This window comes from Rutilus rutilus (assembly GCF_951802725.1).
Source record: "Rutilus rutilus genome assembly, chromosome: 12".
Classification (NCBI taxonomy): domain Eukaryota; kingdom Metazoa; phylum Chordata; class Actinopteri; order Cypriniformes; family Leuciscidae; genus Rutilus; species Rutilus rutilus.
Window position 1 is genome coordinate 28,711,059 of NC_140217.1, and position 72,089 is coordinate 28,783,147.

General features: G+C 37.0%; 1 protein-coding gene across 1 annotated transcript; it reads right to left on the reverse strand.

The window, feature by feature from the left end:
• Positions 1 to 1,353: 1,353 nt before the first annotated feature.
• brinp3a.2 (bone morphogenetic protein/retinoic acid inducible neural-specific 3a, tandem duplicate 2) lies at positions 1,354 to 32,493 on the reverse strand. The gene is made up of 8 exons (XM_084425942.1): positions 31,939 to 32,493; positions 21,762 to 22,055; positions 15,177 to 15,367; positions 13,718 to 13,908; positions 7,057 to 7,162; positions 6,085 to 6,321; positions 4,427 to 4,649; positions 1,354 to 2,831 (listed from the first exon to the last, which is right to left on the reverse strand). Exons 2-8 carry the CDS (start codon positions 21,959 to 21,961, stop codon positions 1,715 to 1,717), a joined length of 2,265 nt encoding a protein of 754 aa, XP_084282068.1. The 5' UTR covers positions 21,962 to 22,055; positions 31,939 to 32,493; the 3' UTR covers positions 1,354 to 1,714.
• Positions 32,494 to 72,089: the final 39,596 nt, after the last annotated feature.

The window sequence follows — 72,089 nt, forward strand, 5'->3', positions numbered from 1 at the left end:
TTCTGACAAACGTGAACCGCAAAAAAAATATGCATTATTAGCGGAGGTGCACAAAATAAGTAAAGCAAAACTGTATAATGTGTATTCACAAAGGCACACTGGATTCCACAATCTTTGCCCCATTTTGGCATCACTGTTACATTCCAATGTAAGGCTCACCTGTAATCATATATATATATATATATATATATATATATAAATTATGGTTCAGAGAAACGGCTTTGATAAAAGTTCTGATGTAACAAAGTATGGTAAATATAAGCCAATTTTCAACTATGAAAGATATGAAAATATATGAATTAAAAATAATGAAAACATACTTAGACAAATACAAACCCTGAATTCCAAATTGTGAAAATAAACAAGGTTTAGTTAGAATGTAAATAAAAACATACAGCCCCAAACATTGCATATATGTGGTTCCATTCAGATTTGACAAATATTATATTCACAGACCCCTTTATATTTTTGAACCACCCTCCATGCCTTTAAAAATGACCCTAACTAAAAAAACAACAACAAATACATCTACCTATACCTTCACTGGGTCCGAAATCGCATAACTGTCTGAGTAGGTACTACATTGAATTTAAATTTGCTTTGTGACCGTTAAAAAGTATGTTCTATAGGCCTATAGTATGAATATGTGTAGTATGAATGAATTTCAGACATACTACATCTGGCATGTTGCTGTCACATGACCTACATGCCTTTCAAGTTGCTCTCTTCGCTGAAATTCATAAATCGAATGTGAATCAAATGCTATGTACATACTCTTTTGTCATATTGTTTTTTGTATACTATATAGTAGGGGAGTATTCGATTTCGGACACAGCGCCTGTCTTTTATTGAACTTCTTGAAAAAAAAAATTCAAGGTCAACTTATAAACAAGTAACATGCCAATGTGGTTCAGATGGGACATATAATATAGGGGAAAAAATAATATCAATAAAATAACATCTAATAAAATCAACATAAAAAACTCCTGTACAGGACATTGTTTCTATAGTGAATTTAAAACACACACACACACACACACACACACACACACACACACACACACACACACACACACACACACACACACACACACACACACTGTAATGCTTAGAGTAGGCTAAAAGAAAACTATATTCTCTCTTCCAATGAGAGATGAGACATGGATCTAACAAGCATAATTATATTAATAAATCTGTTTCATTATTATTTTATCAAAGTTGTATATCATGTTTAATGTATTTAATTCCTCATTAAGTGCACTCAATTGCAAATATAAAATGTGTTTCATTTTCCAATAAACTAAACTGTCACATAGCAATAAAAATATGCTGATAAATAATGCAACCATTACTCCATTACAACCATGATGTTTTAATAACAATTTATCTACAAAATTGACTGACATCACTGTATTATTTCCAAGGAAAGTGCACTGTCACTGAAGCAAAAGAAAGAAAGAAAAAACATATAAAAATTACAAACAAACACTCCATATATTTTTCAAACCTCCTCTTTGATCTCAGTGTACTATACAATAAAAATGAGTCTGTTCTTTTGAGCAAGATGATCTACTAGTGAACGTTAAGTCACAAAAAACTTTTGTCAGTGTCCAAAAGTGTCTCTAGCACTGAAAGTCATTGCAGCTTTGACTTTAACAGTCTACTCTGCATTTTTACAGTTGTTCTATTGCTTTCTGCTATGATGCTTTAGCCGTTAGCTACAGAGTTTAGTGGTCTCATAATCCAGAGAATTGGGGAGACGGGAATTAAAGGACTGGAGTGAGGCGTGAATCCGGACCACTTCATTAGCTGTCAGTTTGAGACGGTGGCGTAATAAGCAGGCGAACAGGTCCAGAGGTTGCTGGCCTGGTGGGGATAGTCGGTTGACCCGGTCTCGGATCTCCAGCAGCTGGAGCAAGGCCGAGTCCTGCGAGCCCTGCGTGTACGGGTAGTCCAGCTGCAGGATCAAGTCCCGTATTGCCTCCGGGTCAAAATGCATACTGTAACCGAACACTTGAATGCTGTTGATCTTCATATACCCCAGATTTCTTGTAGGGTCGGCCATTTCCAAAGGCTCCAGGTAAACGCTCTCATTGATCCCGGCGCCTGGAGTTTTGATGCGGCTCCTCAGGTAAATGTGGATCGTCTCAAAGAAGGTCTTCCACTTGTTGCCCAAAGTCAAGGTCCAGTTAAAGCACTCAAGTGGAAGGTCCAGCTTAGCAGACTTCCAGTCTGGAAAATTGTTCTCGTTTACAGGAATTAACCAGCTCTCTGAATGGCTCCCTCCGAAGGGATTGATGAAGAGAGTGAGTGCAGGTTCCAGAGTGCTGTTTTTAGTAAGGCAAATTTGCATGGAGATGCCTAAGAGCATATGGACTAGGTTGGATTTGTATTTGTTACTCTTTAGTGTTAGCAGCATCCTCTTCCTCCATGAAGGATCGAACCAGCTATTCAGACGCATGTCATTGCTGATGAAGATAGCATGGACCTCCAAGCGTCGATCGGCTCTCTGTAGGAGATAGCGTAGCTCCAGATCTTGAAGATCAGTCTCAAAGCCTAGGTAGTTCTCTGTGGAATCCGCCACCATTGGTCGACAGGACCCTTGACTTAACATGTAGCCGACATTGCAACTGCCGCAGCGAGTATGGTTGTCGCTAGCACAAGCAGCGCAAGCAGTACCTTCACCCACAGAGCATGGTGTAGGTACCTGGCAGGAACTGTGGTCATATGCACAAATGCAGGTGTGCAGCTCTTCTGAGAAGGAGCCTAGATGGTTGTTCTCAGAGCAGTATAGTAAAGACTGGAAGTAGTTCAGCCAATATGACTGTGGCCTATATTTTAGGAAAGACAATATAAAAATCAGTTAGTCTGGCTAAACGCTGATTGTTGAGATTAAATTGTCATGTATCCGAAACCGGTACAGCAGCAGATGGCAAGATTAAAACTACCACAAACATAATTCTGTTCCACAAAAATAAAACTTTGTCTACAAAGAAAGACAAGTACAGACATATATTGTTTCTTTTAATAAAGGTGCCAATTTGGCAAAAATGTTACTTAGCATCTCACAATTGCTTAATGTTTTATGTTTGCAAACCTATAAATGTTCTGATACCAAAGGAATTTGAAAGCCTAAAATTTTTGAGGACTGCATTAAACCGCAGGTTCTCAACTAGTGGGTTCACAAAATGGGTGGCAATGATACAATAATGATACAATAATTTTAATTAATAATTTAAATGATAAAATAATTCTCTGATTAATTGATTTGGGTATTAAATATGAAAATAGTACATTTAGGATTTATTTATGAATTTTATTGTTAGATGAAATCTGTGATTAATCACAGAAAACTGTGATTTAATTAGTTAAAGGATTAGTTGACCCTAAAATGTTTTTACTCACCCTGGTGTTGTTCTAATGTAGTAAGCCCTTATTTATTTTATGGACCACAAAAGGAGAATTAAAAAAAAAGTCAATACAATGGCAGAGAATAGCAACAAGCATTACACTTTTTTTTAAAAGATGCACAAGTATTACAGAATGATCCCATACGACAAGTGCCATATATTCCAATTATTCTGGGGATATAAGATAGGGTTTTGTGAAAAACAAACCGAAATTGTATGTATTATTTAACAAAACTTTTGACCTTTTATGGGTTTGGTCTTCTCTGCATTGCTGCATGACGTGCACATTCGTGAGACTCTATTAGTGATGCAGTTCACTCAGTGTCGCCCAGAAAAAACAAACAAGTTGTGAGAAATCAAGATGAACAAAAACACAACATGAAATTTTGAAATAACTAAATAAATAAAATCCTTTTCTGGACCATAAAAGAAAAAAGGGCATACGACATTAGAACAACACCGGGGTGAGTAAATTATGATTTAATTTTCATTTTAGGGTGGACTATCCCTTTAACATTTTCCTATTAACCATATAACTGTGTATAGTTTGGATAGAACAATAATTAGGCCTGTAAATATTTGAAAAGGGAGGAGAAAACACTTCCTATATCATTTGTTGATGTCAGAGGCTGTATGACATCAAATGCAAATGCAAATACAAACTAGATTACATATTGTTTAAACTATGTTGGTGTGAAGCATCCAATGTAGCCTCTGAAGCAAAACCATTTGAGAACCACTATGCTAGCTCTAGTCTTATTGATCGTGGGTAAACACAAAAGAGACAGGAACACTCGTGCTTCTTTTCACTCCGAAGAACGCTGACAAACATTCCTCTCTGCAACCCATGGAGTCTGAAATGCGGGCCACTCAAGAACACAAGTAATGATGATAAACACTATGTGAAGACTTTCCTCTCTTGATGCAGTAAATGGGGACATTATTCCATTTCGGAATTAAGTATCAGTGTATTTATCATCACAACAATGAGGAGATAATGAGTCTGTTGTGTTCACCTTTCACGCGGTAAGTTGATGTGGGGCTGCTTTTGGCACCTCTTGCTGAGGCTGAAGAGCTTGTAAACCACTCGTTGGGCTCGCTTGAAGATACTTTTCATGCTGCTTTCCAGCTGCTCATAGCGCCGCTGAAACACACCATCCAGCGACCACAAATGCTGGATCATTGAGGAGTTGAGGAAGAAATTCTGCGGCAGCCTCATCAGAAATGTTTTGAATTCATCTGTTGAAGAAAGGAAAAGTTCTATAGGAGTGTTGTCATGTAAACTTGACTGAACAATGGGTAAATGCCTGGATGCACTGCCTTTATACTTCACTCTGCTTGACAATAAGAAGGAATCGTTTCACTGAAGAGACATTTTTCGAGCAGTTCCTTCAAAGCATTTCATTTTAGCTGATGGGGAAGAATGCTGAATGCCTTTGATGCCCCTAATAGAAGGACACATCTATGATACTTGAGAAAGTATGTATACCTGGCCCTTCCTGATAGCTTTAATAACATAAACGTCGAAAGTAATTGAACTCAGGGTTATTTTGGGAAGTCGGAAAAAAGATGAGAGTGTGAAATAAAAAAAATCCATGCGTTTTCATTTTGCTCAAGCATTAATGGTCACTGTGGGTTGACCTCGACAGGCAGTAATACAGTACCTAAACATTATGCTAAGTGCTCTCATTCATACGCTTGATGAAAGATGCTGGATGGGCAATAAAGCATTTTATGGGTGATTAATCCTGCTCAACATACTGTAAGGCAATATGTTGAGCAGGATCTTTTTTCTAATCCAACGTGGTCTCTGAAGGGCATTGTGTGGCGAATGTCAGGATTCACTAAAAGTTGTTCATGTTTCATCAGTCTGGCCTATAGAGCAAATTACATAGAAATTACACTTTATTGAAAGTACTAGTTAAGGTAGGTAAGTAATTAATCATCAGCAATGATTGAACAGGAGTAAATTACGTAATTATATAAAATACTATAACGAATAATTATAATTATATAATACAATTTCTAAATATGCTATAATACGCTACAATTAATAAAAATGTATAGCTTTAGGTCAAAGAATGTGCAGTCCATGCAGCTAACAGGGAATTTTCTCAGAACTTTGACTAATATTTTGGCAAGGTTCTCTCAGTTATGAACAAAATTATTCTTTTGTAACTTTACTTTACTGTAATTTTTTTATCAATTTATTGCATCCTTGCTGAATAACGTTAATAGAATGTTCCCTCAAAGTCATCTGGTCTATAATAATAATGTTCTCAAAATGTAAGTACAAAAACAATATTTATCTTCTTTTTCTTTCTGAAAAGTAAAACTTTGGATGTTCATCAAACTTTTTTTAAATGTTACTACATGTGTCCGAATGTTCAGGGAATGTTTAAAAGTAATGTTCCCAAATTGTTTGCAAAATGATTAATTGTAATGTTAATGGTCATGTAAACAAAACAAAAAAGTTTTAAAACATTAAAAAAACTGGGCATTTTGAAAGTTCAGAGAACATTTAGAAATAACACTTTCATAACTTCGCAAAACATTTTTAAAACATATTTTTGTTAGCTGGGCTGGTGATTGAGGCATTTCTTCACGAGGACAAATGAAACTGAATAAAAAGTTCAAGTATTCAATTGAAATATGATTGAATTTAATCTCTTACCTGAATCTTCAAACTCTTTGTAGGTAAGAGCCCATGATTCAGAGATGCGCAAAAGGCTTTCCTCCATGGCCTGAATATCCATGTAGGGGCAGTTGCACTCTGGGAACTTGGGATCACACTTGCACCAGCAGTCATTGTCTCGGCAGACAAATGTTCCCTCTCCATTGCAGGCAATGTAACTAAGAGCTGCTTGGACGAAAGTGTCTCTGAGATAATCTGGCAAAATGACCTGTAAGCCTTAAAATACAAAGAAAAGAAAGATTGTTATGAGAATACTGGGTCACCTGAGTTAAGTGGTTTGATAAAGAGGGTCATGAGGGTCACCTAGTGCACACATACCTACACTACCTTTTTAAAAGTTTTAAATCTATGCGATTTTTATGTTTTTTAAAAGAAGTCTCTTCGGCTCATCAAGGCTGCATTTATTTGATCTAAAATACAGCAAAAACAGTAATATTGTGAAATATTTTTACAATTTAAAATAACTGTTTTCTATTTGAATATATTTGAAAATAGAAAACAGTTATTTTAAATTGTAAAAAAAAATCAATGTATTGCTGTTTTTGCTGTATTTTAGATCAAATAAATGCAGCCTTGGTGAGCAGTAGAGACTTCTTTAAAGACCTAAAAAAATCTTGCTGATCTAAAACTTTTTTAACAGAAGTGTGCATGATACTTGGATGTTTGCCGCTGTGCCTGAAATGTGGCACGTGCCAAAACTTTTTAACAAGTACTTTTGCTATTACAAAGATTTTGACTCTGTTCCAAAACCTAGTGAGCTGACATATGCATACACTACACAATGTCAAAATGGACATAGGGTATCTTACACTATGATTTGTCCTGTCCAGAGCAATAATTTTACGGGAGCTCCCTAGCTTTTGGAAAGAGCCTTTTGTGTTTCACATTAAATAAAATGTCTCTCACAGTATCAAAACTTAAAATACTAGATTTGAACAAATTATTTTATACCTTGCAAATGGACTTTGTTCTCGGGACTCTGAACCAGCACAGAACTGACAGAATCAAGGTTGTCATAGTTACTGCAGCCGAGAGGGCCAGTTCTTGTTTCAGTTACCTGGGAAACAAAATTTAGTCCACAGAAGTATCAGTTTCATCATACGGTTACTGTACCATGGTATTTTACATGAAAAATAAACTCCTTTCCCCTGTGTTCCTTGTTAAAAGAGATATAAAGCAGCCTGGCTGTGAACAGATGCATTTTAAGAACTTCCTGTGCTTGCTGACTCACTTGTCTCAGACATGGTGATAATGCACATGCAGTGATGGTCCTCTCACAGATAATCACTTACTGTTCTTCTCATCTTATTGAGAGAGCCAAGCAAGCTGTTGTGCAATGTTTTTTTGTTTTTTTCCCCCTTTCTGTTATGAAATGTTTAATTGATTAGCTTCCCTATTCAGAGATCCTTTCACACCCACACAGAAAACAGAAGTCCATTTCTCTCTACAATGCAGAACATTATCTAACCTTAGCTGAGGGTACTTAATAATGGTCAGACTCTGTGTAGCCCTATTGACTCAGGCATCTCAATTGACCTTTTCTGCAAGCTAGCTCCACTAATATTCGCATTTGCAATAAGAGATCACACTCGATTTTTTCCTTCTCTTTTCTAGTCATCCTTCTCTCTTCATGACACACAGAAGCACGCATAATTGATTCACACTTTTCTCTCTTATGGTGCCAGTGAACCTTCATCAATTCAGTGATCTCTTTCGATTCAGCCTGTCAGACGATATCTTTTCCAGGCTGACAGTTAGACAAGGTAAGACAAGGTTGTCTTCTGCCACTCCATCACAAACCCACTGAAGAGTCCAGCGTTGGTAACAGGGAACTCTGCAGCAAGCAGATTTGCACTATATGGGTGTTCGATTTTTGGGGTAACGTTTTTTTTTTTTTTGACACAATCTTGACCTTTAATGTTGCACAGGGTTATACAACCTTATGTACTCTTTCACTGCTGTTCAAAAGTCTGGGGTCAGTAATTATTTTGGAAAGAAATCATCATTAAAAATATATATTTACACAGCAGGGATACAGTAAATTGATTAATAGTGACAGTAAAGACTTTTGAATTGTTAGCAAAAAATGTTTTTTTAAATATATATATTTTTTAAGAATCTTGAAAAGAAAATGCAGTTTTCACAATATATATATATATATATATATATATATATATATATATATATATATATATATTAAGCAAAGAACTGTTTTCAGCTGTGATAATAATAAATGTTTCTTGAGCAGCAAATCAGCATATTAGAATGATTTCTGATCGTGTGACACTGAAGACTGGAGTAATGAAAGTGGAAAGTCAGCTTTACCATTGCAGGACTAAATTACATTTTAAAATGTATTCATATTTCACAAAAATAGAGTTGACTAAATTAATTAATTAATTAACAATAAATAAAAATGCATAAGATATATATATATATATATACAGACAAGTACTTCACTATCCTGACCAAATCCTAGTTACCACAGAATATATGGCTTGAATCCATTGCTTGAATAAAAGCTTGAATTGCAATAAAGCACTAAGCTTAGCTCAGCAGCAATTTTTTTTTTTTTTTTTTTTTTTTTTACAATGACCATACCTGATACAATCAGATGATACATCTATGCTTCATTATTTAATGCACCATATGATGTGCCATATGCTAAAGGAGTACTGATTGATGAACAACTGGAGCATGATATTAGATTTCCTTTACAGATAACAGCTGTTATTCTAAGCAAATATTTTGCATGTCACAAAATACCTTGTAATGGCAAATTATAGGCCACCTGGACTTGCGTGATCCTCTGCTGTTCTGGCTTAATGTGAAACATCAACAGTCTGCTGTTGATTCTCACGCGGCATAGCGAGCAGCTATTAAGGATCAATCAAATATCTTAATAGACTTCAAACAATATTCTTACAGGAGGTACAAGCTACCAAGTTTTGCTTATAGGTTCTGGTCTTTTTTACTCCAATTTCACAGATGGACAAATACCACAGCTTCAGCATTTCTTTTTGAAAACACCACTAGACAAGACTACATATCCAGATTTTCAATGGATGGTCTCGCACAGCTATGGTTTTGACCTGTGGCAAAAGTTTGGTCCTCTATGCAGTTTACTTTGGTTAAGAACTGCTCACTGATACAGGAAGAGACCACCTGACGGAATAACCTGACTGAATATGCTGTTCAAATACAAAAACAGACTGGAAAAATGAAGTCTCAATGAACTGGATAGAATGGGGCATGTCAGCTGAGAGTAGCATCCCAGCTAACAAAATATGTGCTGAGAACATTTTGCAAACATTCACATTAAGTTATGAAAACGTCATTTCTGAAAAAGTTCTCTGAACTTTTAAAACGTCAAATTTTTTAAATGTTTTAAAAGGTTGTTCCTTGGTTATGAAACCGTTGAGTTAGATGAATGTCCAAGTAAAACGTTCCATGAAGGTTGTATAAATTGTGTTTTTATGTTAACGTTTTGAGAACATTATTAAAGACCTGGGGCCGTATATCCTAACTGGCGAATTTAGGAGCAACTCCTAAAAATAATGGGCGTGTCACTCGTAATTTTAGGACTCCTAATATTTTTTGACTAAGAGTAATTCACGAAGCGTTTTAGCCCTAAAAGTAGCACCTAAGCCTGGGACAGCTTAAAAGAAGTCGAGAGGACTCCTAACTCACTAAGACCTATTCACAAACCGCTTTTTGTGGCATTTCACGTTGCGATGTTTTGAAATGCGTACGCGGCGGCTACAGGAGCTTCCAATCGCGAGGGAACAATTCTGCATTGTAGGCATAACTAGGGATGCAATAACGCCACCAACAACAAGCAAAACTAGGCTACTCATTGCATGTAAACTATTTGTAACGTTTCATTGTGAATCAAATTAAAATGTTCTTCTCTTTGCAAACGTAGGCAGTGACAGATTAATTCAATAATGTTGCAAAGATATTGCATCAATCCATATGTTTCATTAGGCTACTAGGCTATTTGTTTTGCCTTACTCTTTATTCATTTAGGCTATTTATTCAGTTATTCATCATCTTCCGTCCTTCGCAATACTTGTGTAGCGCACGCATTCTCAGACCTGTCACCTGTCAATCATCATCGTAGTGGAGGTGTTTGGAATCATTCTCGCCTTACAATCATCAGCCAATCAAGGTGGTCACTTCAGTCAAGCTCGTGCATGAGTAATGACGTCATCCATAGCAACGAAGACTCACTCTTAGTTTAGGAGTTGTCATTTTTCTTTACTAAGAGTAGGTCTGAAAGGCGTTGTGAATAACTTCTAAGAGAAAACTCCTAGCTAAAATCTTTTAGTGCGATTTAGGAGTCCTCCTAGTGGTAAGATAAAATGCTTTGTGAATAAGGCCCCAGACAACTTTGAATGAACATTATATTACCGTTACTGGAAGAATGTTTGTTCATTACATTGAGAGCACCTTGCCAGAACATTAGCCAAAATTCCTGTTTCATGGGATGGATGGTTTTGCTTCAAAAAATGTTACTTATAACAGAACACAACAGTTAATTCTCTGCAAAAGAGTTTGTGTCTCCCTGCGGTTACAGATCTGATGCGGTGCGTGTTTCAGAAGGTATTGCAGCTGTGAATTCAATTCTGGCTTGGCATAGAGATGATCTGGTATGAATAAATTGTCAAATCATGAGCAAAATGATCCTCGCCGATTGCAGATGGCTTGAGATTTCACGCATTAGACAAACAACCTGAGCAGAACCACAAAGGTGGGATAAAGCCTAACTTTGTAAAGCGCTTCGCTCCTGTGTTTTCCTCTCACAGTCCCAGCATACCGCCAAACTAATAGGCTTTTCCAATGAAAGGAAATAGCAAAAATTTCCCCACCACGGTGCCCAGTGGGGGGAGCTAGAAACCTCATTCTGTACTCCAGCTCTGTTCAATCTGGAATTCATATGGAGGAACGTTCGCCTCTGTCTGTCCCGTGAAATGTAGACATGGGTCAACGCCCTGTGGAAATGATGCGTGTGTCAGAGGCCCCTGCTGCTTCTGCGATTCATTCTCTTGCACGGTTGGAGCGCCACCGTCCTGCTTGGCAGGCTGCTTCCGTCACTCACAGAGCTCTTTTGCTTTTCTCACCAGCAATAGACAAACATAGCCTTGACACCTGAGATCTGCCCTCCCAACTGTAATAAAACCGTCTAAGCACTGCAGCAGTTGTGTGCCGAGGGAAAGCGCTGTTGTATATAATGGGATGGGGGGGGGATCATCAAAGTGTGGTCTGGAATATATGTGTCAAACTGTGCGCTGCTGTGATAGAGTAAATGTCTGTTTGGGGGATTTGTACAGCTTTGTGTGACCAATTTTAATGGCAGTCAGCAAAAGTGTAACAGCAACTGCAAGTAGTGCATTGAATGAATCATTAAATATGACAAATATGAAGCATAAAGCTTTCTTTGGGTATTAAAATGAGTTTGTGCTGACCTGTGAGGATTAAATTAAGGAAGTAAGGCATGGCATTTGGCAAACATGATATCAAGACGTAATAAAGAAAATTATATTAAAAACGGGCAAATTATTAAAGTTATTTTTGTTATTTTCTTCCATTTTAATTTATCTTTTCATCTGTTACTTTCTTTTTCAGTACACTTACCCCTGGTTTCACAGACAAGTCCCAGACTAAAATGCATGGCTGAGCTGTTTTAACGGAAAGCAACTTGCACTGACATACCTTAAAATATGTCAGTGCCATTGTTTTGTCTCAAGATGCTCACTAATAATGTTTTCTTCAAAGGGCATGTTTATAAAAGCTTAATAATTTACTTGTTATATATTCAGTTCAATAAAAGCAAAAGCTTTAGCTAAAGTACTTTAGTATTATGTATATATTGCTTGCTTTTATTTAACTAATATTTAATAAGCAAAATATTAAGCTTTTATATATATATCTTTTTTTTTTTTAGATGACCATCTAGAGCTGGTTATAGAAGATACAAATCCATCATTGTTTCTGTATCATAATTCTATGTAAGCTTGTTTCCGCCACAGAATAAAAAATAAAAAAGGTAATTGCGACTTATTATCTCACAATTCTTTCTTTTTTTCACAATTGTGAGTTTACATGTCGCAATTGTAAGATAAAAAGTCACAATTATCTTTTAAAATGTTTTATTCTGTGGCGGAAACAAGCTTCCATATAATACAGTAAAATTAGGCAAAATACTGCTATGCAAAGGCAAAATGCAGTAACCAGACTTTTTGTCAAGACTGATGACCAAAATCTCTTAAACTCTCATCTGAGTCAGTGAAAACTCTTTGACAATGTGATTATTGGGCAATCCATTAGTAAGTTGGCTGAATAATTTAATAAAAACTAAAGCCCTTTTAAATTTCAGTGTTGCCAAATTCACTGCAACACTGAAACAACGCCATAAACAACTCCATACTCAGCATCGTAGGCCATATGTAAATCTCATTCTTGAATAACATGTACAACCAGAGCTAGTTTTCTTTTCTCACATCGCAGAACCTGTCTGAGACCCAGATTATTATATTTTTTTTCATGTCATCCCATTGTTTAGAGCATAAGAAACAAATGGTAATTTTTTGTTATGTTATGTTATGCTATGTCCTTTTTTAGTGGACACCAGGACTCAGTTTTTTTTTTAAATAAAATGACATGAAATTATATGTATAGGCAAAAACACCAATAAATTTTGGGGTTTCAGAATTTATTTTAACTAGAATTTGTATAAAGATGATTCTCAACTATGTTATGAAAGATATAACGGAATTAACTGATTTTATTTTATGCAATATGTGGGTAAAATGGCCATAAATTAATATTTCCATTCAATGCAATGTATCTATACACTGTATCTAATGTGCACATTAATGTGTTCTTGGAGCAACATTTAATGAAAAAAGAAGTGTAATAATTGGAGTAATAATTAATTAGCAACATTTTAATAATAATATCTAATATTTGGAATATTGATGTATCATTTATTTCCTTCTTCACTTCTTGTGTCTCCCAAAATGCCTGATAAACATGATTTAAGTCCTGATGTCCTCTACAGTGGTACAGTGAACATGTATGAAATCAATGCCCTGGTCTGTAACAGAAAGTAATTTTTTTATTTGAAACTCCATAACGTTTTCCTGAGATGTTGGTTTATGAAATACAATTTGAAAAGTAGTCCGATTTAAATTATAATTACAATATATTATCATATTTCCATAAGAGTGCTTCATTTGATCACTAAATTAATGTCAGATATTGTTAAAGACCAAGGATAAGTTGTTTTCATGGTGAAACCAACATTTGGTATCTCTGAAAAGTCCTGAATGTGCTCTTTACAGGACACCCAGGTCATGTATGGTGTCAGAGAAATTCACTAAAATATAATGTCCACTACAGTGGACAAAATTCTATTCCTGGGTCCCAGGAGGATATACAGCAGTGAATGGACATCTCTAGATACCCACTCATAGCATATGACACTTTTAATAGCAGGATCATGGCAACAGGGATAGTGAAATAAAATGCACTTTGTTACACTGAACATTATTATTCTTGAGGAGTTGAAAGAACGAAGCTGTGGGCTCTGACTTGACTAATGACTTACCTTGATGGCAGTGGAAGCAATCTGGATGTGATGCAGTTTTCGCAGAGTACTCTCTCTGTCTATGAAATAGGAGGCAGCCAGCTGGTGCAGGGCCTCCAGAGTCACAGCCGTGCTGTTACTTGTGTAGTCACTCGCCTCTGCTTTCTTACTCAACTTCCTCTTGTCCACAAATATAGTCAGAGCCTCCTCTCCTAGACAAAATGAAAGAGACTATGCTTATTGATATAAAATGTTTTACAGTAAGAAATTATCTATTTTGTGCACCTGCAGAATGTATTATGGATTCTGATGTAAGCTGTTCCTCTAAGCTGATTGATAACTATTACAGGGCTAAGCAAAAATCATGATTTTCTAATTAACCATGATCTTCATTTGAACAATCCTTTATTATTTCATAAGGTTGATTATTCAAATCCCAAGATCATTCCTTACAATTATTTTCAGTGGCTGTGTATCAAGTATCAGTGTATCCAGCACTGCTTTTCAGTATTGAAGACTCCAGTTGAATCTTCGGCACCATGGCAAAGGAAATCATCATTTATCTTGGGTTGAGTTTGGAATGTGAGTTCACAGTTTGTATTGACTGTAAAGCAATAAAAAACACCTTGTACCACAAATTAATGGCTAGAAATGTTCTTTTGTTGATTCACAAACAAATGACTCTTATGAACTGGCTCTTTTAGTGAATCATAAACCTTTGCACAACAGGTGTAGTCTGATTCCCAAAACACATGACTCTTATGAGCTGGTTATTTTAACGAACAGTTAAAAAAAGACGAGCTACCGGTTTGAAAAAGCCTGAAACACTGCGTTTTATCATTTACAGCACTGGCAGATAATGTAAGCAGAATGGACATTTTAACTTCTATAAATAGAGCGAAATCGAACTGAGAGCTTGTAAAGCAGAATTAAATCAGGAAATCTGTATCAGTTCCCAGTCCTATACGATAAAGCAGATCAGTGTGATTTTATGGTTATACTGTATATGCTCTGTGATTCTCTCTGCCAGTTTGTATTCCAGGCAAATCTCTGCTGCAAAGCCAGGACTTGCATCTCCATTTTCATGCTCTAACCTTATACAATATTGCTTGTTTTCCAGAGCAGTGAAAGCCACATCAGTTGTGTACAGCCAATAGTGTTGCATTACGTGAAGCAACTTGTAAGCGTAGGCTTTTACGAGTTTGAGAACTGAGCGAAATAATGTGTGCAGATTTCAGAAAGGTAACCCATTCTGGACAAGATATCTTCTGTTTACACCTGCCTCCCCCTTCCAAACACACAGTGGAAGAAGTAATACATTATGAAGCAGTAGGAGGCAAAACATGTCACAAGTGATTTTCCTTGGCTTGATAAGTGTATAAACTGAGATGTGCATGAGATCTATCAGTGTTTCTTTTGAAAAAAAGCTCGGTCAAAGTAGGTAATGACCTTTGTGTCACAAAAAAATATAAATTTCTACCTCCTAGTGTAGCTGACAGTAGAAAATGGGTCCCATATTTCTTGATCAGGTTGTCAGTAATTAGCTGGGCAGTGGGTCTGCGTCCCAGGAGTCTAATGTTCCTTATAAACTCCGGGGTGAGAGGCAAGGGGGAGTTCAGGAAATCCCGTCGCTCTACAGCCAAGTTATTCACTTTCCATCGGCCAAATTCCCTGCATGAGAAAAACAGAGACAGTAAACAGGCTTGTCCCTAATGATCTGTTTACATTAACATTTCTCGACTGTTTTGGACATGATAGGAGGCAGCCTGCAGGGCAACCAGTGGCCCTGCCAAGCTGCATCTCTAGCCTCAGGTTCTCAGAGCATGTTTCATTTGGGGGGTGAATACCATGCGTTGGGAGCCGCCTCCGAATGTGCAGCTGACAGGTGCTACGCTCAATAAACACTTCGTGACAGAAATCCGCCCTGACAGAAAGACTCATAGAAGCCTGCCCTGTGGTGACAACCAATACCTTTCATAAAAAAGAGGAGGAGAAAAAAAGTTAAATGAAAAAAAAAAAAAAAAAACACTGCCACAAAGCTCTGAAATCCTTCAAGGCAAAAGACAGACAAACAATACCCCAGGCTTTGGTGACTCGTGCATTTTTGTAATTTTTGCCACTCCAAGGTTTCCTCCAGAGCACCACATGACATATAATTGACTCAATATATCATACATATGAAAAACAAATGTTTCTAAATCTATATGAATGATATTTTTATGAGTAGTAAATCAGACATAAATTAACTGCTGATCCATATGTCTACATATTAAATGAATCAAATCAATTTGTTCAACGTCTATGAAATATATGATTAAACTGTATTTTAATGGGAAGTATGAAAGGATACAGCAGGCTTGGCTTGTATTTAGAACATTTATCTTGTTCTGTGCACCTACATTTTATATGCCAAATGAGTTCTTATCACAGTTTTATTTAAGCCGACTGATGCAATCCAAACTGCTCACAATGAAAACAAACAGGCATTTAATTCAACTGTCGCTATATATCTTGTAGTGAGACATTAATGCAAAGACATACATTAAAGCGCCAAGTCACCTTTTAAAGTAGACATAAATGTTGTTTGAAAAATGGTATGTGGGCTAATAAACTGGAACCAGTAGTTGACGTAAACACAGGCTAGTGGACCAATGGATCTTCCTTAGAGCAAAATACTAAAAGCATTTGTGCCATTTATTGCAAGATGAGCAGCTGATGAAGCAATTTAAAAAAAAAAAACTTGTTTTTAATTAGCCCTGACAGAAACTATTTCGTTTCTTAAGCGACAGGTCAAGACTAATGTTCTTCTTTGTCTCACCAGCAGCAACTCACAATGCATACAAAAATAACAAATTTAATTCATGCAGTTACAGGCAATTAAATATTCAAGCTTTTTGTCTCTATAATTCTTTCAACCCCCGGTCCTTATTTTTAAGCACTGCGTTATGCAATTATGCATACGCTAAAATAGGCAGATGCCTCAAAAGGCATTGGCACAATCTCACACTCAATGTATTTCAAAACACCCTCCAGTCACTATGCGCCTTTCTTCTATAAGAGCCTGTCCTCTCAGTTAGCTGAGAAATAGTGAGTAACCTCATGCACAGGTGATGGATGGAGCTGGGGTGGCCTTCTGAAAGGGGATCTATCACATTAAATCAGGAGTAATGACAGAGGCCTCCCGACCCAGATGTTTGATTGATTCATTCCAGCAAACGCCCTTAATTCCATCTGCTGTTTTGCAATTCATAAGGGGCAAAAGTGATAGAATTATGTCAAAATTATGTCACAAAAACACACATTATTAATGTATGGCTGAAGCTGTTGTTGAATTTATGTCAGAATATAATTGTCAGTAATTTCATGAGCTACGCCCTCAGCTGCTGTAAAACATGGTAATATTGCATTTGGCATGTGCTATACCAGCAATTGGGATGATGACTGCTTGCTTGAATTTCGAATGATCTCTCTCAATTTCACATGGCACCATGATAAACCACTTTTTAAACTGGACAGTTCTTTGGGAACTGTGATGAGCTAGCCTTCAGGAGTTCAAAGGTGTCCACAAAGAGGAAAGTAAAGACGGAAAATCCTCCCTGTCATTCTCTTTCCCGTCACCGCTGAGCACGATAAGCTTGGATTGTCTTATCAGGTAAGGCTTTGTGTGAGAGCAGTTTAAAGGCTTCTCTAGGAAGCATTTTTTGGGACTTCTGCTGTGCTATATGAAATACTCATTATGACCGTAGTCATCATCAGTCTTCTTCACACCGGCACTGAAACCGACCCTGCATTCTGTGCTTTGTTTCTCAGCTTTTTGTTGCAGAACAAAAAGTACTCAAGGCTTATGTCATAAGCTTTTATCTTTGCCTTTAAGATAAGTATTAAAAAGATGATTTGAATTTCATACAGAAGGAAGAGGACCAAAAAAAGAGAAAAATTTAGGGCAGCTGTCATCATGAAAAGAAATAGCATTTTATGAAATGACCTTTTACAAGCAATTTCAAAATGATTTTCCCACTTACATTATTAAGATTGTGTGAGAGAGAATAGCCTTAGTCTGTGCGCACATCAGCATCTCTGGAAATTATCCCATGGAAGTGGTTCAGTAAAGCAGGTGGTATATTTGGACCCCGTCTTTGAATGTTATGACATGGCATTTCCCCAATATTCTACAAAGTGAAATCTCCCAAATAAAAAAGAGCTATTTCCAACAAAGAACTCATTAAAATTATTTCAAATTCAATCAAGAAGAACGTGGAAAATTGAAGGAGGGATGAGATGGTGCACTTTCATTACCCGGACGACAGTGTTACACACTACTGTAAGTAGGAGAAGCACTTCTGGTAATTCATCTTCTACCTGTCATTACGGATTATTTGAATCGAGCAACGCAACAAAGCTGTGCTTGAAGGAGGAAAAGCTATCCCCAATATAATATTGCCAGTTTTAATCTCTGTAGGTCTGCTACATGCATTTGTTGTTACAGGAAAGAAAATGCACTGAAAAATAGATTGTTTGAATAAAATGCTCTAGGCTCTGCAACATATTACAGAGAATCTGCACTCGCATTAAAAGATGCGATCTGATCTACGGATGTCACAAACGTATTAGGAGATTTTTATAGACACTAAGCTATATGCCGCATTTATCTTTTCCGTGCATTATCTGTTCACAATTCTCACACTTCAAAGAACAAGCAATTGATATCCAAATCAACATAATCAGCTTATGAATTACTTTAAAAACATGTATGGTAGATCTGTGTGAAAGTGATTTTAATCAAACTGTGTGCCCTGGATAGCTTAATTCAATTACTTAACATTTTCAATTACTTAACAATTAATATAAATAGATGTATTCACTGTACTGAAAATGTCGTCATAAGTTTAACCATTGAAATTAAGATTTAAAGATTTAAAATCACACTTTTTTCTTTTATTTACATTGTTTTAAATTACCCAATATGTTAATCTCATGTTTTGTTTTGTTTTGTTTTAAGCAATGTGCAGTACATGTATAGCAAAGTGCTTTTTCTTATGCCGGGTTCAGACTACACAGTATCAACCCGATTATGGCAAAATCTGTTTGATGTAGGGTGTCGTGGTGATTTGTAAATGACAATGGGCGTCAGGCCACAAAAATCGATCGTTTTATCTTGGATAGTGTGTCATAGTGGACGACAACTGACCCTGCGTCTGTGACACTTCACAACGTCCCGCCAGAAAGACTAGCATGTTTATTTATTTTTTCGGTTCTCCACAAAGGGTTCCATCACATTTGTGACACTGACCAATAGGAGCTCGGAAGCTCTTCCGTACACAGCTTTTAAACATGGTAAAACAAAAGAGAGACCATGGTTTTGGTGCTGCTAGGTGGAATTAAGCAATGGAGGAAAGGTTCATGGAGCTATGGCAACAATACACCAGCCTTTATGATGTTTCCACGAGGGACTACCATGACAGAGTGAAAAAAAGATAAAGGCTGCAGAACGATAGCAGAGGCGCTTAAGCAACCCGGTGAATACTGGAATTAGCATTAAGCTAACACGCTGCTTCGGTAGCCATTGTTTGTTTACGTTCTTGTTTCCGGAAGCCAGTTACTAATTCCACCTTTTCGATGACATCACACACATCATTAAAGATGGCAAGCGATGATTGGTCGGGAAGCAACGTGTAGTCTGACATGATTCTTGTCCACGACACAATAATTTATGAAGTCAGTGACAGTGACTTTCGTAACAGACAAAAATATTGTGTAGTCTGAATTTGCCATTATGCTAAATCACAAGATAACATCAAATGAACAGTCATGAAACATGAAACCCTCATAAAACACTTGGTACATGAAGCATGGCTAGAGTAATTATCAACAGAATAATCTTTTTGAGTGAAGGAACAAACTCATCTCGACATCGCAAGACAACAAATAACTAAACATGACAACAAGATCAACAACAACTGTGAATAAAAGTGGCAAATTGTCAAACAATGCAACTGTAATTATTCATAGCCCAGTGCATGTTAGGGAGGATGTGAATGGGACTGAAATGCAAAATAATTTTCAGGCTAGGCCTACTTGAACAAAGTACAAAGTATATCATAATAGAAATGGTGCTTTTAGATGCATTACTTATGGTCCTATAAGTTGAAATACATTTTGCAATAAGAAATATAATATAATATAATATAATATAATATAATATAATATAATATAATATAATATAATATAATATAATATAATATAATATAATATAATAAATGATTGAAACATTGCCCTAGTTGTACTTAAATAGTCTATTTAATATTTAAATGTTTTACTGGCATGCATGTAAAAGCTGCACCTTTTCAATTAGTATTTTGTTATAACACACTTATTTAATCAAGGAGTGGTTGTAATCTTCCCCTAACACAGCCTTGCTGCCGACAGTAGTCATCTCAAGGGAACAGGTGATAATGCCGAGTAATAAGAATTAAGAGCGCACTAATCAGTTGGCCACATGATAAGACTATTAATCTTGCAGAGGGTGCGCTGAGCACCAGGTTTAGCCAACAGACAAAAAAAAAAAAAAACTCCAATGTTTTGATGAAGGGCCAATCAGAGCAGCCATGAAGTAGCTCCTATAAATTAGAAGATGTCAACTGTGGTTTCTGAGAACAGATGAAAATTCGATAACTGTCCCTGCAATGATGGGGATTATGTGTGAGAAATCATCAGTAATTTAAGAGCTGGAATGTCTGCTCACCTTCTAATGGACCAGAAATGCAATTCAACATACAGTATATTTTATATAATGTTACTACTAACAAGTTCACTTCAGCAAATCTAAGGCTTTTAGAGTACACTACCACTCAAAGGTTTGGGGTTGGTTAGATTTAGTTTGAAGTAATCATGTTACTCATGTTCACCAAGGTTACATTTATTTGATAAAAAAATACAGTAAAAACAGTAATATTGAAATATTATTACAATTGAAAATTTTAATATATTTTAAAATGTAATTTATTCCTGTGATGACAAAACATAATTTTTCAGCATCTTTACTCCAGTCATCAGTGTCACATGATCCTTCGGAAATCATTCTAATATGCTGATTTGGTGCTTCAGAAACATTTCTTATTATCATCAATGTTGCAAATAGCTGTGCTGCTTAATATTTTTGTGGAAACCGTGATAGATATTTTCAGGATTATTTTATGAATAAAAAATTAAAATGAACCATGTTTATTTGAAACACTTTTTTTCAGCAAGGATGCAAAAAAAAAAAAAAAAATCTATTAATTTATTTAAAAAATAAAGAAATACGTGTAATGTTTTCATTGACAGATTATTCTTGACTAATTATTTTTATTTTATTGCAAGCCCATTCATTTATTATTCATAGACTCGGGGAATAAAAATAAATAATAATCAGTCTGTTGACTGATCAGTTATATAGCAACTGAAAATACACAGAACATCATATATTTTAGAACTTCTATCATATTGCACGACAAAATATGTTAAATATTTTTATCCAAATATGATACTTCTAGTTACTTTATATAGATAATTATGTGTTGTAAACAAAATTTTCCATTCCTGTCTTTACATGTTCTGATTTCTGCACTGGTTATAACAGAATTGTTTTATAAAACAACAGAGTAACAGAATTGGGTAAAAAAAAAAAAAAAAATAAATAATAATAATAAATATATACACATATATATATATATATATATATATATATATATATATATATATTAATAAAAAATTAATAATAGCCTTCCGATTCATGAGTTGGAATTTTAATTTAATTGTCTACACCCACAGGAAATTGATTTGGAATGAAAGAAGAGGAAATTACTACTTGTTCTGATTCAAAGAAATTCAACACACACAATGCATTCAGGGAAACAATGTTCTATAAAAATAGAGTGTGGTCATTCTGATCGTTCTGAGAAGGCTTCTAAATGTGGCTAGATTGATCAATTCATAATGTTTAAATTAATATACAGTATATTATGTGTATCAGTAAGTGGGTCGTGATCAAAACGATCATACAGGCCTCAATTCAAATACAACTAACCTGTAGATCTTGTATCTCGTGGAAAATCCCTGACGATTCCTCTCCACAAATTCAGTGTACTCTTGTGAGTGGTGAAAGGGGCCCTTATCAGAGAGAAGCCAGTCCAGGGGGCCTGCAGGGCCTTCTTCAGCTAAACTGACAGAGCTTGTCAGCCAGCAGCGGAGGCTGAAAGTCAGCAGCAACAGCTCCCATAGAGCCATGGGGGAGCAGCACAAGGCTTCAGCTCTGGTGCAAGACCACACTCCACCACCCGGCACTGAAGATCAGCATGGCTTTGGCCCCACAAACACTGACCTAAACACACACAGCAGGCAGATTTACACAGAAAGGACAAAGATACATTAGTAAACACTTAGTCACCTTCACCTCCACAAACTCACCAAAACAACTGTTCATTTAAGTGAAAAGTGCACAGAGAGAGGAGAAACAAAAAGAGGCAATTAGCAGGAAATTCTGTTTCCTTTGAGGCCACAAAAACTATTTAGGACTCTGGAGAGATCTTGTCAACACAGACAGGGGACAAAAGTACCATGCGTCTTTGAGGGAATAATCTAGTAATTGTCTGTAAGTGAGAAGTGTAATGAATTCACATAAAAATGTTCTCTGCATGTTAATGAGTGTTTTAGTACTTCGGAAGAACAAAGTCTCACCAAATTAACACTAAAAGAATGTAAGTGAAATAATAAGATCCTCCTGTGCACATGCTTCCAATTTGAGCATCCGCTGTGCAACTGCGCTGGTATATGAAATGGAGAAGTTCTCCCTAAAACTGTTTACTGCTTGTATTAATCCAAATTATTTGTAACTTCACAAGCTTTTTGCTTCAAGTGCAAACTGTATAAAAAGGCAACAGCACCAGTTGTTTAAATGCAGGCACTGAAATTCAGTGCCATGGTAAACAGATGCCATGAGAACATTTTCGACATCTCTTTCAATAGTTAGTTCTCGGCGTCTCCCACAGTCCCGCCCCTTGTTCTAACCCTGTTATTATTTCCATATTTCCACCAAGTGCTGTCAATCATTCTTCACGGCCACGACCAAACCAGATGTTGGAAAAGAGTCTCGTTACTGTTTTCTGATGACAGTCTGTCAAGTCATGTGTGTCATGTGACCATATGTGTGGGCGACGTTCAAAAATACTCATACTTATGGAATAGTGTGGAAAGAAATGTAAATACAGATGAAAATACAGACCCTAAGGTAACATGAAATATAAATGCACCACACACTGACTTCAGTGTGCGTCAGTGCTTAGTATAGCCTAACCTCTAATTACTGTGATGTGCATATCAAAACAGAAGCGCTATTATGCCTACATTTATTGCAGAGCAGATAGTGATGGGATAAGTTGTTGGTCAGCATATCAGCTCATTAAATATTTTCAAGCTTAACATTTCAAGTCATAATCATAAGATGTCTACCTTTGGCATTTAGTCCTATGGGAGGCCATTCTTGGATGATGCATCTACACCCTTATCTCCCACAGAATATAATGTATGTTACATGCTGTCACACATTCATAACGGTGTGAATACGGCTCCGATCCGGGCTACAATGCTTTCTGCTGTGATTACAGCAGATTTAAAAGCAAGGCTTTTGCTGCATGACATCTAATTCTTCAACGCAGACATCCGTACTTCTCCATGCATATTGATGAGGACGTCTCGGTGGAACACAGTAACCACTCAGTAGGGATCTTACAATGCGCTGCACTTCAGCGCCACAGTGCACCACAAAAAAAGGGCCTTTCAAATGCCGCAACCTCCCCGTTTCCATCAGCAATTCTTTTGACTTGCTATTTTTCTGCCTTGAGTAACACGCGCTTTGCTTTTGTGTAAAATCACTGTTTACATTTCTCCCAAGAGCAAACCATTGTTATATGTGTTCTAGTTCTTTTTTTCCCCTTTTTTGGATCTTTTCTGCTTGGAAAGTGGCAAAATAAAAAAAGTGACGATTAAAAGGCGTGTAATGTAAGTCACAAGGGCAGAGAAAAGCTTTGAGATAGATGGTGCTTCTGGCTCATGGTCTCTTCTGTACTGTTGAGCTATTTCAGCTTAGTTCTTTATGAAAAAGAAAAAGACACTAATTTCAGTGTATTTCTTGTAGTTAAGTACTTTATTCAAAAGCAAGGTTGTGATCTATTTAACTCTCCAATTCTTTTAAATCAAACCTGCAACCTTGAATCAACAGCTCAGATCTTTACCTGAATGCTATCTTCAAACACCAAACACATGTAAACATGTATTCATTGAGAGCACTGTTCATTTCAAAGCAATCTGCTGCTATAATCACATTATCTACCCCACCCAGTGCAGTGTAACAGGATTTTGGTTATTATCTGCAGGAATAATATCAGGTATGTGTCATTCCCTTTTTACAGGGGCATCATCAGACAATATCTGTGGTTACAAAAACAATACACTTCATCAAATGCTGTTAAACCGATCCACCCTGAAAGAGGAGCCGAGGTATATTTTTATACCACAAATAAAACATCTAGCCTGAGAGATAAATGCATTTTTTTATCATCAACTGCGGACGCATGAAAAGCACCAATGGTGCCACTTAAATATAATTGAACACCAAACTGGCTTGAAATCTCCTCAGGCTGGTATAAAATGTCATAAAAGTGACAATTCTGTTGGTTCCTACACAACTTTATGTTGATTAAACCACAGCTTGGAACAATATGTAGGAAAAGCGCTTTTACAAATAAAACTGATTTGACTTGACTTGACAAGTGTGACGTGTGGAAGGAATGAAAGAAAATTGATGTATAAAATGTGTGGGATGAACAGAGAAATAAATGATGGAGGAGAAAGTGTAAACACATAAATGAGGATAATTAAGAAATGAAATAAGTATCTGCATGAGTCAAATTAAGCAAAGGTCTGGTGGGAGAGAACATCAAAACATTAGCTAGTTTTCTGGGGAACGAAGAGAAAACAATTATTTAAAGGCATGTTGGATTAAAAATTGTGTAACCACTGTAGAACAAAAAAAAAAAAAAAAAGTATTTTAAGCCCTTTATAGAGAGAACATTATGTATACAGTTTTAGAAGATCATCTTAGCCTTGCTACATGACATGCCAATTTTTCATTTAAACTAGATGCTGCAAGAGTATTTGTATCATAACCTGCAGGGCTTGCAATAGCAATACAAACACTGGTATTGTAATTTGTCATGTAAATGGTGAATATGACAAGGTCCTGAGTATTCACCTAGAGGGACAAATCATTTTAAAACTACAGCCATGCCTGGTAATAAGAGAGAAACAGACTAGACAAAATAGCTGTCTGAATGACAAAAAGCCAATCTGTTTTAAACGGTATACCATTTTGCTCAAGCACATTGAGTCATATTCATTAAGCAGCGGTGCAACTCAGTCATTTTAGATTATACTCATAATGTGATTGAGAACGGATTATAAATAAATAACTGACTAAAACCAAACAGATAATACAAAGAATATCCATTTAGCACCAAACAGAGAATTCTTTTTTTTATTTTAGGTATTAAAAATGCTATATCCTTCCCTTTGTTGTCTACAATGAAGATGAACATCCCTGCAAGGTCGCTGAAATGGGAATCTTTAGAATGAAATGACTACAGGTGTTCAGAACTAGCCGAATAAATATCTTTCACAATTTCTTAGAACATGCATTTAACTGAGGAATTGTATCAATTTCTACAGGTGCGCTTTACTGACCTATAGTATCATGTTTCCTTGTGTTTTGCAGTGGAGATGACAATTAATGTAAAATTAATTTGCATGTTGAATTGTGAATTCAACCACAAACTTAGTTTGAAGCCCACTAGTCAACAAATGATTAATCATCACAAGTTCAACAAAAGGGCTACGCTAGCTTGTTCAAAACAATTGTATTCTTATCAAACTGATATTAAAGTAATATGCCAGGTTCAGTACTTAAAGGTAGGGTAGGCAAATTCAATCAACAGTTTGTGTTATACTGGTTGGAACTATTCACATCCTGATAGCAATCAATAATAGAAGGGGTCTAAATACTCAAAGGTACATATTTGTGGAAGTCTCAGTACCAAAAAAATGTATCCAATCATTGCATTTGGTCCGAATGCAATGATAGGATGTCCTACCTGCCTGTCAATGTGTATTTCCATTCCTCCGCGCACCCTGCTCAAGCAGACATCACGTCATCAGCGTGTTCCATGAGGCTATGCAGAGTAGAAGACAGACAGTCACCCAATGCCACAAACAAAAAGCGGACTTTTACCTTTTGCTGTTCCTCCTGAACCAAAAAAGCAAGCTTGTGCTGCTTGTAATGTTGTAATTACCGTAATTAAGAGATGGCAACCCGTGACGATCTACCAGGGGCTGTGTTTCTATGGCAGCACTATCAATGCTGAAATCTTTTTTTCTTATGAAAATTGTATGCTTTCGCAGATATCTTGCTATTAAGGCAAGCCTCTCCGAAATTGCCTACGCTACAGTTAAGCAAAAAATAATAATTTGCACAAAAAAAATTTACAATTGCAACACAACACTATAAACCCCAAAATTAAGTCAAGTCAAGTATATTTGTATAGCGCTTTTCACAATACAGATTGTATCAAAGCAGCTTCACAGTATTAAATTAAAATAATACAACAAGGTTTGTTTCTAGTGGAATTTATTGATTGATAAAATCAAATTAAATATCCCCAGAATATCCCCAACTGAGCAAGCCAAAGGCAACAGTGGCAAGGAACCGAAAAACTCCATCAAGTGACCTAATGGTGTCCTACAACTCCATCAGGTGACCCAATGGAGAAAAAAAAAACCTTGGGAGAACCCAGGCTCAGTCGGGGGCCAGTTCTCCTCTGGCGTTTATTGAAAATAAAATTACTTGAAATTATTAAAACAGCTTCACAGCTCAAATAAACAATTTTAAACAGAATAGTTAATAAACATCATAAGCTTCACATTTCCTCCAAAAAAACAACAACAACAACTGCATTTGCTTCCATTATAAGTGGCTTGATTTTTCCCTTTTTTTTTTTTTTTGGTGTGAAAATTATTATTATTTATTTATTTAATTATTTCTGTCTAGTTGTTGTTGTATAAATCATGCCACAAAGGCTGATGACTGAACTTTTGAACCTGGACTGAACCCAGAATATCCTTTTAATAATAAAGGAGTTTATTTCCTCAGAAAACCATCAATCCTCCATTGCCATTTACAACTCCATATAGCCAACCATCTCCAGGCACATAAACTTAAATTACAACTAAGAACAAGAACTAAAGGTAAAACCGAGCTCAAATTATTGAAGTTGTTTTGAAAGGTTAAGATGATGAGATTTGGGATCTCTCAAACTTGAGATCTCAATGGCATTTGAGTCAACCATGTTCAGAGGATAGATTCAAGTGTGCACTTTGGACTCAGGGCATCTGTTCAGTTCTTTCATTAACAACCTGTGCAATTGCATTGAGCTTTGGCTGTCTCTGCTGGAAGCATGCAAATGAAGCTACATTCTCGGAGATATTTCCTGCTCTTCATCTGTGTCCGCAGGGTAGATGAAGCGTTGTCTGACTGTTTGCAAAAGTGTGTATCTTGAGTTGATTACAGGGTTGTATTACAATTTTTACAGTAAGATCCCACTATTTGTAATTCTAGTTCTTTCAGGCTTGACTTCAAGTCATCCCTGAAACCACATTCAAAGTCTGCAACAGGAACCGATAAGCCTCACATCCTCCTCTTTCCGCTGACTAATGAGCTTTTACTCTTAATTAGATATGTTATTCTCTAACCCATGACAATCAACAGTGTCTTTCATTGTGTGCCAGAGGGTAAAAGGTTTCTTAGTGAAATAATGCGACTGGAAGTCATAATTATTTATCCGTGTTTCGTTTGAGAACAAAAGGATGTGTACAAAGAGATTTGTGGTGTGTAATGTATCAAAGAGAATATCCTAGGCAATAAAAGAAATATGAAACACTAGCTTATATCAGTTCATGGGACCAGAAGGGGGAAAAGGAACGACAGCCATTGTGTTGAGTGTTAAATGCAAATCAAATATTCCCTCTTATCTTGCTGTCACAATGAGAAATGGACCTCTGGGAACAGACAAGCCATGAAACTAAAATAATTGTCAGATTCTAGATGAAACACTGAACATCATAATAAATGATATCAATTTGTTGTGAATGTTCAGGTACATTATAGTGTACTACCAATAGCAAACAACTGATCTTGTGTGTTCATATGCCAAAAAAAGAAAAAAAGAAAGAAATGCTTGTTGCATCCTCTTGGTCCATAAATGACAATCTTATAAATATGCATGTGTTTGCACATTAGTCAGAGCATTATTTAAAAGGACAATGGAGGACCCAAAGTATTGTGGAAAAAGCAAACAAAGAGATAAAGAAAAACAAGAACGAAAAAGAAAAAGAAAGAATAAATGTAGCATTGTTTGCTCACCAACACTTTGGCAGACACATTTAATACCAAATGTCCCTGAGAGTATAATGCCTCTATGGACATGGCACACATTTTAATATGAGGGTTTGAAAACACTCAGTTCATGTCTCTAGGGTGCAATAATTCGTTTTTTTTTTATATGAAAAGACTAATTGTTATACAAATCTATATTAATAAAGCCTTTGATCTTTTAAGAAGCATGAACAACAAGGTAGACATTTTTTTTTTAGCATGAATGTAATCATTTGTTTGGATGATCCATGTAAAAGGCTATAACTTGGTTTTTACGAGTTGTCCAGTTTAAATAGCTACTGCTAATCAGGTCAGGACATGTGCAAAATGTAAAGGTTTATAGTAAATCAGTTAACCATAATAGCTATTAAACAGAGGGGTGCATTCCATTAAATGTCTGTAAATCCCAACAAAGAATTGATTACAGGTTAGAAATAAACCTCACAGTAATAGTGCACCAAGCCAGTGGTAATGTTCACAATTCTTCAGTATAACTGCTGCTTTAATTATTGCCTTTTTGATCGTAAACTTTGTAATTTTACATTTTTATTTGGCCACATATCAGAGAAAGGCTCAGCGCAATACAGGGAAAAAAGCAGCAATTAATCTCAGAAAACAACCCATGGTCCTCTTTTCTCAATTCAGCCAGACATAGAGTCTCCTCTTCAAACAAAGGCCATTACGAAAACAAAAGCCTTCCAAAGTACTTTACATTTAAACTTAAAGCCATAACCTAAACCATTTATAGAAATCTGTAGGATTTAAATGATCTGAATGATGCTGCATACATAAAGTTGATACCATCTTCAGAGTAATGATAAATCAATTTTGCACATCTGACACCATGTACAACACTGTCTGTCCACGTTGAAAGTAAAAATTATGCGCAATGCAACATAATGCTAACCAATTAGAATGAAAGATTTGACAGGATTTTGACCTTTTAAATTGACGCTTACCACTTGTTAGGACAAAAACACAAATTTCAATGGAAGCGAATGCTTGTGGCTTTATTGTGTCACTTTTGGTTAGGACCCAATGTGACACTGAGATTTAAAAGACACATAGTTTTGTAAAAATCCAAAAAATTCTATGCGTCAAGAAATTCCCGATGACAGCTGAAACCTTTTAGCAGCATTGCTTTCTTGCATTTCTCTCATTGCTTGTCATTTCGTACACGCATCAATGTTTTTGTTTGCCTAGTTGAAAGGTGTCATGTCACATCTTTACCTTCTTTTCAACTGCATACTCCTGAGGGTCTATTTGTTTTCAAGCTCTAATCAGAGAGCCGATGTTCCTGCGCCTGTCTTTTCACACGTTTGTCTCATTGAAATCTCAGCATCAGGATGGATACGGTGATCCTGCTCATTATCATAAAATAATGGGCTACGGCTCACCATCATAAAGCTTCGCTCATGTTCGGGCCTGTCTGCTTGCTGTATGTTCAACCAATCAGTCGTTGCTGAAATTTCTGATGTGCTGGAATTGCTGCAGAAGGGCCTTCATGCATGAGTCATTCATTAATTTGAGGACTTGTTAGGGAGCCACTTTACCTGCAGACAGCCATTTGAAGAAAAAAAAAGGCCCCATTGAGGCATATTTACAAGACTAGGAAAGGTTTCACCAGCTCTCTTGGGCTATCATCCATGGCTATATCGCACATCAGTATAGGATGAATGAGCCATTGAGCTAGCACACTACCGGATGCTGATGTTTGTGCTTATTTGTGTAATTGTCCGTGTGTGTGCGCGCTAAAAGGTCTTTTTTTTGTATTTTATGTGGCCGCCAAAAGCTCTAAATGGTGTTTTTGGAAAATGGCAAAAACTGTGCCAGCGGATAGCAATGATGAGAGACAGCTGGGATACAAAGGCACACACACACTTAGTTAGACCCTTCACACAGGGAAATGTGAATGCAGCATTAGATTGTCAGTATTGTGGTGCCAGTGACGGTTTTGTGTTTTGCAAAGACATCCACTGTGCAGGGGTAACAGCATTCCGCAGTAACTGATACATAAGGTTTGTGTGCCTCCATGAACCACAGTAAGAATTGTAGTTTCCAAATGTGCAGTTTAAAGATCAATTGTCTGATCCAAATAATTAATAAAAAGACTCAAGAACGCAAAGACAAAATAATAATAATAAGAAGAATGAATAAAAAAATGTTTATTAATTAGTATACATAGTAAGTGAATACTTCAAAGGCATAGTTCACAAAAAATAAAAATAAAAATAATAAAATCTGTCATCATTAACTCAGCCTCATGTCATTCTATCACTTATTTTCTTCTGTGGAACATAAAATATAGTCTGAGATTTTTTTTTTGTCCTTACAATGGAAGTCAGCGATCATACCAACATTGTTTTTAAATATCTTGTTTTGTGTTCTGCAGAAGAAAGAAAGTCTTTGGAAATACATGAGGGTGAGTAAATTATGACAATTTAAATTTTTGGTTGAACTATCCAGTTAAGAGCAAAGACTCTATCAGAAAGATGCTTACATGTCTGTTGTGGATAATTAAGTCATGAAACACTATTCTGCCAAAATCATTGGCTTTTTCTGCACTCTCTCCATTGCTCAGAGACAGGGATAATGGCACAGTGGTTTCAACTGTATTGTGCACTACATACACCACATTATTTCTTCATCAAAACCCTTACTACCCAACTGCTGTCATGTAAGGAACATTTTCTTCTTCTTCTTTGTCTTCGCATTATGGTACTGGATTTTAATCTATAATTAAATGCAATTTACTTTTAAAGCAGTTCCAATTAAGCTATATGCTATTTTTAATAACAGGTGCAGTTGACAATGACACACATTTTAGCAATATATTAGCAGCTGTTTTACCTGGCAGAAAACTTATATGTCTGATTTTATAGATTTTCTGTAAGCATTTAACTTTGTAGGGTATAGTAAATCAAGCTTGCTTGATTTTCACACAATGACATTATCCCTCACTGTTGTTAACTGTTTGAAAAAAAAATGGTTCATGGGTATTGTATGCATCACTGACAGTTACAGAATCAGCTAAAGACTCATTAGTGTGTAAAATATTAATTAAACGAAGTAGCCTAATAACCTGTAACCTGCATCACAGGTGAAAAAAAGTATTTTTGTCTTCTTTCCAGGAAAATATCTGAACCCCTCCCCTCCCCCGTATTTACTTTAATAAGAAGCACAAATGTATACAATATTAAGACTTGTTTTCAGAGAATATATTGAATTAAGTTTTCTTGCTTCAAGCATACATGTAAAAAAAAGAAAAGAAAAAAAAAGAAAAGTATTTATGCTTAAAACGAAGAAAAAAATTAAAATAGGAAAATGAATGACATTTATCTTGTTTGAGAAAGTTTTAAAAAATTATTTCGGCAGTGCAGAAATACCAGCATGGTGTGTTTAGAGAGAGAGAGAGAGAGAGAGAGAGAGAGAGAGAGAGAGAGAGAGAGAGAGAGAGAGAGTGAGTGTTGTATCAAGCACCATGGCATAAATACATGAATGGTCATGAGGGATCACAGTTGTGCAAGGAGTCGTGTAGACTTGATGGGCTGCTGTATGCTCATCATTCATGAAACATTGTGACGATCATGTTGCATTTGTTCAAAGTTGCCCCGCTGCAGTATGAGGCAACGATTATATTTGCATTGCATAGTCAACTGGCAACAATTTAAACCATGTCCACACGACCAGACCAGCATAAAAAAATAAATAAAAAAAAACTCACCAGAACGTCGATCAGTGTTGAAACTTCATCCGAACAGGTCCCATTCTTCGCTGAATTTGTTCAGTTTGGGGGAAAAAAATCTTTCTTCTTTCTTTCTTTTTTTCTTCGATATGTGAGTATTTAACGGGCACCAGCGTAATACCCACGAAAAAAATGAAAACTGTTTGGCGAAAATGGACGAAAGGTCGCTCGGGCAGCACCTAGGCTATTTTAAATTGGTGCTACTTCACAATAGTCCAACTTCGGTAACAAATCGTCCCCATTATAAAGCGATGGTAGGGTTATCCGTGTAGAGCTCTGAATTGTTCCTTGAAGAAGAAATAACCGCATTTAGTCAAACAGTGCCGAATATAAATCCACTAGCAGCACAGACAGTTAGAAACAGATCGCAGCTATCAGTTAAAGCGCGTGGCTCAGTTTAAAATCCGCCAACGGACTGCGACACTGAGGCTTCCTAGTCTCTTTTTGAAGTGCCTGTGGATATTCCTCTATAAAGTCAGTCCCATCACATAGCTCTGCTTGACCCTCCTACTCTCTGCATCGTTGTCCGTGTGTGAGAGAGACAGAGCCAAATTTCAATGGATAGAGACGCTGGCAGACGCGAGCGCGCGCCCTCTCTCACCAAAGTCACATGCTTAAAACACAAGTAGCCCTCTGTAATGGATTTTCGGAGGACATGCATAAAACCCGAAACGAGGGTGGAATGATAAACAGGCTGTTACCAAAATCTAGAGATCCCTGTAAGTAAGTGCTTAAAGAAAACGATTTCATATTTCATTTTCTTTTCTTCTTCTTCTTCTTCTTCTTCTTCTTCTTCTTCTTTAAAAAATAAAAATAAAAAAATTCCGCATAAGTTTAAAATGCTTAAACGTTCTGCTCATGTCCACTGGGTCAGCATGTTAGAACCCCATGTCATTTATTTGTGCAGGCAGTGTTGGGGTGTTCTCCTTTTCTAAATTAATAATAGAATAGAATCATTCTTATAAGAAGTGTTATTCAAACAGCATAAACTATAATGCACTGTAAAATAATGTTGTAAATTATACAGCTAAAAAGTGCCACCCGTGGTTGCCATTGCCATAAAAAATGCTGTGACAATGTTACAAGCATTATGAAATTACATTTTGGTTACTGTATATTTTATAGTCATTAGTCATTCAATCATATAGCTTAATGCTAATTTAACAACCAATTTGAGCCATAAAAATGTGATTGTTATTGTAAAATGTAGTTTTATAACACAACTGTCCAATAGAAAGCCAGAAAGTTTATCAAAATTAGCCTCCCCAGCAAATTTAGTTTATCATAAAACAGAGCACACTGTTATGTCAAAATGTCATTAGGTAAACATGAACTAAATAAAATAACATGCAACATAAAACATTCCAATTTATATAGTTGATAAAATATGAATGCACAGGGAATTCTGGAAATGCACATTATACATTTTAAGGTCATCTATAGTTTTTACTTTAAAAAAAGAGAATATTATATTTTATTGTAATATGTATTGCATTGCATTGATTCATATTTATATATTTAATCTATAATTTATGAGGTATGTCCTACTTTGTTTTACTTCTAATTACTTTTTTACAAAAATTTCCTCATTTAATATTGTTTTTAGTATTATTATTACTTTTTATTGTATTCATAATCAGTAGTATTATGTATCTGTATAATTTATTTTTATTTACATTCATAATCATTTGTAATCATTGTATTTTGTGAATCATATTGTTCTTGAAGACATATTTGTGGAAGAGACTTTGGAAGTTAGAGACTTTGCACTGTAAAAAACAAACAAAAACACCTTACAAAAATAAGGCAACTTATCGCAAGCTCTTTTTTGAGTAAACTCCACGAACAGGGACTGAAGTCCACACAACTCAAAGGATTACGTTAAAATCATAAGTTGCCACAACATAAATAGTCATGTTTAGCTAATGAATAACAGAACAAAGTATTTTTAGTTGGCTGAACACAAATGGGCCTATTATCTATAGGCCTATATTGATTTATTATATATTATTTAAATAGTTTAATTAAATAAGAGACAGATTATTATTATTTTTTAAACAGTTTGTGTCCGATGAACAACAATGACATTATAGTAGCAAGTCTTGAATTTGTTAACTCAATGCATGGTACTTACCAATGCACGTTAAAGAACATTAGCCTGAAGGTTTAGTTCACCCAAAAATGAAAAGTCAGTCATCATTGATTTACCCTTAAATTGAAATTAAAAAGAAGATATTCTGAAGAATGCTGGCAACCAAACAGTTGACGGTAGCCTTAAAATACTGCGGCAGTCAATGACTACTGTCAAATGTTTGGTAGTAACATTATTCACAATATCATCTTTTGTGTTCAGCTGAAGAAAGAAACTCATACAGGTTTGGAACAACATGAGGGTGAGTAAATTATGACAGAATTTTCATTTTTGGATGAACTATCCCTTTAAAGCTAAGGTTGAAACCAATTAATACTTAACAACATGAATCAATACATTGGCATAGAGCAGTATTGTTTTGTTTTTTTATCATTAACTATTAAAGTAAAGAAACAGTGTCCAGTGGAGGAATGTCAGTCAAATTTTGCCATGACATTTGCAAAATGGCTTTGTCCATTTAGCTAAATTTAAACTTCAGTGACTGCACTCTTGCAGAGAAGGTACCTCCAAGATCCATGAAAATCTTCTGAATTACTTTGAAAGTATACTTCATTACTTCACATATACATATACTTCACAAGTATACTGGCCTCTTACAGTATTAGTTGGTCAGAGTTGGTAGTAACAGCGGCATCTTTGACCGCAGTAAGGATTCCGATCTCTACATCCTTGGTGCTGTGATCTAAAGGATCAGTATCCTGGGAGAACAATTCATGGGATAGGGTATTAATGGAAGTGTAAATATAATAAAAATAATAACAACAACAACATTAATATTATTGATGTTGTTGTATAAATAACCTGAATACATGTAAAACATACATAGTTTAAAAAATGACCAAGAAATGAAAATGAAAATGGTAATTTACCAGACGCATCCTGAGTAAACTTTTAGAGTTTTCATGCTGGAAAAGTGGCAGTCCCTCAATATCTGTTGTTTACCGTTACTAAAAAGAATGGAAAATATATATATATATTTTTTTTTTAAATCTGCTATGACTTTAACTCTTAATAATTGGATATAGAGATCTCTACTGCGTTGGCAGTTAAATGTGCAGCTCATACCAAAAATGATAATTTTACTCTTCCTGGTTATTGCTTAACCTCTGAAATACTGCAAAACGCCACTGGTTCCTGCATGTCTTGAGACACCATTTTGAATGAATGCAAAAAGGCCTTGAAAACACTTAAAATGTCACTGTACATACTGAAATTTGTTCTATCTTCCAAATTTATCCTTTTGTGTTCTGCAGGAGAAAGGAAGTCATAATGGTTTAGAACACATGATATAATATACACATATTATACACATAATTTCAGGGTTAACTCAAGTTAAAAAAATGGCTTAGTAAAGGGTTTTCTTAGTGATATTTTCCATGTGATTAATCTTGCAACACAATAACATTAAATTGGACAACAAATGTAATTATATAGAAACAATATGCAAACTTGCATTAATGGTTTAATTCAGAAAGCTGTTAATACTGCAGTGTTTTGAATATATTAAAGGAACTTAAAAGAGTACCTGTTCATCCAGCTTGTCCAAAAGAGTCCTAATTTCTTCTCTAAATGCATTCATTCTTCCTGTAGAGTTTTAGGAGAGGTATTGTGTACTTTTCAAGGGATATGTAGAACTTCCACAGGAGGTTGACGTTACAGATACATGAAAACTCCATGGAGATATGTAAAAGTCAATTGGAATCACCACAAAGTTTTACTACTATAAGTATTACTAAAATGTTCTAAATCTTTAGAAATACTAATTAAGATAATAATTAATATTGACAGTTGCTATTAAATGGTTTACCTCGTCCTTTAGAAAAAGTGCAGGCGACAGGCATCTCTCTCTGAACTAAATACATAATGAGCAAACATCTCATTTGATATGACAAAACATACAGTTGATTATAAAAATAATTAATACCAGACAATAAGTCCCTAAAGGCCAAGTCCAAGTCAAGTCTTTGTACCTTTTTTTTTAACAATATTTCTTTCAGCTAACCTAGTTATTGTAATTAACAGTGTTTTGAACTTTCAAAGCGGATTTCTACTTCAAAAAAAATTTCTAATTTATTACTTAAATCATTAATGAATTAATTTAGAATAAAAAAAATTATTCACAATAAAAAAGTATTATTTTTAAAATACATAACATAATGCCATTTGGAATGCAGGGAGTCACCACGAGAAAAAACTAAACGTGCAGTGTATTTTGAGCTATTTGAGTTGCCGTAGTTTGCTGTAGTTCTAGGCAGTGATGGGTAATGTAGTCTTCCAGAGAGCGCCGGCGGTAACAAACCCCTTGTATAAACAAGCGATACAGTAAACAACACAAAGAACAATATTCCCGTCAGTGTATCGTTAATACATGCCAGTGACTCTTTAGAAACGCTGGATTGAATAGGCAGGACACCGCTAGTTAACATCAGCATTGGCAAAAGCACTTTTTTTACAGTGTGGGGCAAACTGTGCGGTGTTTCCATTGAGGCATAGCATAGGGGTATACATTCCATGTTAATGGGAACCATTTGTTCCTCTGGTAATGTATGTGTTCCTATGGTAATGTAGTTTTTTTTCAGTAGTATAAAGACCGAGCCCTTTTTGTCCGAAAAGCAGGAAGAGATGCAAGGATGCTGAATGAAGACCTCTGTTTGTCTATAGTCTCTTCCTATAGTCTTATAAATAAATAACGAGATCTCTTGACAAAATAACTGGTGCCTGGTCAAATTAATTAACAACAAGGGGAAAACAAGATTTCTAAATCTACAACTAAAAATATTTTCCAGTAAAAAATAAAACAATTAAAAAAAAAAGAAAGAAAAAAAGAAAAGAAATATATATATATATATATATATTATAAAGTCAGCTAATTAACAGGTCTTTGTTGTGGCATTTACACTGAATTTTCCCCCCAAAAAATTACAGAGTGGCATATAAATGTATCACCTGATTCATTTTAGGTTATTCTGAAATGTTAGTGGTATGTGTGGGTGCATGTGTGAAGTCTATCCCTGGCATAAAGCCCCGATATATCTGTGCAGTAGGAGTGATTCAGACTGAAGTGGCAAAAACAAAAAAATACACTTCTGATTCAGTCTGTTGCAACAAAGTCCAAATTTTACTATCAGTATAAATCAGAAAAAGACAAGAGACATTTAAGCAGCAGGAGTTCACTACAGTCATGCTTTGATGTAGAGCCAATAGGATTTCAGACCGGGAATAACTTCTTTTTTTTTTATTGGCGTTAAAGTATTGGTTATACCCAAAGCTGACTCCAATCAAAATGGCTCACTAACCATGGACAAATGCAGCACAAATCCATTACAGAGGTTGGCAAAGTGAGATTGTTTGTCTTCTGGCAATCTGCTGGAACACGCATCAGTCCTGTGTGTGTTATCAGGGAGCTGCTTGTGATGGATTAGATACATGGGCAATGTCCCGAGTGGACATTCTCTGAACGCAACGCTGTGCTGGAACTGTCCACGGTGCTGAACTGCAACAGAGCCATTGGATTACATACAGAAACTTTTGCCATAGTCATTCATTTTATTGTGTTTAGGTGTATTAGCCTAATCAATCAAATTAAATATTTCTACTGACCCAATAATTTACTATGCATGTCCAGTACATAAATACATCTGTGGACTTAAAGGATTAGCTCTTGGGAAGGCATGTAACAGATGGAATGTTGTATTTCTGCCAATCCATCATTCAAAGGCCTCTTAATGGTTTTTCTTACGTTTTCAACTGTAATCAAGTGCAAATGGCTTCTCAATGTTCAAACTATAGTACCAACTACGATCTATCCTAATGTGTAAATTAATCAAATAGTGCCACAAGTGTCTGAAATATGTCTACTTGGCAGAGTTTCAGTAAAACCTGTGGATATGCACTCATGTTGGCATTTTAAAATCTAACTTGGTTTGGTTTTGTTTTGTTGGTATATTAACAATGTCATGGTTACTGACGTAACGTCCATTCCCTGATTATGAGATGTTGTGTCGATGTACTGACACTATGGGTGGCACCTCCTACTCTTGAGAAAAGGCCAATGAGAATTGGCAAGTGGAATTTGCATGCCACTCCCCCGTCATATGGGTATAAAAGGAGTGGTGTGCATCCACTCATTCACGTTTCTGCTGAGGAGTAGAGAGTGTGCCCTGGCCATTTCAGCGGGTAGTTCATCGCTGTGGCAGTTACATCAGTAACCAAGATGTTCCCTAACTGTCAGTCAGTTTGACTGTGTCAATGTACTGACACTAGGGATCCCTATGGAAAGTGCCACAACCACCTAACTGAGTTACGAGGTTCTGACAATGCAGATGTCGGCAAGCCTGCCCAGCTCCCCTCGTAAGCTGTGTAGTCCTTCGTACCACTCGGGGACTGAAAGGACAGTACTTACATTAGGAATAGGTCACTTCAGCCTGACTTCCTTGACCTTTTCTGGTCTTGTTCTTGTTTTCTGTTTTTCTGTTTTTTTAATCTACAGCAGTTGCAGAACAGAGCGCTGAGGAGTGCTCACTTTCCCAGATGGGAGAAAGAACACCACAGAGACAACATCCTACCTGAAGGGAGGTTAGTATGTGGAAAATACATCACATGGACTTAACACGCAGGAAGTACCACACATGGAAAAAGTCACAGCAGTAGGTTAAAAGGTGCTGTGTGCAAGCGGAGCACCGGCAAGTTGCCCTCAACTTACCTGCTCATAGATGACAACACACGGGATGAAGCTGGCTCCACCCGGAGATTGTAGAATCTCTTGAAGGTATTAGGTAGCTCCCTGTCGGCCCAGCAAGACTACATTGATATCCCATGAGGGAATAAGGTGTGGCCTAGGAGGATTCAACCATACTGGCACCTCTGAGGAACCTGATGATCAAGTCGTGCTTCCCTAAATACCATTCATTGTGTCGTGGTGTGCCATTATGTTGGACAGCCAACCCCCAATCTCTCCTGCAGGAATAAAAGCACTGACCTGACTGTGCATCTCTGTGGGTCTTCCCCACGGGAAGCACACCAGTTAGCGAACAGACTTCACTTAAAGGCATAGGCCCGCCTCATAGAGGGGGCTTTAGCCAGAGAGATAGTTTCTATCACTACTGGTGATAGCCCAGTCAAGTCAGAGGTGGAGGTTCCAGAGGCCAGGGTGTGGGTGCCAAATTGTGCCCTTCCTCAGAGGTCCTTCCTCAGGGGAATTCACTAGGGATGGGCTATCATAAGGAGCATGAGCTCCGAGAACCAAGTCTGGGTGAGCCAGTAGGGCGCAAACAACAAGACCTGTCTTTAGTCGCTGCTGACTCCAAAGTAAGGAAATGGCGGGCGAGTTAAGACATGCAACGGGAGCTCGCATCCACCATGATCAGGCTGCAAGATGTTTGACCCAGAGAGTGCGGAATCTGTTCTTTCTTTGAAAATGTGGGTACCACTGCCCTTTGGGACAGCTGCAAAACAAAAACATAAGGGAACCAAATATGATCTGCCCGGCCCTGCACCGGGGGAAGGAGCAGTGTGTTCAACAGTGTGAGCAATGCCTGCCATCCTTGGGTCACCCGTCTCAGGGACACTTCGAATAAGCCTTCGTGGTGTTCTCATTTGTCTGATGAGCAGGATGCATCACTCTCCTGCGGTCAGCTCAGTGTGGGGTGGAAGCCCAAGGCCCAAGGTGACGAGCAGGCGATGAGCGCGACCTTGGCGGCCTGTCTGATGCTCTCGGCAGCCCGGGCAAGCATGGCCACCAACTCAGCATCATACGTACTCTGGGCGGTGGAGAAGGTGGGAGCCTTAAATACACAATACAGAGTCGGAAAGGCATCTTTAAAGATGTACTATCGGTCTGTGTTTTGCTCTTTTAGAGGAAAGCTGCTATTTTATGTTGTTGAAGCACCCAAGGGAACTCTCTCTGCACTTATCCATGCACTGCCTGGAGACAGACAGCTTAAATGCGCCGCAACACCAGCAACTTGCTTCTTCCATAGGTAAATGAAATGAGCTTGTGTAGAGAAGACACTTGCTTGGCTCCGAAGAACAAATCTGAACGAGTGGATGCACACCACTCCTTTTATACTCATATAACGGGGGAATGGCATGCAAATTCCATTCCACTCGCTGATTCTCATTGGCCTTTTCTGAAGTATCAGAGGTATTTGGGGCTCCCAAGACCCCTAGTGTCAGTACTTCTACACAACGTCGAAGTTACTGACAGATAGGGAACAAACTTCGTTTGTGTACTGCTGAAGAAAGAAATGCATAAAGGTTTGAAATGGCATGAGGGCGAGAAAATTATGACAGAATACTCATTTTGGGTGATCCATCCTTTTAAGAGTATGGAAAGTCATGTCACTTTATACACTGAAAACTCAGTAAATCTAACAAAGTCCTGAAGGACCTAAAGGTCCTCATGAGGTAACATCTAAATTAACTGATTTTATCCAAGTCAACATATAATTTATTATGACTGAATCAACCTAATTTATTTAGGTTATTTTTTATTTAGTAATTTATTTAGGTAAAAAAAACAAAATAAAAAAAAAACATCACGTTCACTTTACAGTGTGCTTATGGTAGACCCTAAACACAACAGACAGCCATGACATCACATCTTAAAAGCAAATTATTTGAGACTCTCATTGAACCCATTGCATTTCTACTGGTAATCAAATCATCTGTTTTCTTGCCTAAAGCACCAATTTTACGTGGTCTGAGGATCCTATCAGTTTCTTAAGCTTTTTAGTCCCTGCTGAGCACAGTTGGAGATTGAGATTATCTCTGACTGAGTTGGAAAACTTTCTCTTGCAATGGAGTCTAATGCTCTCAGATTGTGATGTAATTTGACCTTGGCCTTCCTCAATATCCTGTGGTGAATATAGAAGAGAGTTGATTCAGATACTGTTACTCCATTTCGTGAGCTAGCAAAATTAATTTAGCTCTGTTGGACTAAGCACTGTTTCACCCCAGGTTTGTTCTTCCTGGTTTATCACTTTCCAGAATAGCACCATCCAGAGCTGTTATCTGCTTTACATTTAAACAGGCGGAATTATTCCGTACCCTCTGAGCTGATGAGAAGCACACAATACCTCCGATACATTAACACATGCTATTTATTTTATGATAGACTCAACTACTCTACTGGGTAGAGTATTGAAATGAAAAGCACATTTTGGTCATTATGATATCATAGGGTGAATTACAGCACCATCTTATCTGTTCCTATCACTGCAGAAGGTTTTTATTATTTATGTTTTATTTTTTTTAGCATTATAAGTCTCCCTACTTTTATGTACTCATACTGTTTTTAAGTTTACCTCAAAGGAGATGTTCCTATTGATTTTGGCATTGAGTTTCTCTTGCTGAGAAAAATCTGCAGACACTTTGGTTGTAAAGGATTTTTTCCCCATTCTTTTGCATCATAAAAGCTGCTAGACCCCTGCTCATGACTGTAAAATGTCCCTATGGATGTGTGTTAAATATACTAAAGATAAATGATATTGATTTCAACTCAAGTACAATCTTCAATATATTAATCTCATTGCTCAGTGTGGCAGCTAATTTCAATGTAAAAAAAAAAAAAAAAACGAATTTTCTGTTCCCTTATGATGGTTTATTTCATAATAAAAGGTATTATTAAAGTACTCATTTATTTTAATACTGCATGATTTAGATTTTTTTTTTATCAAGTAAAATTTTATTTTTCGAAATTTTGTTATTTAGGGCTTACATATCAAGCGTACGTTAGTTCTGGCAGGTCACGTCAGTTAAGCTCACATGAGCTGACTCTCAGCTGATCCATGTCTACCTACTGTATAGGAAACCGACGCCTATCACAGCATTCCTATATATAAGGTCCATTCAGTATTATCAGCAGCTTTATCGGGTTGCTCAGGAGATAATTACCCTCCTCCATCCTCATATCCTCTTCTCATCCAGTCAGGACTTGGCCTTCTGATATTCTTCTTCGAGACTCATTTCTTGAATTCTGTTTTACATTCAATTATTGAACATTAATGATATTGGTAACACTTTACAATTACTACATTAGTTAACATGAACTAATAATGAACTGCAGGTATACAACATTTATTAATCTTTGTTAATGTTAATTTCAACATTTACTAATACTTTATTAAAATTTTGTTAATATTAGTGCACTGTGAACTAACATGAACTAACACTGAACAGCTGATCAATTTATTAACTAATGTTAACAAAGATTAACAAATACAGTAACAAATGGATTTCTCATGGTTAGTTCATGTTAGTTAATACATTAACTAATGTTAACTAATGAACCTTATTGTACAGTGTTATATCTGCAAACATTTATGATGGTTCTTTTCTGTTTACCGTATAGGGGAGTTATCGCTGCTTTCCCTGCTTTTTTCCATGCATGGCTGCATGGATGGGATGCTCAGAACAGAACCATACTGCCAATCCAAACTGTACAGTATGCTAATTGTCTTCGAGAATAGTGGTCCTGACTAGCCTGGCTAACGTCAGACCTCGTCTCATTGAGACGTGGTCTGGGAACCACATGTTTATTTTCTCGTATTTGAGGCGTGGTTTACGAATGCCCAGAGCCGTTTGCTGGGCGCTACGAATGTCTATCAAATGCGCCTGTACGTAGCTCATAGCCAATCGTTTCAATTATACCAGATGACGTATGTAGAGCGACAGAAATTAGACGAGGAAGAAGACGTTGCTCTTTTTTCTAAATAAACTTGCTTTCTAAACTACTTAGAACACTATCTAAGGCTGCATTGAAAGGTAACTTTGCGTCTGCTGCCATGTTGGATCCATAGATATAAACAAACTGCTTCGGTGTGTCGCATAGACGTCGTCATCGTCTTGCTGCTCCCTCCCCGTTCTGTGATTGGTCCCCTCACTGAGGCGAAAATCTGGTCCATGGAATCCAGGCTGCCTAGCAGCGTGAATAAAATCGTGCTGCGCGCAAGGCAGCATGGGGAAACCCAGGCTAGGTCCTGACATATTTTTTAATATGCATTGTTTAAGTTTTAGCATTACAGAGTTTCATATGTAATTGTCCTATACAGTGGATAACATATAAGCACAAGTTATAATCGTAAAGAAGGAGCAACAAAAAAAGAAAGATAGATGCCTGAAAGATAGATGCATTTAAAGCTTGAAAATATGATATGATAGGGAGTGATTGAAAAGGTTTTCTGTTCAAATTTGATACCCGGCAGGCAACAGTGGTCCTAATCTGGAGGCGAATAGTCTTTGAGTTAGAGAAAAAAAAAAGAAAAAAAACATTACACAGTTCACTGCCTTCTCTCAAACAACCACACGATCAATAGTCTGAGTGGTAGCCTGACAACTGAACAAACAAATGTTATTCTAGATTTATACAGTCAAAACACCCCCCAAATAATTGTTCTGAAAATGCACTGGTTTTAACAAACACAAAATTATTTGGCATTGCTAAATTAAAACTCAATTTTACGTATTGCACATGGAAATCGAGTGCTGTGCGCTTCAGAGGTTGTTTGGATAAATCTTTGAAGTCTGCAATGACGGGAATAATTCAGGGTCATAAGAATGACTGCTTTGTGACAACGTTGAGAAGAGAGCTGGCAAAAAAGTGCATGGCTCAGCATATTATATGGTGCCATTAAAATTCAATTTATAACCAGTTTCAGGCATTGCCTGTACTTTCAAGTAATATGAAGGCAGCTCACCTTCCAAGTCGAAGATGTGGCAGACATAGCAAATTGACATGGCATTTCAGTGCCGTGGAGCTATTTATTAACCTTATCACTGCTTGAACTTTCTTAACAATACCCTTCCACTGTGGAGACCTGGTCAGCATTGTCAGCTGCTGAAATTAAAGTGAAATTCATCGAGAATAGGTTGACTGCATCTTCAAATTCAAAAGTATGCATGTCTCTAAGAAACGGTGAGATGTGCCATTGACACGAAAACCTGTCAGGACTAGTGAAGTGCATCTTTACAGCAATAATAGGTTAGGAAATGCAGCAGGCTGAAATTATTAAATACAATTATTAATCACTATGACCTGAATGTTCAAGATGTTCTTGACTGTTTAGGGATTTTAGGGCTTTTCACACTTAAACCTGTTAAGCCTGGGACAGGTCTTTCTAAACTCTGGGTTAACGGAATACTGTGTTAACTTTTTCCTTTTTCACACGGTTCAATCTTTACCCAGGGTTATTTACATATACATACTTGTATCCTTATTTGCATATATACGGTGCTGATCATTGACTGGACGAACACAGCACACTGGATGTGTTAAGTGCTTGTCTTGCTTGTGCACATTATTTGGGCTTGTAAATTGTGTAGTCTTTCAGAATTTTAATTTTGAATGATAAACATCATTCGGTCTCTTCTTAAAGTCAGCATGAAATGGAAGTTGTGAAAGTCTTTTGTGATGCATTGTGATGCATATCTGAGTGAAACAGCTTATTGGGCAAGAAAAAATGTAGGGTGGGACTTGATTTTGTCCATCAGGAATTGATTAGACACTTGGATCATTGTGGTTTACTGTGATTTCATGCGAGTGACAGGTTCTCCAAGTGCTGTATCGGGAATAAGTCACGGCTTCGCGTCATGACTAACAACACCCTTCAGACGTGACTTATTCACTATACAGCACAGCCTCTTGTACCTTCTTGCTTAAACATAAAACACAGCTATTGACCAATCAGAATCAAGGACTGGAACGAACCGTTTTATAAGACTGTAAAAAGCACATGAATATTTATCAAGGCAAGTTGAGTGTATTATTGGTCATTTGTTGCTAAACAACTGGCCTTTACATAATGCACTGAGCAGTGTTTCACACTTTTGAAACATTTACTATTGTCAATTTTAACATACATATTTTTGTTTGGGAACTGTAATACAGAAACACACTTTCATAATCAACATAAGGGCATTTCTGGAGTTTTCCAAATATGTTGGTGTTTAAAATACCACATCAGGACACAACTGCATCTCATCCAATTCTATATTAAGTTGTTGGCATTAGGAGGGAGACACCTGTTCTGCTATTGGGAAATGTGAGCAATGACCATTGTTTCCTCTTCCCCATCTCTGTTATTCTCTTTTCCTGTTACTGCAGAGACATAGAGGGACATTGAGCAAACCGTGATTGACAGCACAGTTAAATTACTGCGAAATTCCAGGAGAGCCTAAGCCACTTGGGAGGACTGACTGCATTCTCCGCAAATCAGGCACGGGCATCCCCATGTTCCTCAGGCCTAAATTAACTGTTCTAAAACAGACCCATGAGCCCGGTGCTAAACAAAATGAACGTGGATAATGCCAAGTTAATTAACACAGACCCAGATGCTCAGCCTTATGAATACTTGGTCTGCCAAAGAGGGAATATTCAGCACTAGATATGTTTATTTTGACGTCAGTGCCTCTGTGTCAATGGGACAGGCTGTGTTAGCCTCTCTCACTGCTTTGCTAATTTAGTTTTACTCAATTGTTTTTTCGTGAGTTGTGTGATTAATTCCAGCATCCTGGCATGTGAGGACACTGATGGAGGCTTGAAGCTTTTAATGGAAGAGCTGTTGTCAGGGGTGAAATTAAACCCACAACTTTGGCTGATGTTAGTGGGAATGGAATTTGAGTCATCTTTTTAAAGTTATAACTGTGATACACGATCTAGTGGATGAAAGCATTTTATATTTATTGATTTTATTATAGTATTTGTACTTCTTAGTCAGACTCTGCAACAACAGGAACAATGCATCTGAGATCATTAGTCTCATGCAAAAATTAGATCGCACAGCATGATTCACCTTTAAAGATCCCTTCACTAATGAGTGATTCATATGCATAGTCATTACTTTGTAATCTAAAAACCAAGCACTCTTATTTCAATAACATTTGCAGCTTATGAATCAGAATAGAATACCTTAGACTTGCATCATTCAGACAAATTAAATGTACAAAGAACACTTATTGTGACTCTATAAAAGTGGCCCTTAACTTTCCCCACCAGCGTTTTTTTGTTGTTGTTGCCAGCCACTGCAAGCATTTTTTTTAATAATTTTCACAAAACTTTCATGGCCCCCAGAATATTGTGTTGTATTAATATCTGAACATGCAGTACATCAAAAGAAAGAACAAAAGCGCTGCTTTTAAACAAAAACATACCAACAACATACAAACAAGCAAACAAAACGTTTTATTCTGTCGACATGCATTTATTTTTATCAACACTTAAAGGCAGGGTAGGTAGGATTTTTCTAAAAAAAAAAACATTCCAAAATTGTTTAAACTGTCTTTATATTCCAATACATAATTAAAATGTAAGTACTCTGAAAAGGAGAATATAAAAATCGAGTGACTGTAGACCTTTTAATCTGCAATAAACACAGCTCATTATTTCCATTCACTCCCACCCCCTCCCTTCTGAGCTCCTTCCAAAGCCACGCCCCCAAAACACATGAACGCGCGACGCCAAACGCTCAGGCTGGAACAAGACGCATTTATTACCTGAGACGAGTGGAGAGGAAGGAGCGCAGTACATACAGTGACATCATGTCAGAATCACATGTAATAAAATACCTAACTTTATCACTATGAATATAAACAAATAAGATTTCTTTTAGTACTCACTATCAAGCAAGCATATCGATACTGGTAAAGTTTGATTCGGTAACGAGCTATATTTATAGGTAACGAGCTATATTTATAAGGCAAAACTAAAAACAGGTTGCATTGATACACGTTTTTCCATTACCATCAGTTACACTGTGATGAAGGTGAATTTCGTGTAAGATTCATAACATATACGGTGTTTTGCATGTAAGAGTTTCCATGATGAAAACATTGTTGACTCTAATGAAGACTAACGTAAACTCCGAGTCCAGAGACAAGTACCGCATCGTCGGTTCGAGGACAGGTCCGGGGTTGAGGGCGAAGCAGAGGAGGTCGTTCAAGAGTGCGGGCAGGGTCCGAGGAAGTAGTTTTTGCCTTGTTTGCCTTCGCTGACTGCATATGCAGGTGCTTTGAGCTGAATATTTCCGGGAACGGTGACATGTGATGAGTGCACGCAGGGCAGCGCACGCAGTGGGGCTCGGGCACGAGACATGAAGGCATCTGATTGGTTCTTTACACTCGGACCGAGTGGCAGTGATTGGTCAGAGTTTTTACTGTCCTGCAGCTGCTACAGAGGTCTGATTGTTTTCATTCCTTTTTCTGAACACATAATGTATTGACTACTCTCAGGATGGAAGGACCATTTCACCCAGTATAAAAAAAAGTGTTTCTGAACAGGATTACCTACCCTAGCTTTAAATGAGGGTAAGTTTCATAAAAAAACAAACACATTTTGAACAACAAGCTGAGAAAAATACTTCTGTACAGTCTGTAGTTCTATGCACTACAGGCTCTATGCACGATCGCTTCCACGTTTTGTCTCAGCCCGCCCAGTACATCCGGTGCTGCGTCGGAAGCCGTTTTTGCATTAGGTAGAGATAATAGCAAATTACACTCGCTGTTTACAAGAACTTCCAGCGGTTTCTAAGAACTCTTTATTTTTGGCCTATATTTGCAATTACAAGTTAGTGCTTCATAAATTAAATAATAAAATGCTGTTTACATACATTTAACCACAGTATTATGTATGAATCATCAGTAATGACTAGATTCACTAAAGTCATCATTACCAACAAATAATGTGTTTTTTTTGTGTGTTTTTTTTATTATTAAATTTTAAGTTTTAAGTTAAAGGTTTAAACACAAATAGTCACTATTAATTAAACACCACACAAGAATTTGAGTGCAAACATAAACTGAAAAACACATCATTACATCACTATGAACCATTTATGTTTACATTTTCTAAAGGAAATGTGAGTGGTTTGCATTGCTATGCAGTTGCTAAGGTGTTCCTAATGGGTTTGAGCTTATTGCTGTGTTGTTGCTAGGTTGTTCTATGACATTGTTTTAGAATTCCTAAGATGTTCTTAAGTGTTTTGAATTGTTATGCAGTTTTTAGGGTGTTGGTTGCATAAAGGCCTAATTCAAAAAAGCCCACTCCCAAATCTCTCTGCTGTCTTTTCCTTACATAGTTTGCTTTGTTATTTTTATGTTAGTTTATTTGTGGTAAGACACTGTATCTCTGAAAGATTCAGAGCAGTTCATGACTTAACCCCAATTATTTTATTCACCTTCACGTTGTTCCAAACCTCTATGCGTCTGTGGGACACAGCACACTTTTGGTTCATACAATGAAAGATTTTTGTTGTTGTTGTTGTTTGGACACAATTGACTTTCATTGTATTAAAAAAAAACGTTAATCAGTATATCTTCTTTTGTGTTCCATGGACAAAAAAAAAAAAATGTTGCATGTTGATCTGCTGCTGTTTTGTTCATATCCAACACGAATGCCTTTTTTTTTTTTTTTTTTGCAAAAAAAAAAAAAAAAAAAAAAAAGCCCTTATCAAGACTCTCTTTGCCCCTCATCAAATGATCAGGTAATTGAAAGGAGAGATAGTAGCGTGTGTGGCCAGTGCCTTTATCAGTGCTGGTTTGAAGAAAAGATAATTTGAGGACAAATGAGTGACTAAAATCAACAGGGATATATGGATACACGGATATTTTAGGAATTCTACCAGTCTGACTGATAACCACCCCCTTCAACCAATCATTTAATTGACTTGACTTAGCATGCCATATCTCCTAAATGACAATGGAGAACAAGGAACACACACAGTGAAGGTCATCAATCATTCAATAACTCACAAACACATTTTAAGTTGTTTTAGAAGACCTGGTTTGATTTTTCTCCCTCCATTTTTTTCTTTTTCTTTTACATGTTCTTTTTTTTTTTTTCAATGCGAGATGTTAGCTGTAATAGTCTATGTTGAACATTCTTGAAATAAGAAAGTCATGAAAGTCATCAGAGATATGGACTGATACATTGTCAAGATGAATTTGTTATTTATGCCATTGCACACATCACAGGCCTGTGCAGTATTTTGGGCAGACTTTGTAGTACATAAAAACATTTTCTCCACTATGTCTGGTTATATGTCAGTACCTGTGGCTACGTAATAAAACTGAAAAATGTCCACATTTTCTCTTACTGTGGACTGCACAATATTGATTTCTCTGAGGCATAATCAATCATGCCATAAGCTCGTAAATCACATATGTTATTGAGAGTCATCCTTCAGACATTACATAGAGCATATTCAATATGGACATAAATTTGTGCATGTTACCTGCTTGTGTTTGCCTTCAGTATTTATTTTATAAACCAAACAAATTAGTTGGATTAGCTTTTAAAGAGGACTGTTATCACTTTATATATTATTTCATGTTCTTTTATTGAACAATATGACAGAAGAAAAACAAGTGGTATATTATATTGTCTTTTGTCAAAATAAGAGCAGAAATAAAAAGAAAAGCCTTCACTGCATGCCATTCTAAGCCATATGCTGTTTGGACTCACTTAGGAGCAGAAGCGTTTATGCACGCATCATTAAATAATTATAAAGGGCACTTTGAAGGATACCTAAACATCAACATGTGTCCTGTGGGACTCCGCTGATAGATAAAGGACTAGACTGGCAGTCATAGCAGTGTAAAGTAGACCTATTATCATTTCAGGAAACATAGTTACATCCAACTGAGACAATGTTCTTCCTGAGGTTTAATGGTTGGAATATTTATTATGAAAGCTAGAACCAGACTTAGAATGAGATCCTGCAAACATGGTGCAGAATGCATTATGAATGAAATATTTTTAGAAAGGTGGTGATATTATAGCCTACTGACCTTGTCCTTGTCACGTTTTGGTTTTGTTTCATGTCTGCCATGTGATCCCCTGTTCTAGTCATGTGATCCTGCCATGTGTTCTGTGTTGTCATGTTGTCATTGGTTCATTGTTTCATTGTTCACAGGTGTCCCTTGTCTAGTCATTAGTCTTGTGTATTTAAGCCCTCATGTTTGCCATGTGTCTTTGTCAAGTATTGTTTCCTGTAACCACTGTTTGGTAAGCGCCATGCCATGCCATGCCATGCCATGCCATGCCATTGTTTGATCATGTTTTTCTAAATAAACTGCACTTGGGTTCTTTGCAACTTGCCTTCAGTGGACATTCATAACAGTCCTAAAGCCAGAGCCTTTAAAAAAAAACTCGATTCACAGATTTTAATACTGTCAGTACTCAGTCAGTAAACAACTCAAGTCCTGACATCTCAGCTGTTTAATATGTTCTTCGCTAAACAGTATTTAAAAATATACTCAATAAGCCTGTAGTGAAGAGTTTAGCTGGAGATGAGACTTTGTCACATTATTCATTGCCAGTTGTTAAATTAGAAATGAACTACATTCAAAATACTTGTGGTGCCCTTCGTTTGGATAGTTAAATAGAAAAAGAATAGGAGTGTTATGTCTTTATAGCAGAAGCTTAGAAAGCTGTGGTTTCATCTCCATTTGCTCCCACTTAAAGTAAACAAACATCTATTAAACTGGAGCACCTGTCTTTTTCATTAATGTCACTGCAATACTCGGCTGGCGTCATATGAAAAATTCAAGACCACAGTCAAAGATATATTATGAGCAACATGAGTGTATTGTACAGAGTAAGTCCAGTATTTATGACTGGGTTTTTTTGTTGTTGTTGGTGTGTTTTTTTTTAAACAAATAATGATAACTTTAAGTGTCATGACTCTACTTCTTTAAATGATGGAAAATGTTTAATATGTATACATATGTATATAATATGTATAATATACAGAAAAAAATTGCCGCCAATGTAACCGCCTCGTCTGCTATATTTTACTTACTTGCATTCAACAGGCTTTAAAAAAAAAAAAATCATTGTACAGTGTCATTATGGAGTGTTAAGGAGAACGCTTAACCTTTTTACACTCTTTGTGAAATGTTAATTGGTTCCTTTTGTGGTACACTCAGTTCTTGCTGGGGGTAATAGGGTTTAATGGAATTCATTTCTTTAGCGTAAACAAATTGTTTAGTGACATGGGTATTTGCCATTTCACTGGTTATAACAAAGTCGGATAGACACGGGCATCTAAAAGCACACAAGCGTTTAATTCAAAGAGTCCCTACAGGTCCCTCATTTATCACTCAAGCAGAAGTAAAACAAATTAAGATGTGAATTTAAAATACACTCTGATGGGAAATGCTCTAACCTTGACAGTGGGGCTAAACTTATGTGAACAGGTGTTTTGAATTGGATGGAAATGCGATGGGAACCTACTGACCTTGATTCTGTGCAGATTAAAGAAGAAATACTAATACAGCATAATTGAACTGTTGGGAGAAATACCTTTAAGTCTGAGAGGGTTGGCTCTTTGGTTTTCCTCTACAAGGCTGCCAATTCTGAGCTGTCATCTGTTATCAGGATGATAGCCTGCTTTAAAGTTGTTTGGTTGGCGTTGGCTGGAATGGAGAGGTGCCTCTGACACTGAATCTGTGAAAAGCAGACAGTGATGTCTCACTGCGGCGGCCAAAGAGACAGACTTGCCAAGATTACGCAATCATCTTCATCATCAGGATTGAGGCATGCGATTGTCTTCTCCCAGAATTTGTCAAGATATTCAGTCACTTCTATATGGTGACAGATAGTTAGACAGTACTGTCTAAACTTAGATTAGTTTGACTAAATCTGAGATGACCATCATCGCATAATGAGCTCTGCAGAGCTGAATTTTCAACAATATTTATGGCTAAATTAAAATGAAGCAGAGGAATCGAGCAACATTGAAATACAAATGTAGCATTAAAGCCCATTACTAGACACATCTTGCAAAAAGGCATAGCCTAACATGTTTACAGGCTGCATAACCAACGTGACCTCATGAGAATACGTGTGTATTTAGTTCTATCACACGTACATTTACTTACGTTTTATAGACACAGAAACGTATAATACTGATGTATTTACAGCACTAAAACGTAAAATATTTACGTATTGACAGCACAAAAACGTAAATTATTTACGTATGAACAACTCTACCGAAGTACAAATTTGTACGTATACCTATTTATGCATATTAAAATCGTGGCATTAATGTTTTGACAATATTGCATTCAATTATGTTTTGAGTCGCATTTATTAAATGCAGTTTAATCGTTTAAGAAATAATAACATTTCGCTCTGTTCGTGCCTTCTGCTGCAAACTAGTTTCGGAGGATTAGCCTACATGGTGTTAAAAAGGAATAGGCTACTCTTTAAAACCTTAAAAATACCTTCTTTAATCGCTTAACCATTTTGTAATATTTAGTTTATTTACTTTACGTGAGACAAAAGGCGTTTTCTCCTATAGAACCATAATACACCAAAACACAATTAATTCACACAAGACATTCATTTTATTAGCGTGATGTAATGTAATCCAAATCTTTGTAATCCATACGTTTGCAAGAAAGAGATCCAAGATCAGCCCTTTATCTTCATCTCCATTCTCAGCAGCAACCGTAAAAGTCAAATCCCGCGCTCGTGATGAATTCAAATTCAAAAATTGCGCCCTCAAGAAGCGTTACGACCAAGCAGGAACCTCCCTGTCTCTCTCGAAACCAACACTGAAGTGAATTAAACGGCAATTCATCAACTGGCCGCTTGAGGCTGGCTGCAAAAGTGAGTCAAATCTGCATCTACCCCATGTTGAAATGCCCAACTTTACAGCAGAAAAAAAACATGTTTACAGCCTGGAGCAAAAAGTGAATTTTTTTTTTATAACTCATCCGTTTAAATTATATTAAGCCTTAAATTTCTGCATAGTTAAGGGTGTGTCCACTTTTGAGTGACAGGTGGATTCCCTCTGCTGTGGTCATTAGTTGTCTGCTGTCTGTTAGCCGTCACATTACCTAAATGAGTGACGCGCTGCCAAGATGGCGACGGTCGGCCACGCCCACTTTAGGCTTCAAAAACGGTCTTCAGAAACCTACGGGTTACGTCACGGACACTACGTCCATATATTTTTACAGTCTATGGTTACGACATGTTTTACGGCAGTGATATCAAACGCTCATTGGCTCTCGCCTGCTTCGTCACAAATTGCGACATGCCGTGTTTCAGTCGGTGAACTACATTTGAAATGGAGAAGCGCACGCGCCTTTACAGAGAGCGAAGCCCATAGACATCATATCTATGGCGAAGCCGGTGTGGTGAACAAATGAGTCCTATTGAAGAGATGAGTCCGAGCTTAGGACCCCATTAGTTTGCCAGTAGTATGCCTAATCTAAATCTGTTCTTGCGGTAACGTGTAGCTAACGTGAGCTGTCTAAACTGTTAATAAGAAAAATAGCCTAGTAATATTTTATGGTTCTTTTAATTTAAAAAAAGTGTACTTGTAACATTATTATGATTAAAAAATAATGACATAATTATAATTGCATTATGAATTGCTGTGAATACGGTAAGGCAGTATAAGCTCAGGTAAAGCTCAGCTAGCACGATCATCGGTGGCATTAGCTGTATGCTATGCTACTATCTAAGCTAACTAAAAAACACACTAACAACGAGAAATGTTTAATTTCACAATCTATAGCTTTGGTTAAATACTAGTTTATGAAACGTATAAATTAAAATACATTAATGACTCGTTATAACGTAGTACAAACGTCTTCTATAATAAAGTGATTTTGTATGATTTGTAACTAAGGCGATTACCCATAAAACGTGATTTGAACCAATCTGATTGCTTGGGTCCTAAGCTCGGACTCATCTCTTCAGTAGGATTCATTTGTTCACCACACCGGATTAACATTTTCATGGATTAATAATTTAAATTTTGATCTGTACCTCATACAAAACAATTTTATACTGCCAGAGAGGACTGCGACTGCAGCACATCGTCATGTGAACGACTTCGCAATAAATAAATTATTGTGATTACACATGTCTGTTGTTTTTCTTCATAATTGCAGCCTAACGTAATGTAGTTTTAAGAAATGGTTATGGGTAGGTTTAGGGGTAGGAGTAGGATTAGTGGCTCAAAATATATTTTATAGCCTTTTTTTTTTTTTTTTTTTTTTAGCTGTAAAATCGTAATAATGTTACGTTTAAATGTAGCAGATACGTCCATATCATACGTTTCAGCATCTATCCAAACGTACAAAAAGTATGTTTTCTATCTTTGAAAATTACGTATTAATACCTACGTATTAACAATGAGACCAGGGCTGACATAACTTATAACTCAGATAATCATATAAAACCATGAAAATACAGGCTAATACATAAAAGTACAATAACTGAATAGTAAGCTGCTGCCAATTGTTTGAATAAATTCAAGACAGTGACCGAAGAAAGAAAGATGTAGATTATATTCAATTCTGAACAGTATCTATGTCATTAAATATCGATTATTTGTGTGATTATGTATTTAAGGCTTGGTTTATTGCACAGTTAGCTTCATACATCCTATTGATATCAATATTTGTGTGCAGAGTTGCTGCCTATGAAACACATTCCAACACTGACACTTATAAGGTTTCATGGTAGTTAGGAGGCTACCTTAGAATGCAGCTGCATATGTACTGTAGCAATAGGGAACAAGGTAGCTGACAATGTTTTGGAAGAAAGCTATTGATTTCTCTTTTGACTGGCTCTACAAAAACATGTGAACCACTAACATGTGGCACCTGCTGGAGCTTAAGGCATGATTCCAACCAGATGTTCCTGTCCCTGTTCTTTCTAAAACTGTTTCAGGTCATGGATATTTTTGGACTCTCTTGTATCAACTGCTCACTTCAGGTCACGGCACACAATTTCAGATGTGTTTAGGTCTGGACTATGTCTTTCCAAAATGTGAAAATCCATATGCTTCTTCAGCTGCTACTTGTCTGTTTAGAGTCATTGCCAAACTTTGACTCAAATTCTGGCTCTAACTGACTAAGCTTCAGCTCAGAATGAATTGTTTCCTCAAAGATTTCAAGCTGCCTGGGTCCTAAGATATGCGTCAATGTTCTCCCTCATTACATCCTTCTGTGCATATTTCTCTTCTGTTTTCCTCCTGGTGGTTTAATGAACATTTTAAGGTACGCCACGGAGGATTCCTCGTTTATTTTTTTGTAAGAAATGAATTATTGAGCCAGTGCATAAAAAAACATATTCAAAACTGCGTCTTTTGCCTCAACAGTCACTACAGTAAATCTGCCATCTGAAATCACAAGTGTGCAGAAACCACATACTCCTGCCTTTTTAGTTTTACTTAGTTTTGCTTGTTTAATTTATGCAGTTTTTTATATTTTATTAGAAAATGAAACAATAGAGTGATTTTGCTAAAGTAACAGTAAATGAAATGGCATGATAAAATGCACTGGCGACACTGTTAAATGAGAGATCAGAAACACATGTAGACTATGCTATTTATTGCCTTTTAACATGTTTTGAGAATGGGTGCTTTCAGTGTTGCCAGATTGGGCGGGTTCCCGCCCAATTGGGCGGTTTTGAATTTGATTGTGCGGGTAAAAAAGGGTTTGGGCGGGTGGACAAAATTTGGGCTGGTTTGGGGTCAGTTCGGCGGTTTTCAAACATCTACATTTTAAAGTCTAATTGGTTAAAAAACTAAACTAAACTGTGCATGTAGTCCATAAAATAGGTCATCATGACATTACTGTACACACACGCCCATGCAGAGTCAGCTGGCGTTGGTGTTGACATCACCGACGAGCACGCACTTTTAGCCAATCAGCGATCAGCAGGCAGATGCGAATGAGCGTGATAAGTTGTAGCTGTATATTCCGTATATTCAAGTGATCGCTGATGCCAAAGTGATATAGCCTACTAAACAGTAGGCTAAGTTGTATCTGCACAGTAAAGAGTGAGATAGTGAGCAACTCTAAAAACGTACACCTGGTGGGAGATATCGATGGTGAATATAACTCTGAGAGGAGAGAGCACAGTTGAATGACTTGAAATGAAATCAAATATGGGACGACTCCTGTCCATGGTCATGTGCACACTAGCCTAACCTTACCAGACATCGGCAACTTTTACACCGTCCAGACTGCACTATACTCGACCCTGACAGCTGCTGAAAAAGGTTTGAATCGATGAATCCGTTTCTACTGCTAAATTCTGCGTTATGTTCTGCAATGTGTTAAAGTCATCGGTTCATTTCTTGATTGCCGTTTTGACAGTGTCCATCTGGACATTTTTGTCATATTGGCTAATTCTCCTTATTGCCCTGTTTTGATCTGTTTTCCTGGAATTTTTTTTTATTTTTTATTTTATTTTATCACTGTTATTTTGTTTTAAGGAGATACAAATTGTGCTTATCAACCTTGAATGACATGGTAATAAAATTATATCATATTATTTTGGCAGTAAAATTTTGGGCGGTTTTTTCTTGTAGTGGGCGGGTTTTGGTGAGCTTTTGGGCTGGAAATCACCGTCCTAATCTGGCAACACTGGGTGCTTTGCTTACAGTAACTTGAAATTCATGCAGCGCACGCTCTTGGATGAGAGAGCGTGAGCGAGCAGAAGAGAAAAGGCCAGATTTACAAACAGTTTGCCCCAGAGCAAACCCTCTTTTGGTGTTAAACTGCTGTCAGTATTTACTAAAGACACACAGTGAAGAATTAGTGATGAAAAGGCATATGCATATTCATTTGTAGGAATATGGACATGGTTTGGGTGTGTTTTATGCAAATGAGTAGCTGTAGGCACATGCAGGCACAATTTGTCAACGTGGGTTCGAGTTTGGCTGGATTTAACCGATCGATGAGATTTGCTGCTTGCAGTCTGGAAAGGAGTTGAAAACTAAACCCGTCAAGTCGGACAATTTCTGCTTTCTGTAGTGACGCAGTGTTTGCATGCACTTTATCACCGATTAATATTTGTCAAATACTCTGACGTTTCATACATTTTTATGTAGCAACAAAAACACTTTTCATTCAGTACTTAATGTACTGGTACAGGGTCTATATTTTTATCAGTTTTATTTCGATAAACATAACAGAATATAACATTAAGATTCAATTAAATAAGTTTTTACTGTTATGATATAAAAACACAGACTTTTTAAACATTAGCAGAACTGAAAGGGTCAGAATAAATAATCATAATAAATCTTGCCAATAATGAAACAGTTGTTTCGTCATCAGAGCTCATTCAGCTGCTCTGGAGAAGCTGTGCAGAATAAGCAAGGCGACTGCTCTTGAATCCAGAGATGGTCTTATTATTGGGAGATAATAGAGTCCATTTTTCTACAATTGGAGAAAGCGTAACGGCTAACTTGGATCACGAGTGCCTTTATAACCAATCACATTACAACCTTGACGTCATTGAATTTCCTTCCGAGTTGTGCGACAGTCAGTCACTGTTTGCGGAGACCATAGAAATTAATGAGAAGTGCTGTAAACGAATCATACCCGTTGCGCAACTGTCTGTGACTTCTCTTATAAAACAGCATTTTATTCAGTGTATACTATTAAAATACATCAATCCAAAATGAATGTTTAAGAGCAAACATTTTGAAGATTACCCGATGGGCTGTGGATTCATTAAATGATAAGCTATTTACTCACAAAAACGGTTTATTCAGCATAGTGAAGCCTCTCCTCCATTGACATCCATAAAAAAAAAAAAAAAAAAGCCTTTTGTCTCCTTCTCTGTGTACCTTATGTGCATTATGCTTTTTTTCAGCTAAGGTTGCAGGCTTGCCTTCAAGTGCCTTTGTTGAAATGCTCTTGCGGTACTTTTTGAAAGCATACACTGCTCATAGATATACGTGACCCATTCAACAGCTACAGACACATTGGCGCGTCCGCCATCTTGGCATGGACAGTGACTCCTCACTCTCAGTAAGAAGTAATGATGCCACAACATTGCGCAGCTTCTGGTTGTGAAACCGCCAAGATTTAAATTCCTGAAGAAATGGAATTACCTTTCACAGGTGAGAATGTGTTGGTTTGTGTTTTTATATATTAACTCAATATTACAGGTTTTTAAACTATTACATTAAACTGTAACATTAAACTAACTTTTTAATGTTGCGTTAGCTGACGCTTTCCTCTTGTTGTATTGCGTTAGTTTTGCAAAATCATTTGCTGAAGTCTATTGCAGATATATATATTCATACACGCGTCTAACTACAGTTGCAGACGCACAGTCATCTTGCTCTAGAGTGTTTTTCGGACTGGCTTTGACCGTTCCAGTACGGTGGACGGCTTACGTATAGGCCAAAAACAGCCGCTAATGAGGTATCTATGTATATAATCTATGGCACTGCTCTCTAATCGCTCTTGCGATACTTTGATGTCATACACTAATCAGTCTGTGCAGCTCCACTTCAAATTAAGCAAATTAATGTCCATACACACATGTGATTCCGTCAGATGTTTTGCCCAAGAACTTTTTCTGTACAATATTATTAGTTAATGATGCCCGAATAGATTTCCAGTTTCATGATTCGACTACATACTGATAGAATTTCATGAAATGTCTGTAATCCTCCTGAAGCTTTGTACAACTTGTCCTTGTAGTGATTTTAACTGGACGTTGATCCGAATAGGAATGAAAATCTTCTCATACGTTTGACAGAAGATTAATGAATGTCTTAGTCTTTTTACTAGCAATTGTTTTGTAACCCTTTCCAGCCTCATTAGACAACCATTTTCCCGAGCTTTTCAGAAATATCTTTTGATCATGGAAAGATTCATTCATAATCCATGCCATTAGAAGTCACATAACATAAGCCTACAACATCCACAACAAAGAAAGTCGATGTCAGATCAGCGTGTTTAATGCATTAATTAAAAAATAATGCTTTTTTTCAGAGTAATTTTATATATAGTAAGATTTTCAGAACAGTGCACATTCTAATTAAGTCACTACATTGCATTCGAAATACTTGTTTTACATATTATATGTATATTTTGTAGTGTTAGAGCTGTGATATGTTGTAAATGCGTTTTTTCTCAATAACGTAATGAAAGACCTGTTTTTTTTTTGTTACTTTAAAAAGGCACTATTGCACAACCAAATGATCATCATGCACTTTGCATTCTCATGCATTTCATTTCTGCAGAGATATGAAAAGAACTATTCTGACAAGGCACAATGACGAAAACAGAGTTCAGTGTGCACACTGGGTATGTCTGGATCACAAGACTGCATTTTCAATGTCCACATAAAGTCTAAGTCATGCTATGATGGCAGAGCCCCCCAGTCGTTGTCACGCTTCAAGGGAGGAAAAAAAAAATCAACAAATGTCAATCAAAGCTTTCTGGCTATGCTATTGAAGATAGGAGAAGAGGGCAGCAAGACACCCCACCTGGCCCTCCCCCACCTTTCAGTCCGTACCCTTCACTTTCATCCTCCACTGAGACCCAAGTCCTTGCCCAAGGCTTCTCTCTCACTGGGGAAGCAAACTCTTCCAGGATAAAAAGAATGAAGATATTTTGGATCGTTGGCTTGCGTTAATTAGCTCCCTCTGACTGCATCAATCAGCAGGGCTTTGAACTGGAATATCTCATGTTATTTTATGGGAGTCCATATGCCACTAATATACTTAATTCTATGAGGAATATTATGAAAGGTGGAAGTCAGTGGAAGTTAGTAAATGCTACAATAAATATATGGCTTTCAAAGCTTTATCATACTAATTACAGTATATCATTATTCTACGTTATGTCCATTGTCTGCCTGCCTTCAAATGCTGTAACTTCTGCCATTGTTGGCCAACTATCCTGCAGCAGAATATGTCCAAGTTAGACTGAACATAATAGATTTTCTCCAATCTGCAGAAAAAAAATTAGAGCATATGATCAGTAATACCTCAAGTCATTAGGTATTCATTAGAGTATATATATTAGGAAAAATCATTAGAGTATAAAATGACGAGTGTTGAACAAAATACCTATTTTGTTCCACTGCCACACATCTGTTACATGCTTCATTTTTTTTTTATTTGAAATCAATATCAACAAATTAATTATACTTTGAAGACTGAAGAATATCCTCCTCTCATCCCATCATTTAATAACAGATTTGAGAGGCAAATGTTCTCATCTGTGGTCTTATTGTAAAATATTGAGAGACATTTTGCAGATTTAGTGGTTATGATGAATTTTTATTCAATCATTAGATTAATGAACTCAAATCTCCACACTGACAATAATATCCCTTTGGCACACACTTGTAATTAACAAATCTTATAAATATTTCTTAAAAATATTTTTTGCATGAAGATAAAGGCAAGATAAAATAATACCGACAAAATTGTGATCAGGCCTGCAGACATGCAATACACGTACAGTACAATACAATGTACAGTATATAGATCTACAAGACTAATTTAAAGCATTTCAGCATAATCTTTCAGACCAAAAGTTTAGCATTATATGTACTGCTCAGTAACATGGATAATAAAGAAAGAGCGAAAGATTCAGCTCTGCATTATTAAGAAACTAAGGGGGGGGGGGGAAGTCTGCAGATCCCCTCCTTGAGCTGTTCTCCTGGAGATGCTGTCACCTGCCAGAAAGAAGAAAACAGAACAAAGGGGAGAAGAAAGTTTATTTAACAAAAATAGAAAAGGACTTTGATTGATGTTTAGACTTGTGCTTTTAGTTGAAAGGAGACATATGCCACGTCAAACGTGAACGTGTTAGTACACAACGCTGTCTACCATACAATTTATTCATGGATTTTGTGACAATGAAAGACAAAACTTTGTCTTTGAATTCATTACCCTACAGATCATCTTCTCAAGGGCTGTCTAACCTCGCTCACAAAAAGTAGACAAGCAAAAAAACAAAAACTTGATTATACATTGTTACATACTGGCACTTTTTTTGTAATTGAACATGAAAAAGCATCTCTGCAGTGGTTCTAGTTTGTGCATGGCGGATGTCATATAGTACAATATAGTCCAGTATAGTAGACTTCCATGTGTAGAGGTGAGTCAACTATCAGCATGTTGGACATTTATTGATATAATAGCATGTGCAGTTCCCGAAGAATTAAGGCACTCTTTGTTTCACAAAGCACGGCTGCTCTTGAGTGAGCACAGTCAAGCTGCAAACTCATTAATGCTGAATTCACAAGTCCTTCTGGCACTGACTGATTACTTATTCAACCTCTCCTGAGTCATTCGTGGAGTGAACATTTTTACCCGGAAATTTCTTGAAAGGCAAGAGTTATGAGACCCAAACTATGTAGCTCACATACAGGTGGCGAAGGTATTATTGCAGATTTTTTGTTATTCTGGTAGGATAGCGTGGCAAGCCATGTGGAAGTGCACTGACTTTACAGGTGTGCTTTGCTATCAACAGCATCATCTTCTCATTAATGCATGTGTTGAAAGTATCTTTACACTGATTATTTTTTTTGCCTTGTTTTCATTTTTAAACAAGATCAGTGTTCCTGAAAAGAAAAATAAGGATAATCATTTGGTTAGAATTCAGTTTTAAACATAGAATCTTAAACAAATCTGCATTTTAAGGTAATTAATTTAGGATTATTTTTTTTTTATGGCAGTTAAGGAAGGAAGGAAGGAAGGAAGGAAGGAAGGAAGGAAGGAAGGAAGGAAGGAAGGTCTCCTAGCAAGGAAGGAAGGAAGGAAGGAAGGAAGGAAGGAAGGAAGGAAGGAAGGAAGGAAGGAAGGAAGGAAGGAAGGAAGGAAGGAAGGAAGGAAGGAAGGAAGGAAGGAAGGAAGGAAGGAAGGAAGGAAGATCTCCTAGCAGGTCTTCCAGCTTGCACTGTCAAATCTCTGCAACTGATCCAAAATGCTGCAGCTAGAGTGGTCTTTAACAGGCCGAAGAGAGCACACGTCACTCCTCTCCTCACAAAATTCCACTGGTTGCCAGTTGCCGCTCGCATCAAATTCAAGTCACTGACTTTTGCCTACAGAACAACCGGTTCAACATTTACCCAAATTTTTATATGCCTGTTTAACCGAAGCTAATTTGGGTGGGTTTCTCCCATCCCCATACAATGTCACTTCTCTGTCTTTTACGTCGGTCTCCTCGGCTTTGAACCGCTCCTGGCGCACGCCTGGCAAATCCGCTGTTATAATAGCAATCCGCCATGGAACAAACGGGCCTGCTCTTAAAGGGAATGTGAGATGTCGCTCTGATTGGTTTATTTCACGTTACGCCCAAACCACACCTATGAATAATGAAGCTACTTCAGACCAACCCATTTTAGATTTGCGTCGGCCGCAAGATATCCAGCCGGTATAATAGCAACAGCGCCCAAGACCTGCCCACAAAGTTACTTGCGTTTCGCGCTTGATACTTCAGATCGTTAAAATAGGGCCCTAGAAGTGCCATGATGGTCATTAGAAGAAGTCGTTATCTGCAATAACTTTGTTGAAAAAATAAATAAAATCCTGCTGGTACCTGACTTTTCCTAAAAGTGTCTGTATTTTCATTTAAAATGGTTTTCATATAAATTACACATAAGGCAAAAAAACAAATGAACATATTTACCTATTTCGGCCATAGACGGTCATATTGACCGCACTGAATTTCGCGGTATTCTTTTGTTACATTTCCCGCGGTTGACCTTTGTCAATACTGCTCTTTTCTCCTCCATGAACTGTGCTCTCAGCTCCTCTGCAAGTTGCTGAGAGCACAGTTCATGGAGGAGAAAAGAGCAGTATGGCAGTTGGCACAAGGTTCCAGTCAGCAGCAGAAGCAACCACCGCAGCAGACACCAAAGCGGAGGCAGTGCCAGGTTCGGAGAAGCTGCAGTCAAAACAAAGATCAAGACACCTGCTGCAAATGCCTCAAACCCATGTGTGGAAATTGTGCGAGGAGCAGAGAGATCACTTGCCTTGACTGTGAAGCTTAAATAGCCAAGCAATATATTGATGTAATAGTTAACATACAATTTGTAATATAGGCTAGTATTTTTATGTTTCTGTAGCCTACGCTTCCTTCTTGGTTCTTCTTTGTTTTGTTTTAAACCAGCTCGTTTCTAGCTTTTTCTATTAGCATTTTCTCTGTTATTATATTAAAATAAAATGTTTTATAATTAAATAAGATACTTTTAGTTGTTATTATCTTGTTCTGAGTTATGTTTAATGGATATGGAAATATAGCCTATCTGTTGTGAATATGCGATAATTACGGTAGGCTACTAATGATATTATTATTTATAAATGTATAATTAAACTTGTTTAAATGTACAGTTTGGTGTTGTTTTGTTTTTAAAAGATATCCTAATTAGGGCTGCCAATAGATTAATCGCGATTAATCGCATCCAAAACATGCATGTGTGTGTATTGATATATACAAAATAATTATACACAGTACACACACATATATTATGTAAACACAAACTTTTATTTTGGATGCGATTAATCGCGATTAATCTTTTGACAGCCCTAATCCTAATACAATAAATGCATTAATCTCTCAATTGGGTATTTATCATTAAAGATATAGAGTTTGGAATCTAGCTGTCAAAATGTCCAATTGTTAGTTTAACTGCTTCTATTGTTCTTATCTCCCTCCAAAGCATACGCAGACACAAGTGGTTCTCTTGCTACTGGTTTAATTGAAGACTTTTCTCCAAATCCACCGTGAAAACTAAACAGTATAAACAACAAAATACAGAAATGACATCAGCTTGACACAAAGCGAAAGCCTGCGCAAAAGCGTGTGCAACAGATGTAAAGGCATTTTACTGAAACAAAATACAGACAAATAAAACAAAATACCTAGAGATCCAGTAATGATCTGCTCTCTTTTGCCTTAGTGTTACACACAAGAGCCTTATGAAGTTCAGGATCATCTGCCTCAATTTCTCCCACCTTGCATTTTCTGTCAGGTAGTTCCTTTTTCCAAAGAAACTTTGGTCCTGTGAACCAATTTGAGGTCTTAAGTTGCTCTGCTGTCATACCTCGAGAGGCGTGATCTGCTGGTTTGTCCTCAGAGGCAACATAAGCCCATTGTTCAGGCTTTGTACTGGACTTGATTCTCTGCATATGATTGGCTACGAATACATGAAACCGTCTGGCATCATTGTTTATGTAGCTGAGAACAACTATAGAATCCGCCCAAAAGAACTCCTTTAGATCTTGGATTTCTAGTTCATTTCGAACCATGTTGCTGGAACTGCTGAGAGTTCCAGTGTCGGGATGGTTATAACTTTAGTTGGTGGAACTCTTGACTTTCTTATTACCAAACAGCAATGAACATTGTTGGACTCATTAACTGCTTGCAGGTAAGTACATTCACCAAATCCAGAGACACTTGCGTCAGCAAAATGGTGGAGCTCATACATTTTGGCCTTGCCGGAACTGTTTCAGGCCAAAACTGGAACAACCAGGAGACGAGGCAGCTCCAAACAAGTGGCATTCTGTAGATTGATGGTGTGATTTCCAGGTTGCCATTCTCCCACCACAGAAATCGCAGGTAATCTTGATCCTCCTTTTTCACGTGAAGCTGGTGGAACATTCTTTCAATGTCACACATAACTGCGATAGAACCTTTTCGAAAGCGGCAAAGGATACCTACCAATGTATTGGTCATGTCAGGACCAGTGAGCAGATGGGCATTGAGGGATGTGTCCTGAAACTTGGCAGAACAGTCAAATACTACACGTATTTTCCCTGGTTTGTGTGTATGTATAAACTAAACATGATGTGGAATATACCAAACTGGACTGTTGTCAATTTCTTCCTCAGGGACCTTCTCTGCATCGCCACGTGAAATGATGTCATCCATGAATTGTACATAGTCTTCATAGTAACTCTGATCTTTCTTTAATCTCTTTTCAAGACATTTCAGACGATATATTGCACAAGTCTTGTTATTAGGCAGTTTTGGTTTTTCCCTTTTGAATGGTAATGGCATTTCAAAGTGACCATTGTTCTTTTGTGTGATGTTTTCTCTCAAAATTGACAAGAACTTGAGATCCTCTTTGGGACCCAGGATCATATTCTCCAGCTTTTTCTGAGAAGTCTGATTCAAGAACCTTTATTATCTCTGAAGGAGTGATTTCTTTAACTTTAATTCGACTCACATAGTAATTCAGTTTTGAGATTGACAGAAGATTCCATTTCTGGTATCACATATGCGATGACTGATTCCGATAGCGTTGCTATAGTCTACATAGGGATTCCAGTTACCAACAATGCTCCATCCAAGGTCCGTAAGGGAATATAAGGCTGATGTTCTTGGCCAGAAACTACTTCTCTTGGAAGTAGGGCTTGTGAGCAGTTGTACCCAATGAGCAGACCTACTTCGCAATTCTGCAGATGTGCTATCTCTTCTTGGAGGTACTCTAGATGGGACCAAGCTTTCGCAGTTTCATTTGTTAGTATGTGAGTTCTGTTGGCTGGAATAAACTCTCGAAGTGTAGACTGGTGGTAAACAGATCCTTAGAATAAAAGCCTCAGACTTGTAGGTTATTTATTCTTTGAGAGCTTACCACTGTGGTTCTTGATGTCAAAGTAGAGAGCTTCAGCTTAACTTTGCTTGCTTCCAATGTTTCAGCTACTTCACTTAAAATGAATGTTGTGTCACTCTGAGAATCCAATAGAGCATATACAAGAACTTTTGTGTTGGTTGTGTTATGGATTGAATCCAGACAGGAATTATCACTGCTTTTTGTGCGTTAGCTTCATCAAGTATTACTCTATTTGAAGTAACAGCTGTTGGTGGTTTTTTATGTTGTTTTGATTGAGGTCTTTCTTGGTACCTTTCTTGACTTGTTCTTGTTTTTTCTTGTAGTAGTTTTTGGTTTTCTTTGGTTCGCTCGTCGTGCAGACAGGTTGGATGCATCTTATGGCACATGTCGCAAACACTCCTACTGTTGCAGTTCTTTGAGAAGTGACCAGACTTGAGACAACCAAAGCATAGCTTTTCAGCTTGAACAAACTTAATTCTGTCTGAAACTGCTTTCTCCATGAGCTTCCTGCATTTGTGCAAAGTATGCCCAGTCTCCTGGCAGAAAATACATGTTATGACAGACTTTTCATTGGAACATGTGGCCAGTGTGTTTTTGCTCCAAAGCTTTGACATTTTGAAAAGTTGGGCTTTTCAACCTCACCTACTTTAAGTGCTTGTAATGACGTGACAGGGTTACAGGCAATTTTCACCTCTCTTGTCAGAAACTTAACAAATAGACTGAAAGTGGGAAATTGATTACTCTCCTCTTCTATTTCGATAACCTTCCGGTTCCATCTCACTGCTAGCCAATCCAGTAGCTTTGAAAGAATCTTTCTGTTTTCATTATAGTCTTTCAAGATTTCCAATGCCTTGACATGGACCATGGCAGCCTCACAACTACAGAGAAAATCAACAAACTCTCGAAGCTCAAAGCTGTCCCTAGATCCCATCTTTGGCCATGCCTGGAGCTTGTCTCTGTACAATTTTGCACTCGTGGATGTGTTTCCATATCGCTCTTCTAAAATCTCCCATGCAGCAACATAGGCAGATTCAGTTCTGAGTAGGAAATATCCATCGAGTGCTTTCTTTGCTTGTCCACTTACATACCTACGGAGGTAGTATATCTTCTTCTTGTCTTGGATGTTCTTCTGGTCGATCAGTGTTTCAAAGGAGAGTTTCCAGTCATTGTATTTCTATGGATCCCCACTGAATACTGATGGTTCAGGAACTGGAATTCTGTTTGCACTTAAAGCACCTACCATCACCTTCACAAGCTCTGCTGTACTTTCATTTGAGGAAGTGGTCACAGCTTGTGAAACAGGAGACATTTTCAGGAAGTCTTCTTCTATGGCCTTCTCTTGATCATACGCCTGCATTCTTGCTCGTGCTGCATTTAGACTTTTCACTGCTTCCAAATGTTGTATCTTTATCCGTTTCTCCTCAAGAGTCTTTTGTAGATTTGCATGTTCTTCTTCCAGTTGAGCTTTAATTTTGGCTTCGTCTTCCTCTCTTTGTATTCTTCGTTTCCCCTGCTTCCAGCCAGTCTTGTTCTTCTTCTTCTGAAATCCTTCCATCCTTCCATTCGACTTGAGGCTTTGGATACAACAAAATTTGAAATCTCTACACACAGATCCACTTATCGACGCATCTTGATCTGGAGTTGTGATTTTGCATAGTTCATCATAAACTCGCTGGACATCTGCAGAAAGACCTAGAACATCGCCAATGAGATCATTAAGCAGGTCATCAGACAATGTCTCTGTTGATTGTGATAAAGTCCGCTTAGAAGATTTAACGTGTTCTCCATTTGTCATAAAGGTAGTTAAACCTTTGTAGAAGTGATTTAATTTTTGCAACTTGCATTTCTCTACCCTTCTCTGTTAGAGTTCTGGTTCTTTTACTTCGTCTTGACTGCTGTGCATCTTCTTGGTGTGCTTCAGCACCTCCCACTTGACCTTCTTCAGGTTGGTCTTGGGAATTAGTGCTATCCCTATCACTGTCCCTTACCTGAATTGTGGGCTCACTTGGCTCTGACATTTTGAATCACTTTAAATTAACCCAATTTCGTACGACTGAAGCGTGGTGTCGCGACGCCTCCTCTCATTTATACGTTGATGGGCGTTCCTCAAGTTTACCGCTATGGGTGTGGTTTTGAGCCAGCGGCTCATGATTCCCCCAGTCTCCATGTGCTCTTCTTCTATTGGATAGTCGCGTCGCGTTCAACGGATTAATTTGCATAAAGATGGGCATTGGCCAGCTTTTTGACGCGCAGCATTTTTTCAAATGCATGAAGCATCCATGCTTCCCAGGATGCTTTGCGGGCGTGTTCAAGTCACTTGACGTCACCCATTGGAATAAAGTGGAGTGTGGCGCGACAGAAGTGTCGCACGGACAAGTGGATCTGACGCACCATGCGGTGCATTCGTGATCAGCCCGCTGGTTCTATGAACTTGCTGCGTCACCCACTCGTGCCGTTAAAAAGCGTCTGCTAAATGAATAAATGTAAATGTAAATTATATGTATTGAATAGTTGAGATCCATTTATTACCTGTTTTTGAGCATAGACCTGAAAATTGTACCTCTTGGAATCATGTCCATGATTTATTTTGTGTGTGTGTGTGTGTGTGTGTGTGTGTGTGTGTGTGTGTGTGTGTGTGTGTGTGTGTGTGTGTGTGTTCACATAGCAAGTGCCAAAACCTTTACCATGTTTCGTACCATTCCAATGAAGTAAAATTATTATTTGTTTTAAAGTATAATAATATATTACAATATTACTGTCAATATTACTGTGTTACTGCATTTTACTATATTTACATTGATTAAATAAATCAAATATATTCAGCCTTGATAAGCACGAGACACTTCTTTCAAAATCATTAAACAAATCTTACCAACCTCAAGCTTTTGAATGGTAGTATACAGTATATTAAATATAAAGTGAAGTTAGAACAATTGTTTATTATTTTTGAGCACTGCCAGCAGAACTTAACATTACCAACAACTATAAAAGTTTCAAGTTGTTATAGCTCATCCACTGACAGGTGCAACTCACTATTACAAACTTTGGCACTGCTTGTTTCTCAAAATATCCCACTGTCATCAGTTTTGTCCACCTGCAATGGACTTGTTTGCCTTTGGTCACACAAAAAGAGAATACAGGACATCGAGCATGGCTCATATTCCAAGGGGACTAACAGATAGATTGGCTGTCCTGTTTGGTTTAACTAAAACTATTCCATACAATGTTTAGTTGCAGGAATTATAAGGCAGGAACCTTTTCCATACGATGTCCGTAAGTTTTAATTATTAAGTAAAATGTATTCCTGCCACTTCTTCTCTTTTTAAATCTGATTTAAAAAGTGAGCTAGAACTTAACAGTACCTATTAAAATTAAAATATGTGAGACAACCTTGAGTAGGGTACTAACAGTAAAAAGGAGAGAAAGAGAATCATTAGAGGAGAATGATATTCTCTAGAGCAGCAGCTTAATTGCCTTGCTCACAGTATCTCAGACATGTTAGCCAGCGATCTGGATAAGGCTGCACCACAGATACCGGTGGGATATTTGCACCACAACTCACCAGAGGACAGCTTAGTTGGGCAAGATTTTTATTTATATATGTTTTTGTTTTTTTACTCCTCAACTCATTGCAGTTTGCCTCTCTTGAGGATGGCTCCCATCGAGGGTGGCTTGCTTGTGATGGATTGACATTATCTGTATGTCAAGCTGCTTTATGCCAGTCTAATTGGCAGCACTGGCTGAGGCATGGGCATCACAATTCTTTTTTTAAAGTTTGGAAATGGGTTCTTGGCTGATATTTCAGTCAAGGTCCTGAGAGTCATGTGTCAGGAAATTTATCTGAGCAAATGATATAGTTACGTTCATGTAAATGGAATTAATTTGCATGTCTTCTGGCAAATTCAAATATGCAAACACGTAGTGCTCATCATTTCGCAAAACTTTTCCTTTGTAATTAAACATTTTAGTAATAAAACTCTTGGTATGTTTTCCTCAAAATGCAAATATAGGCAAGAAAGGAAGCACACAATTAGCATACAAATTACTTAAGTCTCATGCCAGTTGTCAAACATTTAATCAAGCTCTGCATTATGTTCTGCAGTCTAGCCTATCAGAAATGGGAATATCTGCAAGTTGTGTAAAAAAAGGTTGTTGGCCTAACCTCTTACACTGTGTCCTAGACGTGACGTGACAAAGCCATAAAAGTTATCTCCTCTTGTTAATCCGAGTTTAGCCCCATTCACACAGCAAAACAAGTTGCCAGCGAGTAAAGTGGATAATTTGTCATTTAGTATTGTTTTCTTTGGAACCATTTTTTCCAACACAGGCTCATTGGAAAAACATTCCTGTGGCAAATTTTTTTTGCAAAACGCAAAATATGTATCAATACGTACATATCACTGCAGTTTCCAAAAGAAATGAACACTAGAGGCAGTAAAACAGTTTTCACACATTTTTTGAATTATTATTATTATATATTTTTTTATTTCAAGCATACAATGAAAAAGTGTACAATATGTACAACATAAGACAATAATCGAAAAAAACCCCACTGATGATCAAACAAATAAAATTCACCGCTGCTTGAAAAGGAGTGGGATGAAGTTTAACACAATTATGATTACGGGGCAGATTATGAATTAATAAAGACTTGTTTTGCGGCTCCTTGCACAATTATGCTATGACCTCAAAACACTTTTTACCATTGTGCATGATTTGTAACGAATATATTTTGGACTTTTCATCACTTTAACAGCTCCATATGTTCGGTTTTACTGACATACTAAGCTTGCTCGATAGCTCAGCTGGTACATAATTGTAGCCTACTTGTGATGCAGAGAGCTCTGGTATGAATCCCGTGAAAGACGAGTCATAGTAAAAAAAATCAAAAACAAGCTAAAATGACATGGTTAGATTGTGTTTTTATGTCACATTTGCTTTTGTTAACACTATCGGGTAGGTTTAGGGTTTAGTGTAGGTGTACGTTATTTAAAATGGAGTACTAAACTTTGAGCGCCACTCACTGGACATTTCAATTCAGAACTGCGGTGATACGTACAAACTCCAAAGTAATAAAACATTGCCATATTCATGTTCATCTTTTCCGGAAAAATTATAGCGCCACTCATTGGACATTGGACAAAAATGTTGCCACAGGTATGTTTTTCTAATGAGCCTGGGCTGATTTTTTTCCCTGCTTTTGACTTTGTTTCACTTTAAAAAAATAAAGGTTCTTAATTGGCATCAATGGTTGAAGAACCTTTAACATCCACTGAATCTTTCCTTTCCTCAAAAGGTTCTATGAAAGAAGGTTGTTAATGTAAAGAACATTTTAAAACATAAAGTAAAAGGTTCTTTTAACTCTATCCCTGGCATTGACAAGATTTACCGTCATGTATGTCAAAACACTTCCCTATTGACGTGTTATTCCTGCAATCTGTGTTTTCACTGTTATGCGACAGGGGGCGCTGTCCAAAAACAAGTGAAAAAAAAAAACAGGGCTGTGTTCAAACTCACCCCTTACGCCCTCATTCACTATTCCCTACATTGCTTCAATAATATAGTCCACTTGAAGGAGTGAATGAAAAAGAGTGAGTGAATTCAGACACTGCCGGGAAGGGCCACCGCTTTTGCATTGTTTGTGCTTGCTGTTTAATAATCTTTCGAAACTTAGCAAACTGTCTGTTCCAGTAGTAATGAAAAGATGTATCTTGAATTCTGTCATGGAAACTATTCTTAACCTCAATTAAACAGTTTAATAATCAATTAAAAAGGAATTTATACCTGTATGATTTTATGCTGTAGCCACATTGGACCAGCGGTTTGGAAAATGGATGAATGATTCAGGTGCGGGCGCCATCTTCTGGCGAGACACAGGAATTAATTTGATCATCATTCTGAATCCGATCCGATCTTTCCGATCCGAGAGTTAAGAATTGTTCACTGAAAGGTTTTTTGGGGAGCCAAGAATGGTTCTTCTATGGCATTGCTGCAAAAATCCCCTTTTGGAACTTTTATTTTTAAGAGTGTAGGGAGGATATTTCATAATTTTGATATACGCAACTTTGCCATGCCCTTCCAATGCTGGGAAACCAGCAACCAGCAGTAGTTTCTAATTGAAAAAGTCTGTGCCCCCAGCTTCCCTAGGAACCATTTTGGCAATGACATGAGAATTGACTGGAGAAATGTGGGTCTCAGGAAGCACTTTCAAACAGATGCAATTTCATGCTGGTTTAACACTGAGGAAATCATCTTTAATTCAAGAGCACAAAGCTTCCATCCTCTCATCTGAGAAGAATGCCAACATGAAATAAACTCATGTAATAGAAAATATTTACACTCATGGACTCTGAGCTTAATAGGTACCAGCTGCTATGATCTACCACTGAAAATTGTGTATTATTTCAGCCACCAACATATTGTATTTCTTAACAATCCAATATTCCTTCAAAAATTCCAAGTCCCAGGGATGGATCAAGTATGCACTTGGTCTGGTCTGTACTTAATAAAAACACAGTTTCAGTCAAACTGTGTGAAACTGAGCTGAACCAGAGATCATCATTAAGAAACATATCTCATAAAAGGCCAAATGAGCTTTATTGCACATGAATGCCAGATTTACAGCTTCCCAGTAAAGTT

Coding starts and splice junctions, on each gene's coding strand:
- brinp3a.2 (XM_084425942.1), bottom strand. CDS start 21,961: ATGGCTCTATGGGAGCTGTTGCTGCTGACTTTCAGCCTCCGCTGCTGG. Junction 15,368..21,761: donor ACGAGATACAAGATCTACAG/GTTAGTTGTATT, acceptor TTTCTCATGCAG/GGAATTTGGCCGATGGAAAG. Junction 7,163..13,717: donor TTGCTTCCACTGCCATCAAG/GTAAGTCATTAG, acceptor TTTGTTTCCCAG/GTAACTGAAACAAGAACTGG.